Consider the following 72,089-nt stretch of genomic DNA (forward strand, 5'->3'; position numbering starts at 1 on the left):
TATCCTTTCCTTGCAATCTATCATTGCCCCACACTTGGTTAACCAATCCAAATCCAGGATCATATTAACGTCAGTCATAACCAACTTTATCAAAACAACTGATGAGTCCTTTCCACCATAACCTATCCTATCTCTTAAAATTTACCAATAGAGTATCACATTCTCTTTATAACATAATCATGCAATCTGTATATCAAATTTATGCCTCTCTATCTGCAACAAAGAAAAGAAACAACATGGTACCAAAACCAGTCAGCATAATACAAGAATCAGAACTAGAAAGCTGACCTGCCACCCCTGAGGAACCAGTCTCAGTCTTAGTCTACATCGGAGCGAATGCTCGAGCTGGAGTCGAGCTATCCACCCTTTTTTGCTCATCCTTCCTTCGCCTTAGGCAATTATTCTTACGATGCCTCACCATTCCACAAAAGAAACATACCCTTGCTCGGCATTCTCCCAAATGATGCCTCTTACACCGAGTGCATTCTAGGTAGACTTTCCACTCCTTGCTCTTGCTTTTGCTCGCTTCAATAAATGGAGGTGTCACTGCTTGAGCTCCATGCTCTCTAGCACTATCCTTCTCAATCTCATTTCTTGTGCTCTCAACAATAAGAGCCTTCCCTACCACCTAAGCGTAGGTAGAGATTTCATGCACTGGGGAAACTCTAATGCCCTGCGTTATTCTGGGATTCAATCCCTGGATAAACCTTTCCTTCCGAGCTACATCTGTGGGTACCATATCAAAAGAAAACTTGGCCAACCAATTAAATATGTTAACATACTCGGTTACTGTTGCATTTCCCTGAATAAGGTTAATAAATTCATTCATCTTAGCAGTCTTGGCTACATCACAGTAAAACCTTTCATTAAACAGCTGCCTAAATTCTTTCCAGTTCATCACACCTGTGTCTCGGGTCTGGGATACTACATCCCACCATGTTCAGGCATCATCCCGCAATACAAATGTAGCACAGATCACCCTATCGTGACCTACCAGCCCCATACTGTCGAGAATGGAACTGATCATGCCCATCCATTACTCAGCTCTGAATGGATCTAGGCCTCCCTCAAAGACTGGAGGGTAATACTCCTGGAATCTTCCACAAATAAATTCTCATCGGTCCTCAACCCTAGGCTGAGCCAAAATTGGTGCCACTCCTGACATAGCAAAGGAAGAGGTGTTCCCCGACATATTCTGCTACTGTTTTAAACATCTGATCTCTTCCTCTTGCCTCTACAATCTTAATTGCACATCTATAAACATTTGCTGGAAATTCTGAAGGGCAGATGAAGAACTCAAACCCTGGCTATAACTCCCAGCCCCGGTATAACCATCACCAGGCCTTATTATCTGCCTTGGACACATACCTCCTGATTGAATCCGCGGTCAATAACTTGACCCATTAAACACGATGACCATATCAAGATCTTTCCCCACGGAAACATTCTTACCTGTAGAGTCCAAGAACTTTACTTAGCTAATTATTTAGTAGTATTATAGTATGTATAGTATTATCTTTGTTACTGTGGATTTTTGGTTCACACCGGGAATTATTTGGACACTCATAGTAGTACTTATAGACTTTCTAAGTTTAACCTATAGTTTAAGAATATTAATTTTAACCTAAGGATTGATTATATAGCTGATATTAAGAATAATATTTATCATACTATAAGGTTTAGATATCAACTAATAGGATTTTAAGCACATGTTATGAATGGGTAATTAAAGATTAAGTATTTTGGAGGATTAAATTTAATAAGGAGTAAAGTTTGAATGCAATAGGGTCAGTCGGCAGCTTTGAATACGTTGAGGGCTTAGTCAAGGCTGTTTACTCCATTCAAACTTAGCTAAAAATGTGTAATTTTGTGTTTAATTAATCAGCGTGTGCCGATATATCGCAGCTATAGGGGGCGATATATCGCAGCATGTAGATACGGAAAACACGAGACGATGCCCGGTCGCCTCGGGCATACTGGCCCAGGCGATATATCGCCTACAGGGGGTGATATATCGCCTCCTTCAGTGTATATTCAAATGTTTTTGAATTCTTTTCCCTTTCAGCCATTCAACTTCTTCATAAGTCCAGCATCTTTTGAACGAGTCTTCAGCCTCTGCTGAACGATTATTCAAATTATTTTCACCTAAAAAGCTATTGTTTTTATTCAAGTAAAATTAAGATTCCTTCATTCCCAAACTCTATAAATAGGACCTAGTACCCAGCCATTATTCACCTTTTACTCTAAGTTCAGAAGCTGCAAGTGCTAGGAGTGTGTGAGAGTTAAACACTTGGGTGGGGAAATCATAAGCTTAAACATCATAAGCTTATCAAACACTTTGGGAAGTAAGGTTCTATAGTATTTCGGTTGTGGTGTAGATTGGTTTTACAAGTCTTTGAGGTAAACCAAAACTCTAGTTCATTTGTTTTATGTTATGTTTCCCTTCTCTTAGTCTTCTACTCAGTCTTCTAACCTCATTCTCATTTTGGTTAGGGAATCTAAGTTCTTGAGCGCATAAGTTTTGGTAAGTGTGACTTTCAATGGTTTAGTCTTTCCATTCCTTTCATTTCTTCTTCTTCAAACCTACTCACCCTTTATATATGGTTTTAGGAGTGTTCCAAAAGTCCCAACTCAGTCCACATATCCCGGTAACTTTGGTAAGGAAAATAGGATAGAATCTATATGTTTTATGCTTATGTTATCTGATGTGTTATGTTATGAAATATGTTATAAATATGTTATGAATATGTATGTGTGTAGGCTTGGGCATATGACCCATATGACTAACAAGACCCCAAATGGGTTATGGGCATATGACCTACTTAGCTAGTAGGACCCCACTAATCCCATGGGCATATGACTTGTTTAGTCTATGGGACCCCAAGAAATAATGGCCATTATAATAAGTGTATGTAATAAGTGTTATGATATGTCTTTATGTTTATTATGAAATTTTATGTTTATGACTATGTGTTAGATTTTCCTTGCTGGGCATTAGGCTCATTCCTTTTTGTTTTATGTGCAGGAAAATAGCTTAGAGGCGGTAAGATTCGTGGACGCTTAGAGAATGTGTATCGATGGTGAATGGAGTCAAGGAGCCGAGCGTTATTCGATTCGAGGATGTAGTTTTGTGTTATGTCTTTTTACATGTATTTTCTGCACTATTTATGTAATGTCTTTTTATTTTAAATCATGTTTTGTTTTTAAAGACAATGGGATCCCATATCCTTCTTGGTATTTATTTTGTAAGTAACTCTCATTTTCTATAAGTTTTCTAATAAAATTATGGTATTTTCGCAAATGTGAGTTCTATTAAGGATTGTATGTATAGTTTCGTTAATGGTCCAAAAGTCTAGATTAGTGGGTCATTACATTACCACACTACATTCACACACCACTGTAGTGCTAAAAACATGCCCATGACATTCATACATCACTCATGATCCCTGCTCTTCCAACATACACACCATGCTTCCAACTCCAGCATGCAATTATCACATATATATATTCACGAATCATGTAATCATATAATCATATTAATAGTCAAGAGCCAGGCTCTATTGGAATCTCATGCTCCCTAGTACAATGTGCAAGTAAAGCATTTACATTCTATTTAAGCAGTTAAGCACTTAACTACATAAATAGTTACCATACCCTGAGTGAAGCTATCTTTAGTGACGGGTGTACATGCCCAGCTTGTCTTCAAGAACCCTTAACCTTGGCTTGCTTGATACCAAGTTGTAACACCCTAATCTCAAGTGACCATTACGGTGTGCATTTTAAACAGTGATAAACTCGCTAACCAAGCCATTTGGCCATTATCGTGTAACTAAGTATGATTAAAGATTTAGGGTTAAAAATTTTGGTCAAAGGTATAACATTTCCCTAAAATGTTTACTGTATACATTGGGATCCCAAAAATATAATTTAAAGGTTAATTACAATAAAAAGCTTTACAACTAGCCGACCTAAGCGGCAAAATAGGGTTCAACCCTAGTTCCTCTTCAAACCCTAGGCCGTGGCGGTCGAGCAGCCGCATATGTACACATCGTCACCTAAGCTCTCCAACTCAAGGATGGTTTAGCTTTCTTTTGCCTTTATCTGCACCACATAGCACCCGTGAGTCGAAGCTCAACAAGAAAACTCAATATGCTCATGAACAGTAATAACATGTTACTAGATCATAATGTGCATGCCTAGCAATAATAGCCCTATTCATGCATGCAAATAAGTCCAAATAATGGTTGTGGATCCTGCCCTCCTATATGGATGACTATAAACAAATCAAATGATACTTGGATTTTGGTTAAGAAACCTGCTGAGCAGAAAATAGTTGGATGTAAATGAATTTATAAATTCAAGGAATAAATTTGTAGAGTAGAAAGAGCATGTTACAAGGACAGATTAGTGGCAAAAGGTTTTACACAACGAGACGGGGTAGATTACACTAAAAAAAATCACCTGTAGTCGAACATACTTCAATTCGAGTGTTATTAGCTTTGACAACTATTAAAGATTTAGAACTCGAGCAAATGGATGTAAAGACGGCCTTTTTACATGGAGAATTGGAATAAGAAATCCATATGCGACAACGTGAAGGCTTTGAAGAGAAGAGAAAATAACACCATGTTTGCTTACTGAAAAGATCCTGACATGGACTGAAACATCCTCCTCACAAATGGTACAAGAGGTTTGATGAATTTGTAATCAAATCTAGTTTCAAGAGGAGCTCCTATGATTGTTGTGTATATGTAAAGACAATGAATGTAAGGTCAGTAATATACTTGATTTTATACGTTGATGACATGTTAATTACAATTAAGCTCATTTATGAAGTTAACAAGGTAAAGGAGATGCTGAGTGCAAAATTTGAAATGAAAAATCTTGGTCCAACAAAGAGGATTATGGGAATTGAGAATATTAGAGACATAAAGCACAAGAGATTCTTACTCTCTCAAAGAGGATACATATCTAAGGTTCTTAAAATATATGGTTTTGACAATGCCAAATCAATAGTGATTCCAATTGCTCAACATTTCAAATTATCATCTACTCAAGCACCTAGCTCAGATGAAGACATCCAATTTATGCAGAGTTCCTTACACTAGTTTTGTAGGGAGGATGTTGTACATTATGGTCTACACACGCTCGGATCTATGCCATGGAGTAAGTGTGGTGAGCATGTACATGGGAAAACCAAGGAGAAAGCATTGGGAGTTTGTTAAATGGTTGATGAGATATTGTTAGGAGTGTGTCCTAAAAGCATGTAAAGACATTTGTTTTTTCTGTGAATAAATAAATACAATGGTTTATTATTATTGTCATATTTAGATTGTTAAATTATTGTTTGAATAATTTTGTAAATATCAGAAAAATTCCATATTCATTATTGAGGATGTGATCTTGTATTAGTACGAGAGAATTAAGATCACATGAATGAATAAAAATAGTCAACAACAACAAATTATAGTTATGGAATTCTTTAATTGGAGTTGTAAGTATGGTTTACTAAGTATCATAATGATACAAATAATCTAGATTCGGATTATTGATGTGGTAAGACATCTTGGTAAATGTGCTTTATATAATATGATTATATATGACATGGACCGATATGAATTAAAGTCTTTATCTAAAAACCATTTAACAATAAAGACTTGTAATTCATATCATAACTGATGATTATTTATAGATCAACCTAAATCCTGAGTGTTCATGAACTCCTGTTCATGTTTATAAAATCTTTTGATTCATTCATTAAGGTCTTTTCAAAGAATGAGGCTAATGACTTTTGTTTTGGAGATTTAATATCATGGATGGCTGGGAACATGTATCAACAATACGGAATCTAATCTTTCCTAACAGATCGTATATTAGTTCCCTTAAGGGTTAATTCTGGAACTGAATGATTTTGAGCTCAAATCTATAATTAGATTATAGATTAATTATTCACTAGTGAATTAATGGTATTTAAGGAATAAGAAGTAAATTAGAAATGTTAAATGGTAATTCTCCCATTCTAATTTATGAACTAATTAATTAGAGGGTTGAACTATTGTAAGATGGTTATATCAATGGACGACTTAAGAAAAAAGATTTCTGTAAAAGTATATCTATAACATAAAGAGTGCAATTCTGAATTTATAGTGGAGTAATATCATAACTAATAAATTCACTATTATAATTAAAGAGTTTAATTATTTAGTTTCAATTTATTGGAGCTTAATGTTATAGGTCCATGGTCCCCGAAATGGCTAAAACAATCACTGTCAAAGGCAAATACAAAAAATGGGCAAAAATGACTTATGTGATAAGTAAAATATTTTTCTATGTATCAAACATAATTATTATTTAATTATGTGTAATTAATTAATTAAGAATTAATTAATTATTTGATTTAACAAAAATATAATTAATTTTGAATTAATTTATTTTTGGGATTTTTGATATTTAAATAATAATAAAAATTGGGAAAAATCACATGCCTGCACAGGCATGTGGTACGCGTGTGGCACAGTGCACAGGCACTATGCTACACGCATAAGAGATGCACTTAGTCTCTTGATTCCACAATTTTAGTTATTTAAATATTAAATAAATAATGAGATATTTTAATATGATTAAAATATTATTATTTAAACAAAAATCTGATAACTTATCAGTTATTTTGAATTTGTTTAAAATAAAAAATATTTTAATATATTGGATATTATTAATATTGGATATCAGTTTTCACAGAACGTAATTTTTCAGGGACAGAAAAATATATAGGATTCTCTCAGAGAAAAGAGAACAGTGACAAAAACAAAGGTCATTGTTCTTCACAAAACCTAGGTCCAAACTTTATCAGATCTCATGTGTTGAGAACATCTGATAAATAGTTATTGCCTAATATTTGTATAGCGAGCCCACACTCGTTCTTTGTGTGCCTGAGAACATTTTGGAAGATCTTGGTGTGAGATATCAAGGATTCAGCCATACGAAAAGATAGCAGCAAGGAAGGACCTGAGGTCATTTTTCTATTCTTGTCCTTGATTCAATATATATATATATATGAGTGTGAAGAAGTAGATCTAGAAATCTTATGGGATTAATTTGACAATTTGATTGTTGTTCCGCTGTGCATAATCTCTGATTTGATCAATAAAAACCAAAAAATGGTACCAGAGCCATCTTCACATATATATGTATTGAATCTGTGTGGGTTTAATTTTATGCATTTATTTATTTTGATGAATGAATGGATGGCTTAATGTGATTGAATCCGTGGGAATGTTGAATTGTTAATTGTATGGTGTTTTTGGGTTAGGATTTGTTTATGATTAGATAATTGTGTAAGCCATTAAAGGGCATAGGATTTATGTAATTTTATTTGGTTTTCGACACCATAAAATTGTAATTCTGATCACACAAAAGTCAGAACGGAGCCCGGGATTCAGAACTCAGCCACCGCACCTCCGAGCCGCTGCCGGACGCCGTACGGTCCAGCCCCGACGGCCCAGTTTTGACACCGTGTGTCCCCGCCTGACGGTCCAGAATTTTTTTTATTTTTTCTGAAATTAATCTGTTATTTTTTTTTAATTTTAAAATGTTTAAATATCCTATTTTTTAAATTTGATATTTAAATAATGAGATATTTTTGTTGTCTTAACAAACTTTTTTGAATATCTTATTTAAAATTTAATTTTCCAAAATAACAAATTTAAATTTAGATTTATTTCAGCTTTAATTAAAAGTTGTTTTAATTAAAAAGAAAAACAAAAATAATGATTATTTAAAAGTTTGTTTTAATTAATCAAAATAATTTGAAAATTGTTTTCTTATTATTATTCTAGACCAAAAATGCCACATATCCTACAGACAGTAAAGTAAAGAAGCCCGATGGAGATCAAGGCAGTTTTATTTTATTTATTATAAATTTATAAAGTGGTTGTAAAATTAGAAATACCCAAAAGCATCCGGTTCAATATTTATTGTTTATTTATTTATTTAAATAATTTTTTTTCATGTGGTTAATGTGATTGATAACATGTTCATGCATTGTATGCCATACATGAAAACCCACACAGTAATAATCATGCATCTCATTAGTAGAAACATGATTATTAGGATTGTCCTATATGTTTATATGAATTGTTTTGTGAAATCAATTGCATGTAAATTACTTAATTTTATTTTGAAAACTTGGTAAAATATCACACCAAATTTTAAGTCTTTATGACTTAATTTCTTTAAACCAACTTTATTTTAAAAAGTGTTTTTTAGTAAAGTTTAGATGAACATGATTGGTAATTTAAAATTGGACATGGACCTAGAAACTCGCTTTCTTTCCAATTTTAATTGTGTTCATAAATTTTAAAGAAACTATAATTAATTTGGAATTAATTAGGTTAAAAACACTTATTTCAAAATAGTGAGTGGGAGAGGGTTGATATCTCAAACATAACCCATGGTCTCCATTATTAATATAACACCGTGAGATATGAATAGCGCCTCCCGACGGCTTTGTTTTCGTCCCCCTAAGGAAGGTGTCTGGACATATCAATAGCAAGGTTATATTTCTTACATAGATAGGAACTAATGATGTATTTTAGGCTTGACCGACCCTAAGGCGGCATGTCCTAAGTTAAGTCATGAACTCCGAAATAATGGGTTACACTCACAAAGTTATGATTAAGCTTGAGAGTGGATAATAATAACTTGACCAAACTAAGCGGTACTTTAATGTTTAAAAGAGAAAATAAAGAGTTATTTTAAGTATTGAATAATAAAGATAAGAATGTCTTATAAATTCTCTAAAATTAATTTGACCGACCCTAAGGCGGCACTTTAATTTTTAGAAAATTTTATCGTGGAAATTATTCTTTATTTTATGTGTTTTAATTGTGCTCATGCATCACGTTTAATTTCTGAAACTTTGATATTTATTTTTCTAAATATAATAATAATATTTATTTGTACTTATTTATTACCAGCAAAATGTCTATTGGTGAATCATATACCGATGCCTTTCTCAAATCCTTGGTTTTTGAACCTGGAAATATGAAATACTGGTTTCGAGGCATGTTGACTATTTTTTTCTTATAAGAAGATGATGTCAACTGTCTGTGAAAAACCTCCAACAAAACCACCTTTGGCTACTAGCTATGAAGCAGAAGAAAAATATGCAGATTGGATGAAATCCGATCGTATGGCACGTTATTGCATGCTTTCCACCATGCCTGACGAAACAAAGGAAAAATATATACACTATGACTCAGCCCATGAGATGTGGCGAGCAATGACAGAGGAAGTCTATGCTGAGAGTCATCGTTTATATCAAATGAAAAAGGTAAATAAGATTTACATATATTTTTCAACTTTGAATAATAGATTCAAAGACTATGAATATCAGATTCAAATTTTTGGATAGTAGATTCAAAAATATATGCCACTAATCTATTTTTCTTTTGTCTTTCCTTTTGTAGAATCAGAACCCTGAAAAGGAGGAAGAGACTGATGAGGATTTTGGTAGCAAGTAAGGAGCTGGAGAAGTTGGAGAGCAGTAGTTTTTATTTAGTAATTTTATTGTTAGTTGAACAATTTAAATTTCTATATTTTGTTTTAGAAATTTTAGATTTCTTTAAACAAAGAAAACTATAGTCTAGAAATTTAGTTTATTATTAGTAATTTTGATTATTAATGTTTGGAAACTTATTTCTATTTTTTCAGAACATTTATTTCTTTTATTAATAAAGTAGTTATTATTTAAAGAAATTATCTATTTACTTGTTATACAAATGCTTTGGGATAAACAAAGTTTACATACTTATAATGAATGACAATTTTTTATAATTCTGAATTATTTAATACAACTAATCCTAGATCTATTAAACTGATTCCAATAGTGAGACATATATGTGGCACTTGAGATTGAACCATATTGGTCTAGACAGAATAAATAGGCTTGTAAAAGATAATCTTTAAGAGAATCATCTATTGGATATCTCCCTATTTATGAATCCTGTCTAGAAAACAAAATGACCAAGAGACCTTTCTCTGATAAAGGTTCAAGAGCCACAGAACCACTTTAGCTAGTACATATGGATGTTGCAATCCACTTAATGTACAAGCAAAAGGAGGTTGTGAATATTTCGTCACTTTCATTGACGATTATTCGAGATATGGTTACCTATAATTAATGCAAAGAAAATCTAAAACTTTTGGAAAGTTCAAAGAATTTCAAGCAGAGGCTGGAAAGCAATTAGGTAAATCACTAAAAAGCACTTCGATCTGATCGGGGAAGAAAGTACTTGGACTGTGAATTCAAGAAACATCAACGTGAGCATGGCATTCAATTACAACTCACTGCACCTGAAACAATACAGTAAAATGATGTTTCAGAAAGTCGGAATAGAATGTTATTAGATATGCTTAGATGAATGATGAGTTTCTCATCATTACCACTGTCATTCAGGGACTATATGATTCAATGTGTTCTATACACATTGAATGATGTTCCACCTAAGTCTATCCAAAAGACATCCATAGAATTATGGAATGGTTGTAAACTTAGTTTACACCATTTTAGAATTTGGGGGTGTCGTGCACACGTGCTTAAAGGAAAGACCGGGAAGTTGGAAACACGCTCTGAAGTGTGTATGTTTGTGGGATATTCCAAAGAGACTAGAGGTGGAATTTTCTATAGTCCAAAAGAAAATAAAACATTTGTATTGACAAATGCAACTTTTCTTGAATATGACTATGTTAATAACCATAAACCTCGCAGTAAGGTTGTACTGGAGGAGATGGTCTCATATAAAGTTGCAAAGTCACCAGCAATAACCAATGAAAAACGGCAAGAGGAAACTGCTAGTTTTAGTCAGAATAGTAGAGAACTTCATCGTAGTGGGAGGGTTAGTAAGTAACCCAAACGCTATGAACACGAAGTTAAATGCTTGTGTTTGACACAAACAAAGACGATCCATTGACATTTGAAAATGCAATGAATCATTCTGACAAGGAAAAATGGCAAGAAGCCATGAACCAAGAAATGGAATCGATGTGTTCCAATTCTGTCTGGGTTCTTGAAAATCCACCTGAGAATATCAAACCCTTTGGTTGCAAGTGGATATTCAAGAAGAAAAGAGGAGCGAATGGGAAAGTAGAGACTTTCAAAGCAAGGCTTGTAGCCAAAAGGTTACACACAGAAAGAAGAGGTTGACTATGAAGAAACCTTTTCTCCTGTAAGAATGGGTTGACTATGAAGAAACATTTTCTCCATTAGCCATGCTAAATCCATTTGTATACTCTCGTCCATAGCTACGTGCATGGATTACGAGATCTGGCAAATGGATGTCAAAACAGCTTTTTTGAATGGCTACCTTGACAAAACCATTTACATGTCTAAACCAAAAGGGTTCGAATTAAAAGATCAAGAGCAAAAGGTTTGCAAGCTTCTTAGGTCCATTCATGGACTCAAACAAGCTTCTAGATCTTGGAATCTTAGATTTGATGACACAAGTAAAACATTTGGTTGTTGAACTAAATGTTGACGATCCTTGTGTCTATAAACAAATCAAAGATGGTATAGTAGTATTCCTCATTCTTTATGTTGATGATTAACTATTCATTGGGAATGATGTGGAGACATTATCAAATGTAAAGAACTGGTTAGCTGAACAATTCCAAATGTAAGATTTGGGAGAACCCAAGTATGTTCTGGGCATTAAGAGTCTTAGAGATAGACAGAACAAAACTTAGGCACTGTCTCAAGCAACTTATATTGATAAGGTGCTAGAACGCTTTAATAAGCAAAACTCCAAAAAGAGTGATATGCCAACCCATTCAGGAGTAATCCTTTCCAAAGAGTAGTGTCTCAAAACACCTCAGGAAAAGGAAAACATGAGACAGTATCCCTATGCCTCAGCAGTAGGCAGTCTGATGTACGCCATGTGTGTACAAGACCTGACATTTGTTATGCAGTAGGGATAGTCAGCCGTTATCAATCCAATCCTGAATTGAGTCATTAGATTGCAGTGAAGAATATTCTCAAGTATCTTAGAAATACTAGAGAAACTATATGCTAGTATATTCAGGTGGAGACCTGAACCCCATTGGTTACACTGATTCTGATTTTCAATCAGAAAGAGATAGTCAGAAATTGACTTCTGAATCAATGTTTATTCTTGGAGGAGGAGCATTAGTCTGGAAAAGCATTAAACAAACCAGCATTGCAGACTCCACCATGGAAGCCGAGTATATAGCGGCTTGTGAAGCAGCTATGGAGGCACTGTGACTCAAAAGGTTCTACTCCGATCTGAAAGTTGTTCCAGAAGTGGAGAAACCACTTGTTCTTTACTGTGACAACAGTGGAGCAGTGGCCAATTCTAAAGAACCAAGAAGCCACAAGAGGGGAAAGCATATAGAGCGCAAATATCACTTAGTCAGAGAAATCATACATAGAGGAGATGTGACCATTTTGAAAATCGCATCAGAACACAACCTGGCGGACCCGTTCACGAAGACGCTTCCAGCAAAGCAATTCGAGGGTCATGTACGTAATATGGGATTGAGAGAAATGCCTCACTTGCTTTAAGTACAAGTGGGAGATTGTTAGGAGTGTGTCCTAAAAGCATGTAAAGACATTTGTTTTTTCTGTGAATAAATAAATACAATGGTTTATTATTATTGTCATATTTAGATTGTTAAATTATTGTTTGAATAATTTTGTAAATATCAGAAAAATTCCATATTCATTATTGAGGATGTGATCTTGTATTAGTACGAGAGAATTAAGATCACATGAATGAATAAAAATAGTCAACAACAACAAATTATAGTTATGGAATTCTTTAATTGGAGTTGTAAGTACGGTTTACTGAGTATCATAATGACACAAATAATCTAGATTCAGATTATTGATGTGGTAAGACATCTCGGTAAAGGTGTTTTATATAATATGATTATATATGACATGGACCGATATGAATTAAAGTCTTTATCCAAAAACCATTTAACAATAAAGACTTATAATTCATATCATAACTGATGATCATTTATAGATCAACCTAAACCCTGAGTGTTCATGAACTCCTGTTCATGTTTATCAAATCTTTTGATTCATTCGTTAAGGTCTCTTCAAAGAATGAGGCTAATGACTTTTGTTTTGGAGATTTAATATCATGGATGGCTGGGAACATGTATCAACAATACGGAATCTAATCTTTCCTAACGGATCGTATATTAGTTCCCTTAAAGGTTAATTCTGGAACTGAATGATTTTGAGCTCAAACCTATAATTAGATTATAGATTAATTATTCACTAGTGAATTAATGGTACTTAAGGAATAAGAAGTAAATTAGAAAGGTTAAATGGTAATTCTCCCATTCTAATTTATGAACTAATTAATTAGAGGGTTGAACTATTGTAAGATGGTTATATCAATGGACGACTTAAGAAAAAGAGTTCTGTAAAAGTATATCTATAACATAAAGAGTACAATTCTGAATTTATAGTAGAGTAATATCATAATTAATAAATTAACTATTATAATTAAAGAGTTTAATTATTTAGTTTCAATTTATTGGAGCTTAATGTTATAGGTCCATGGTTCCCGAAATGGCTCAAACAATCATTGTCAAAGGCAAATACAAAAAATGGGCAAAAAGGACTTATGTGATAAGTAAAATATTTTTCTATGTATCAAACATAATTATTGTTAATTATGTGTAATTAATTAATTATTTGATTTAACAAAAATATAATTAATTTTGAATTAATTTATTTTTGGGATTTTTGGTATTTAAATAATAATAAAAATTGGGAAAAATCACATGCGTGCACAGGCATGTGGTACATGTGTGGCATAGTGCACAGGCACTGTGCTACACGCATAAGAGATGCACTTAGTCTCTTGATTCCACAATTTTAGTTATTTAAATATTAAATAAATAATGAGATATTTTAATATGATTAAAATATTATTATTTAAACAAAAATCTGATAACTGATCAGTTATTTTGAATTTGTTTAAAATAACAAATATTTTAATATATTGGATATTATTAAATATTGGATATCAGTTTTCACAGAACGTAATTTTTCAGGGACAGAAAAATATCTAGGATTCTCTCAGAGAAAAGAGAACAGTGACAAAAACAAAGGTCATTGTTCTTCACAAAACCTAGGTCCAAACTTTATCAGATCTCATGTGTTGAGAACATCTGATAAATAGTTATTGCCTATTATTTGTATAGCGAGCCCACACTCGTTTTTTGTGTGCCTGAGAACATTTTGGAAGATCTTGGTGTGAGATCTCAAGGATTCAGCCATACGAAAAGATAGCAGCAAGGAAGGACCTGAGGTAATTTTTCTATTCTTGTCCTTGATTCAATATATATATATATATGAGTGAAGAAGTAGATCTAGAAATCTTATAGGATTAACTTGACAATTTGATTGTTGTTCCGCTGCGCATAATCTCTGATTTGATCAATAAAAACCAACAGATATACAATGGGGACATCTAACATTGGGTTCTCTATGGTTCAAGTTCAAACAAACTAGAAGTACATGGTTATGTCGATTCAGATTATGCAAGGGATGTGGACACTAGGACATCTCAAACTGGTTTTGTGTTTCATATTAATGACTGCACCATCAGCTAGAAAGCAAATCTACAGTCAATTGTAGTCTTATCCACAACCGAAGTTGAATATATAGCTTGTACAGAAGTTGTCAAGGAGGCTTTGTGGTTAAAATGCTTAACAAGGGAACCTGGTATTGATCAAAAGTAATTATTGTGTTTAATGACAGTCAGAGTGCCTTACACATCAATAAAAATAAGGTGATTCATGAAAGGACCAAACACATTGATGTTAGGTTGCACTTTATCCGAGACATCATCATAGAAGAAAGGGTTAAGTTGGGAAAGGTATCAACCGAAGAGAACCCTTCTGATATGCTCACCAAAGCATTACCAAAAGCAAAGTTCAGACATTGTCTGAATTCGCTCATGGTCACCGTTGAATGAAGAAGGTGAGCTTGGAAGCACATTGAGCCTCGTCAGCCATTCCAATCAGAATTATCTGTCAAGGTGGAGGATTGTTAATATGACATTTAATTTAGTTAAGACTCTCTATGTTCTATTAGGTCCGATAAGAACGTTAGAACTCTTAAGTAGCTATGTTTCTTTTCCTTTATTTTGTCGCCTTATATCTATGCCTATAAATAGGCTCATTGTAAAGATACTAAGACATGGTTTTCCTTGTAATAATTGAGATTGTTTCAAAGAAATTAATAAAGAGCTTGAGTGTTGCTTCTCGTGGATGTAGGAAGGAGAAATCCTTCTAAACCACGTAAAACCTTTTAAGCTGTTTGTTTTTGTTTGTTCTTGATTATCTTCGTGCGAGAGTGGTGTTGTAGATCAAGAGAAGTTTGCATAACACATTTCTTGAGAGAAATCCTAGTTACATAAAATCATAAAGTTATGAATTTATGTAATAAATCAATGGAGATGAACATGAAGGCTTGACACAATAGTTGTTGTCCAAAAAAATTTATTCCTAGCCTCTCATAAAGGATTTATTGAAACTACTACAATGGTGGAATGAGTCTTGGGATTAACAAGCCTTGATCTTCATACAAGTCAAGATTTCTTGATGAAGATCTTGGAGAAAACTAGTAACCTTTGTGAGTTAGAGAGAGAGAATGGAGGGCGATTAGCTCACCAAAGTCTAAAATGAACCCCTTAAATAGTGTAGGTATCATCATTAGTGTTAACCAATGAGATTAGAGCATTTTAAACTATGTTTTGGAGCCAAAACACGTAACTGTATGAGTTCGTATGAACGGCCCATGCAATGCATCACCTGCATGCATGCGATATTTCATCTGTCTGGCTGGTTTGTTCTAAGACAGGCGATGCAACACCTCTCAACAAGCAACGCAACACCTGCTGCACTGACTTTTGACCCTGTACATTGTCCCAAAATACCTCCAAATGCCACCAAATGTTTTGGGTACTCTTATATACTAGAAAAATACTTTGGACCCAAAAATATAATTTTAAAATGCCTACAACAACAGTTAACCCATTCATGTTGACTCTAGTGAAATCATTATGACTTTCTACCTCTTTGTGCATAAATAATTTCACTATGTATTTAACCAATCCTAGCAATATTTCTCTCTAGCTCTCAAAGATCATAAATTTTCTCCAAGAAACTCACCAAGAATTGCTTGACTTGTGTGAGTTTTAAGGGCTATTTTAAATCCCACATCTCATTCCATCTTGGTGAAGCTTCAAGCAATAATGGGAAGGTTTAGAATAGAGATTTTGGACAACAATGCTCCTTGTGTATAAGCCTGTAGATGCTCCCAAGTTTGAAGATTCAATTGTTCAATTCAAATGTCGTATTTATTATTGTGTTCCCAAAAATATAATTTAAAAATGCCTACAACAACTGTAACACCCCAACTCCAGGGACCGTTACGGTGTGCCTTGTAAACAGTGCTAAACTCGCTAATCGAGTCATTTGGCCAAAATCGTGAACTAAGTATGATTAGCGGTTTAGGGATTAAACATTTTGGATAAGTTGTAACGTTTCACTAGAACGTTTAATATATATACATTGGGATCCCGAAAATATAGATTTCAGAGTTTATTACATAAAATATTTACAACAGGCCGTTCTAAGCGGCAAAACAGGGTTCAACCCTAGTTCCACTTTAAACCTCGGCCGTGGCGGTCGAGCAGCTGCATATGTACACGTCATCACCTAAGCTCTCCAACTCAAGGATGGTCCAGCTTCCTCTTGCCTTTACATGCACCACATAGCACCCGTGAGCCGAAGCCCAGCAAGAAAACATAACACTTTTCATAAACATTATCAAATGATTATCATTATAATCACACTGAATATAAAGCTTTCAAACCAATGGGTGAACATCACATGATTCTAGCGGGAGAGTGGCTGTTAGGTAAGCCACCAGCCTCCAAGCTCTGCTTCTTAGCGGGAGAGTGGCTGCTAAGTAAGCCACTAGCCTCCAAGCTCTCTTTTCTAGCAGGAGAGTGGTTGCTAGGCTAGCCTCCAGGCTCTTTTTGTTCATCGACCCTCAAGGTCGGTCAGGCATTAATGCTCCTTGAGTCATTCAATGCTAGCAGCCGATTAGATCTAATCCCCGTTGGCTTGCGTGAACCACGCTAAGACCGTTTTGACTAATAAGTCAGCGCTATGTGATCAGTGTCCAGTATCACTGTCGAACTTGACTAATAAGTCACAGCCTCACAGCTGATACTAACACCTTTACCAAATCTGACTAATTAGTCAGTTCCATGCACAAATAAGCAATGTTATCAATGTGTATCATATGCCAATTATCCAGGAATAGGGCATTCAACATGCTTACCAAATAGTTGCTAGCATAATCATGATCATGCACAAACTCAGAGACTCAAGCTCTGGCCAATCTCATATTCATCATTCACGGCATGCCCTAATCACATGTTTCTCGTGCCTTACATGCATCACACTTAATCATCCAGCATGCCTCAACAACAGTCATATTCAAATGGGCAAAATCACCAAGCATTCATTATGCTATCAATGTTTACATTTAAACATCCAACATGAATCAATCATAGCCATGCATGTCATACTCAATGGCCAACCAACATGCATCATCATAACCATGCATGTCATGCTCAATAATCAACCAACATGCATCCATAATAGCCACGCATGTCACATATACACAGGGTGCAGTTTTCTTACCTCAAAGCCGAGCTAGAACGATTAAAAGAACGACCCTTGAGAACGATCAACTTTTAGTCCTTTAGCGGTCACCTAGTCATAACCAAATATAAGGTATCATTAATAAAAAAATGATAACTGAGGGTTCCCAAACCAAATCCCAGCCCCCGAGACCTCAAATACTACCCAACCGGATACTAGGTCCAACCCCGAGGCCTATGGTAAGAATCCCTAAGCTAAAAACCACTTTTTTTTAGCAAATTTGGCCTTATGGGCCGCGGCCCCCAAAAGCTGTGCCGCGGCACGCCTCCAAGCCCCATCCGCCAGACACGCTTGGGCCCCGGCACACAAAAGCCGTGCCGCGGCACCGAGCCCAGTTCAGCCTAAAACCAGCACGCGAACTCAGAATTGCCCCTGCATTTTCCCTTAGAACCAGCCCCTCAAACCTTCATAAAACCTCTTCCTAACATACAATTAAACCCCTAGACAACACCCATAACCTCCCCTCATCAAAACCCAATCCTATAATCCTTCAAAACCCCTTTGAATCCAAACTTCTCACAAGAATCAAAAGCTGAAAACCAAAACTTGAAAACAGAGCAACACCTGAAACCAAAGTCTAAAACTCACCTTGAAACCTGTTTTGAATCCCCTTTAATGGTTGAACAAGTCTCCTAGCTGCCACCTTTGATTTCCAAGCTTAACTTCTTGATTTGGGCTCTCAAAATTCAAAGAAAGGTGAGGAAGGATGCTTGTACGGGATGGAAGGAAGAAAGAGAAGATATACTCTGTTTGACTCTGCCTTCTACAGCCTTCTAAACCTCATGCATATCCAAGCCAAATGACCTAAATGCCCCTAGGTCTTTTAATGGCTTCTAAACACTCTCAAGGGTAAAATCGTCCTTTACAACCTATCTCGTTAATTATAATTAACGTTCTCCAATTTCCGCTATTCTCAATATTCCCAAATACCATTAAATCATATCCCGTTATCCTTTAATTCCCGGTAACGCTCTAATAATTAAATTCACCCCGAGACTCACCCCGAGCCCCGAACTTAAACCCGTTATGACTAGACCAAACATTTACATCTCATGATCGTCTCATGTCGAATAGCTCAAACCAATCCACCTTATAAATGTGGCTATATTAGTCAATCACAAACATGCACCCAAAATATACAATTACGCCCACAGTGGCCAAATTACCAAATACCCTCATAATAATAAATTCTCCCATATGCATGCTTTCACCATCATATAATAATATAATTCACGTAAACATGCATATAATCATTAAATACTATAATAAATCAATTATGGCCCTCCCGGCCTCGTAATCAAGGTTTCAGACCTTATTAGGAAATTCGAAGCATTACAACAACAGTTAACCCTAACTTCTAATTGTGTTTATTATTGATAGTATTGATGATTAAATGTTTCTAAATTCATGTAATAATCATTTAATCACCTAGTCTTTGATTATCAAGATTTTCGTTCATATTTTAGATATGGTTATTTAATTATCAAGATTTGCATTCGTACTTTGAATATGGTTCTTGATTAGCATCTAATATTTGTAATATTAAATTATTCTTATTATTCATTGTTGATTTAGAAAGTATAAAGCCATAAATTCCCACAATATCTCTGTTGCTAAATGTGATTGGTTTTTTAGTTGGAGGTCAATCAATTATTTGTTGAACAATATATGGTTCCTTAGAGTAAAATATTTGAAGATGAATTTAATACAAGTATTTTTTTCTTTTTCTTTTTTAAGTGTTGCTCGGCTAGTTTTTTTTTAGCAAGAGAACATAGTTAAGCATTATGGCAATCCCATCATGTCAGATTATGTTCTTAATTAATATGCCTATTTCAAAGTCTACTTTATAGAAACCCCATACAAGAATCCAATGAACATCATATCAATATTCAGATAAAAGATAGAAAGTAAAAGAAAGAAAAACTCAGTGATCATTCGTGCAATTCAATCTTCACTTCAATTTGTGATCCTCTTGATTCTTTGTTTTGTAGTCTATGCAAAGTGTTTTTATATCCTTTGGAAGAACTCTAAAAGTCCTTTTTATAACCCCTAAAAATTGCATTTAAAAATAACCTAAAATCTTAAAATTTAAAACTGAATGTACTGATAATGCCTAGGAACTTGATAGGTGGCGCCTAAACGCTTGAGCTCTTCAATCCATTATAGAAATCCACTAGCACCTAGGCACCTAACTATTTTTCAACATATTTTTCAGCATAGAAATAAGGATTTGTGTTTATGTCCCTTATTCAATTGGGAAGGATTAATTTAATTCACAAATTATTGTAATTGAAAGAATTAACTACAGTATAAACAAACAAAGAAGAAAACTCAAAAAAGAATTTGTGGAGAAGAAAATGTAACCCTAGAACATGAATTTGATTAAGAAAATCAAATTTGAGAATCAAACGCTTGATACAATTGAGATTATCGTCCAAAATCTCTATTCCTATCATTCTCTTATGAATTGCTTGATGCTACAATAATGGTGGAATGAGAATGAGATTTACAAGTCTTGAAATTCAACAAGTCAAGCAAATCTTGATGTATTGCTTGAAGAAAATTAGTAATCTGGGAAAGCTAAAGAGAAGTTAGAGAGAGAAAGAAGAGAGGTGTGATCAATTCCCTAATAAAAATGACCCATTATATAGTGTAGGCATTGTCATTAGTGTTAACCAATAAAATTAGAGCATTTTAAATTTAATTTTGGTGCTAAAAAAAGCACCTGTACGAACGTCGTACGAACGTCTCACGCAATGTGTCACCTACTACATTTCATCTAGGAATTATGATCTAGGCAATGTGTCGCCTACAAAAAGGCAATGTAACGCCAAATAGGCAGGTAAAACTTCTCAAAAATTATCTTAAACGCCTCCAAATGCTACCCAAACTTTTTGGGCACTCTTATATACCCCAAAGTATCTCTTTGGACCCAAAATTACAATTTTTAAATGCCTACAACAAAAATTCAAATTTCACAACTTTATTATGTGAAACCATTAGTGTTTTGTACCATTTTTTCTAAAACCATTCCCATGATGTATTTAACAAATCCTAACATCCCCTACTTGGTTAAATACAACCTCCATCTCTTTCTCAAATAGTATTGGAGCATAAAATAAGTTATCTTTCAATTTGAACTTTATCTTGGTGTAAAGTAACTTTAGTGCAAACAAGATTCAGTAACTGTTTGGGCTACAGGGGAAGACCGTGATCTTGAAGAAGTTTCATAAGTCTAAGAACTATTGGTTCAAACGAGAATAGCCCTTGCAACACAGTGTGTTCTACTCCAAGTTGTTAAGGGGTCCTCAGAGCTATACACATGTTCATGAGGTTTGGCAAGCCTTATTTTTTATTCAACTTTTAGCCAAAATCTTGACCTTACTTTTTCAAGGTTGGCCATAGCCTCACGGTGTGTTCTACTCCAAGTTGTTAACAGGTCCCCTTGCTTGTCATATGAATTTGGATTCTTCTCTTACTATTGTGCCTATAATTTCTTCAACTCCCAGCCCATTCGAGTGATCATTTCATCACCTAATAGGTTTTTCTCAAGGTCGGCCAATCTTCTATGGCTACAAGCTTGCTTCACTAACGTGCTTATGTTGGTCCCTGCTGCGATTCAAAATGTTGTGAAGGTCTTGCCTCTCACATGCTCAAGCTTGGCCATTCTAATGATGATTGATTGACCCACCCCTAATAAGACAGGGATTCCTCGTCTAAATGGGGAATAGGGCAAGTCGGGGACCAATTTTTGTCCCTGTATATTTAATGGGGCAGGAGCAAAGATGACACTCCTTACCTCGATGGGGTTCGATTATTTTTTTTATTCATTTTTTTAAGTATTTTGTATCTTTATTTATGTGTTATTGTAGTATATTGATAAATTTTTAATGAATTTAAATTATATTCCCACCCTGCTTCAGATGATGGAATAAGAGGGAATAGAGGCGGGGACAGGGGGATCACTCCCAACCAGTTCCTCGCTCTGTGTGCATCCCTCGACTGATGAGAGATAAAACGACAAAAAAATTTGACAAAAATATTATTTTTGAAAAAAAGAAAATAATGTTTTGTTGCTCTTTTTTTTTTTTTAACTTTGTTTCTAAAAACTATTCACCACTTCTTCTTTCTTAGTTTGTACTGAGTTGTGATTTGGAGTCGTTAGCACGGAATTCATGACCCTCCGTGGTATATGGTATGGTCTCAAACAACATTGTATCAAATCAATAATAGTCCACCACCGTTAATAATAGTGTCTCGAGACGACCAACAGAGAACGTTTATGACAAGTTATTTTAAAGACGCAAATTAATTATGTCATAGAGTAATAATATACAAAGGTCAAATATAACTCTGCATTTAATTACATATATACACCATTATTAATTTATAGTGCGTATTAGAATATTGTCATCGTGTGAGCCTCATTCATTGGTTCATTTTCATACATCCTACTCTACATATTTCTATTTAGTAATTCTTCGTACTTTTCTTACTTATCCAGTTGTCATTTTAGAAATTATACAGTTTTATGATTTAATTTGTGTCTTGACCCCCAAAGATGTTGACATTTAAAATCAGAAATATCTAGCTTACCAAGGAGGGAAAACTTACCATCATAGATAAATTAGTTTTGGGAAAATATGAACCTATAGTCCAAATTAATGGAACAAACAGAGAATAATCACTTATAGTTAAAACAAAACAGAGAATGATCACTTATAGTTAAAGGATTGAAAACAAGAAAAAAGAGAAAAGGAAGGAAACTAAGGGCTGTGAATCAGAGTAAGTACGTGCTTTTCTATTAGTTTCATAGAATAATATAGAAACTGAGCCAAAATATTTGTATATATTACACTTTTTTATTTTTAATGCAATAGATGTCAACTGTTTTGTTTTTGCTTTTTATGCCAAGGCCAACAATCGCCAGCATGTTTGGCTACTAAAGAACTATCAATTTGAGCTAAATTAATAAGTAATGGATCATCAAATAAGATAATTCTCAAAATGAATAAGTCATAAAGCATAAGCATAGCTATAAAAACCAGGCACTTATTCCCTTACCATCTCACCCTTCAATTAAGTAAACATAGCACTCTTGTTTGCTATAGCCAACAATGGGGAGTGCCAAGCTATCCTTACTTGTCTTTCTTCAACTTCTGCTTGTTCTTTCTGCCTTTGAAAAGGCCTGCGCACAAGGCTTGAAACTCGGCTTCTACCAGCATTCTTGTCCAGCAGCAGAAAATGTCATTAAAAAGACAACATCTAAGTACATTTCTCGATTTCCAACTCTTGCTGCAGCTTTTCTAAGAATGCATTTTCATGACTGTTTCGTCAGGGTACGTCCTTCATAACTAGAATTTACTTCGTCTTTTTCATAACAATTTTGATTTTCATTAATGGTTAGCTTGTTTGTCATTGCATAGTATATAGTTGCAAACACAACTTAAGTGATTATATAAGTATGTTTTAACTACATTGCGTGGTTTAGCATTTGACATTTTAATATTACTATTATCACAAATTATGTCAACCGATGCAAGAGTACTACTCTAATAAGTTGTGTATGCAGGGATGTGATGGTTCTGTTCTATTGAACTCAACAAGGAACAACCAAGCAGAGAAAGCAGCCATTCCCAATCTAAGCCTAACAGGGTTTAATGTCATTGATGCTGCAAAATCTGAAGTGGAAAAGATATGCCCCGGTGTTGTTTCATGTTCTGATATCTTGACTTTGGTAGCTAGAGATGCTGTATCCATGGTAATTACATTAAATCTTCAATGCTTCTCAATTTGACCAATTCAAGGCTTATTTGGTATCTTTTGTTCTTTTTGTTGAGATAAACAAAAGATGACACCAAACAAGCACTAAGTGTACCGATTTGAACTTTTTCTTTTCCTTTTCAGATTAATGGACCCTATTGGGATGTTCCAACCGGCAGAAGAGATGGAAATGTTTCATTAGCTGTAGAGGCTTTAATCAATTTACCTCCTCCTTTTGCTAACATAACAACACTTAAATCAATGTTCGCCGCAAAGGGTTTAAATGCTAAAGACTTGGTTGTTTTATCAGGTACTAAGCACCAAGCTATTTTTTTCTTGTTACATTTATATATTTTGTATATTTTTTTTCTTCCTTTAGTAATATCTAACTCAAAATCTACTTTTCTGGATTTTAGGAGGACATACCATTGGAAGGGCTGCTTGTGCTGCCTTCAACAACCGCTTGTACAATTTCACTGGCAAAGGAGATGCAGATCCCTCATTGGATCCAAATTATGCTGTCAATTTGAGGAAAAAATGTGGACCTACTGATTTTAGCACAACAGTCGAAATGGACCCTGGCAACTACAAAACATTCGATGAAGATTACTACACCCTTGTAGCCAAAAGAAGAGGCTTATTCCAATCTGATTCAGCTCTCCTCAATGATCCTAACACAAAGGCCTATGTTAAATTACAGGCAACCACACATGGATCCACTTTTGCTAAGGATTTTGCTGAGTCTATGGTCAAGATGGGCAACATTGGTGTTCTTACTGGCAAGGCCGGACAAATCAGGAAGCATTGTGCTTTTGTTAATTGATCGGTGTGTTATTTTTTTTAATTCATTTATTTTTTCTCTTTTTGTTTCAATTGTTTTCTAGTTATTTTTCTATTAAATAAGCAAGTTTATATATGGTTTCTGAGTGAATAATTTTGTAATAATTGATGCTCTAAAGTAACTGCTGCCACAATGGGTTGCGAGGTGTAATATGTAATGTGGCATGGTCAAGAATAAGCAAACATTTTATAATGTAACAAATAATAGGTGATCTGTATCACTCTTGGTATATTACATACAAGCAATAACGCACGTCTCCTTACTTTTATTTATATAATTTATTAATTATATTTATTAAAATTGTATATTGTCATATAAATTTTAAATAAATAAACAATATTATATATGAAAGAATGACATAATCATATTAAATGAAAAATTAAACAAAAATATTATTTATGATGTTTTCAAATATATATATATAATATGATAACTTTTTCAATTTTTTTAATAAAAATTAAGATTATGTATTATATATTATTATGATGATATTTTATAATATTTAAATTTATATCGATATAAGTATTAAATATCTAGTTTTGTATTAAATATTTTATAATATTTAAATTTATATTAATATAATTAGTAAAAAATTAGAATTTTATATTATTATCATAATAATATTTTATAACATTTAAATTTATATTAATATAATAAGTATATATCTAGTCTTGTACTATATATTATTATAATAATAATATTTTATAATATTTGAATTTAAATCTGAATTTATATTAATATAATTATTATATATGTAGTTCTATATGAAATATTATTAAAATAATGATACTTTATAATATTTGAATTTATATTAATATAATTGATAAATATCTATTTTTAAGTTAGTTTTAAATGTATATTTAAATATTTAGAATATTATGTTAAAGTTAACAAAACAAATCCATGAAATCAAAAAAATTTGTTATCTACACATTTTTTATATATATAAAAAAAAAGAGATGTAATATGTTTTTGTTATGACATATTTACTATTCCTCACGAATATAATGGTTCTTATTATTCATGTGTGTACTAAAATCTAGAGTTGTGAGAATTTAAGAAGAATTTATAACAAACAAAAACAAAGATAGTATTTCTCTTCCAAGTTTACTTAAACAACATAATAGAAAATATATTTCTCATTCTTATAAAAATATAAATATTCAAATAATATTTACACACATTAAATATTGATATATAAAAATAAGAAAATTACACCAAATATGAGATTTTTGTTTAATCTTTGAAAAATATGGCACTTTTTTTCTTAAGTTTCTTATGACATAAATATTTTTTTTTACATTTTTATGGGAGTTTTTTTCCCATATATTTGTATAGCATATTTTATTTTTATACAGTTTTAGTAGACTATTTTAATCTGCTTTAAGGTTATTTTTATAATTTTAATCTATTTGTAATATTTTTTATCATTTATATTTTATAAAAAGTTTTTTGAATAAAAAAAACTAAGACATTCTTCACCATGATTTTTATTCCTATTTCTTCTTCTTCTTTTTTTACAATTTTTATTTTCTTTAACATTTTCAACGCAGTGACCGGTTACCACTATAAAAAAAATTGACTTTTTTATACGGTAGTAATCGTACGCCACATTATCAATGTTTCTTTAGTAATGTGTGGTAATTGGTTATCACTATCAAAATCAATTTTATTTTTTAAGTGATGTGGTGGTAACTGGTTACAACTATAAAAATAATTTTGATTTTTTTAGTAATGTACCATTATCAAAATACAAATTGAATTGTAACTGGTTACTTAGTGAGATTTGGACAAAAAAATTGATATTAAAATAATAAACTAAATTGATTGTGAATGTAACTGACTACAACAAGGTTTGAAAAAAAAATGGAATTAGTTGTGATGGTAACCGGTTACTTAGCTAGACTTGGAAAAAAATAGGATAAAAAAAATATAAACGGATCATAATCGTAACTTGTTACAACTAGGTTTGAAAAAAATCATATCTAAAAAAAAGAACAAATTTCCATGGTACCTGATTACTTAGTCAGATGTGAAAACAAAATCAGATCTAAACGAAAAAAAAATTAAATTGATCATTATCGTAACATGTTATAGCTAGGTTTGAAAAAAAATCAAATATGAATAAAAAGAATTAGTCGCCATGGAACCTAGTTACTTAAACAGTTCTGGAAAAAAAAAAATCAGATTTGAACAAAAGAAAACTGAACAAATCGTGATAGTAACCAGTTATAGTTTGTGCTAGAAGAAAAAAATCATATATGAAGTGCAAAATCAGATATGAAAGAGAAGAAGAACAACAAATAAAAAAAAGAATAACATTAAAACTAGAGGAAGAAGAAGGAGATTGAATAAGGTAACGAGTTATAGCTAGATCCACAAAAAACTCAAACCTGAAAACAAAACCAGATCGTGACAATAACTGGTTACTTAGATAGATCTAGAAAAAAACCATATCAGAAACAACAAAGAAGAAGAAGAAGAAGAAGAAAAAGAACGTGAAAAAGAATAAGAAACGTGAAAAAGAAGAAGATGAACCGGAGATGCCATCGACGGTGACTGGAGGTACGACCTCTGTTTTTGGCTGCTGGTGTGAGATAGATCCCATTGTTGTGAGAGAAAATAATGGTTGGCTGCTATTGTTGTGAGAGAAAATGAAGAGGGTAAGAGCACTCACATCCGGTGAGTTATATCAATAAAAACTGTAAAAAGTAGCTCCAACTAAGAAAAACAAGTGTACATCGGATGAGGTATTTTACGAATTTTTTTGCTAAATCTACAGTAAAAAGCTATATCTATGGTATACTATTCATCCTTCATTCTAATATATTATTAATTTTTCTCATCTTCCCATTTTCTCAATCTTTTCCCTCGTTTTCTTCCAAGATTGGCGCCAGAAACTGTTTTAGCACTTCTGAGTTGGGTAAGTTTGTCTGGTTCGTGCTCCTCATTCCCCTCCCCTCCTTGCAGTGATCATCTTCTCTCCTCATTACACCCACACCAGCCACTTAAGCATCTCAGACTTTTAGACATGCCCACTCTCTCTCAATCAGGTAACAAAATGGCACACTCAAGTTCTTATTTTTTGGTACTGCAAGTCTTGCATAAATAATATATATATATTGATAATTTGACTATGGAACTGGCACACGCAAGTTCTTATTTTGGTACTGCAACTTTTGCATATAATATATATATCTATATATTTTGGAACTGCAAGTTCTTATTTTGGTACTGGTTATATATATATATATATTGGTACTGCAAGTTCTTATACTTGTAATTTGACTATGGAACTACTTGATTCTACCCTCTTCAAATTTCACCTTTATACCTAATTATCTTAGAATTTTCTTTTCATGCATTTCTACAAACACATGGAGACCATTACGTGGGAATATTATCTGAAATGGTATTTCTTTAGTGCTTATCATATATTTCAAATAATCACCAAATGAGAAAATACCCATTTGCTGCATATCTTTGTACATGTTCAAACTCTCAATTGGGGTGTCATTAAAAGAGTAACCTCTGCTCATAGAGTTCCAAATGTAGTGATTAGGCTGAGCAATTTGACTAAATACTGACCTTGCATAGTGGAAATCTCCAGTTTTGGGAGAAACGCAAAAGTCAATAATCTTACTCAATGGAATCATGTTTTTTATAACTGATGTTGTTATCATCAACCCATGTAGCTGTTTCAGCTCAGCCATGGTTTTGCATTTTTCCAAGAGACAGAGAATTGTGTCATAGGATTTCTTCATTATTTTCTTTTGTGGAGCAAAACTCAAGAGTACAGTATAAATAGACTGCTCTGTAATGGCCTCAAAATGGGGCAGGAATCATCTGTCTAAGCTAATAGAATAAGTTAAAAATCTTATTTTAGTGATTTAAGCTAACAAAGTTGGTAGCTTGAAATGAAGCAATGAATCCCTACTAGTATTTGTTGATACCATCTTTTAGAGTCTGATTGTATTGGCCAATACCATGATTCTAGAACTTCAAACTACTCGAATTTGGTTGATATACTCTGGAATTAAAAAATTTATACAATAAGCATTACACAATATGAAGAAAATTATATTAAAAAAGAAGGGAATCATATTTCATTCATGGTAATAGCTTGGGCCCTTAGCTTTCATGGTGTTGGTCTTAGTACTTTTTCCTCTGCAATAAAAATCCCTATAAGCTAAATAAGCTGAATGTGGTCAATCTGAGTTAGTACTATTAAATTGGCCATTGATGCAACTAATGGCCCTACTATTTCAATGTACTTAGTTATGAACCATGTAGTCTTAGTTTTTCCTTGCTTATGTTTATGTTAAAAAAAGATCAGTGGAAACCTGACCACACACTATTCTAATGGACATCCAGCCCCAAAAAAGCAGCATACTTAGAGAGGTAATAGCTCAAACTCACAGTAGCTAATGGGATTCGATCAGAGAATCATCGTAGTTTCTTTAGTCTAAACTTATTACTAATTATATTATATTTAAAAGTTAGCTCCAAAATAGTTCATTTCTCACTAACACAGAAAAAAATATTTAATAAGAATACAAAAATAGTTTGTTATTAGATCCAGTACAATAGTTTCCTTATTTGAAAAATAAGAATACAAAAAAAAACATAGTAAATCTAACAGTGAGAACCAAAATAGCATAAATTCATGTTTAATCTATTTCTATTTTTGTAGTTTACCAAAGAAAGATGATGAATTAGTTTCATATAGATTTATGTCAAAAGTAAAACTTTCGAATGGGGCATGGGCAGTAGACCTTAATTACCTATAACAAAGTTGGTTTAACTTTATCACATATCCTCCTCTCTCTCTCTCTTTTAAATTATTGAGAATTAGTTGGCATTTAAAGCATTGCAACATACATATTATATATGGAAGAAATTTATGATTATCTCTTGTCAGATTTTGAAAGATGGACTCACAACTCCATGGGGTTCATTCCTTCACTACACTGTTACAAGAGGGGGAAGAAAGCTACAATGACTATCTCCCATCTTTTTATGACTTAGAGTCGCAATATACTCCATCCAATCCAGAAGATGGGAGTAGTAGAAAAACTAAATCTAGAAAAGGAAATTTTAGCACAGAAGAGGACAACTTGCTAGTTTTAGCTTGGCTGAATACTAGTATGGACCCAATCAATGGGGTTGATCAATCAAAATATTCATTTTGGTCTAGAGTTCATGAATATTATGAGCAAAACAAAAAAATCTATATCTTCTTAACGTAGTTCATGCTCTATTAGAAATATATGGTCTACTATCCAACTTGCTACAAATAAGTTTTGTGGGGCCTTAGCTCAAATTGAAAGAAGGTCTCCAAGTGGGGCTAATGAGCAAGATAAGGTGCATGAATAATATAATATAATTTATATTGTTTATAACACTTTGAATTATATATTTCTCATCTCTTTTACTTGATTTTACAGATTGAGAAAGCCAAAGAGTTCTACCGAAGTATCCATCCCACTTCATTCAACTTTCTTCATTGTTGGACTATTCTACGACACCATCCAAAATGGAAAGGATCTATGGCTGAGGGTAGCAGTATGAAAGCTAAAAGAAGATCAATAATTCAAGATGGTCAGGCACCAGAGTTCATAGATGAAGATACTGCAGCACCATCTTTAGATGTGAATTTAGAGAGACCAATTGGAAAGAAGGCTGCAAAGAAGCGAAAGAGGCAAGAGGATAACTCTTCCAATCTTACTGATTTGGTGATTGAAATAAAAGGGGAGAGAATCAAATCTAATGCTGAGAACGGAGAAATTAGGAAAGAGTATGCCCGCATTGCAAAAGAAAGGCTTGAATTTGATAAACAGAAAGAAGAGAATGAGATCATGAGGAGGGAGTTAGAAATTATGAGAGTAGATGTATCAACTTTATCTCCAACGCAACAAGAGTATTTCCGTACCCTCCAATTGGAAATACTCGAGAAGCAAAAGTCTAGAAAGCCATGATTTAGAGTGTTTGGGCTGGTATTTTTGGTATTCTTGAAAAGTAACAATGCAACCGCTTTTGGGAATTCTCTTTTACTGGTTTTTATCATAGTTTTTTTTCATATAAATTTGCATAAACTAGCAGCCCAATAGCTTCTTTTTTTGTATAGAAAATTACCCATAGCTTTTCTATGTAGAAATTTGCATTGTACAAAACAAAAGCTCAATGATGGTTACTTTTGATAACTTTTTTGTATAGAACACTTGTGTTGGGGAAAAAATTTGTCTTTCTATATCTGGAAGTAAAAATCGAACGATGAACGACGACTTGCTCCTACTCCGGTGATGAAATCTACCTTTGACTCATCGGGATTACCTGCAAGAAAGACACTCCGATGCCTAAGTCAGTTCAAAAAATCGATCCATTTCCCTTCTCAAAATCTCATATTTATAGGATGAAATATACAAAACAATTAGTTGGTTCAAGTGAACCCTGAAAAGGAGGAAGGAGAATAACTAACTTTCCCTCCAAAAATACTGACTTTTAAAATGTCTCGCTCAGGGGTCAGCGGCGCAGACTGCCTCTGACCTACAGCTTCTGCCTTCGGAACCATCCTTTGTCTAAATGCTCCGTTTCGAGTATTTGATAAATGGGGCAAGTGTTTTCGGGCCGAACATTTTGGGCCCAACAGATGCCCCCTGGTCCAAGCTTCGGACAGGTGTGGCGTGTTAATCTGTTAGAATCTTGGGCCGACTCTTCAACACCAAAAGGTTCGCCTAAAGCCGCCACTCTCCGTAAACCGAGGCAATCCGTAGGTACATGATTATTTGATTACCTGACAAGTTATACTTAATGCGTACACAATTATCGAGTAAAACGTTTGGCTCAAAATTTCACCTCTCATTTAAGTAGTTTTTGTTTCAAAATAATTCTCATTCAAATTCCCAAACTTTGTTCCATCTTCCAGAGAGAAGCTTCGAAGAAACCCTAGAGATTTTCTTCAGCTCAAACCTTCGACAATCATCTTACTCGGTGTGATAATGTCTTCTCGTTCATCTCCTGACCCTACGGATCGTGAGGGATACAAAAACGCGTTCGAACACATGCGTAAATCATTCGACATTCCAGACAATGTCACGGTGAGGATGCTCTCGGAGGCCGAGCTTCGAGAATGGCGATTTAAGGACGTAGTGAAGCCTACTGAGATAGTCATGAGCTTGAGACACATCGAATGGCTCCGCTTCCCTCTCCCGGCTCTGCTTGTTCAGATAATTTCAAACTCCGGGGTTCACATTTTGCAATTTCTCCCAAATGCCATTCAGTCTATAGTCGGGGCTCAGATGATAGGGAGCCTTAGGAATGTCAATATTCAATCGGACGAAATTTATGCGTGCTTCACCAAGTCTACGAACAAGGTGATAGGGGGAAAGCCTTGGAAAACTTTCTACCTCTCTCCCAAAAAGGATCGGACAATCTTCACCGACTTCGATAGCTCCCATCGAAATTGGGATAAATATTTCTTCGCTGTTGGAGGAGCATGGTACCCTGAGTTCGTGCCTCAGGAAATTTTTCCTCTGGCCAGGGTGTTTATAAAAGGTGAGTCATGTTTTTTATTAATTTTAATGTGAATTAATCATATCTGGATGATTGTCGAGTAGTTTAACTTTCTGTACTGCTGCTTTGGTTTTTCGTACCAGATTTTTCTTGGCCTCAGGTCAGCATGAGTTCTGAGCGACAGAGCAAGCTGACAGAGAAGGGGCTCCTTCACGAATCTAAGGAGAATGCCATTAGCATCAGGGGTGTACTGAACTCCTACTGTATGCAGATTATGACTCGGCTTTGCTTCGTGGATCGAGTCGACCCTGGAGCTGTGCGGGTTAGATCGCAGAAGGGTGACATGACCCTAGGCAAGATTACCGCAGCATGCGCGAAGCAGCTGGGAGCTTTCCTGAAGAAATCACCTCCTACTCCTTCAACTCTGTCACTGACGAAGGCCGAGTTCGAAAGGGCATGTTCTGAAACCTTCGCTGCGTGTGCCAAGCGTCAAGGGGTCCCAGAGGGTAAAAAGAAGGAGGGTTCTGGCCTGGCTGCAGAGTCTTCCCCTGACAAGTCCGGCTTATCCCGCAGGTCTTCTCGCATCCAAGGGCGGTCGTCCATGCCTTCTGACGCTCTGCAAATTAAGCCTCTTCAGCAGGTGCCTTTGCCTACAGACGCCTTGGGAAAAAGAAAGGAGCGTGAGGAGTCCTCTTCCGAAGATTCGGACGACGGGAAGTGCATTTCGTCGAAGCTTCGGATCCCGAAAGGTTCTGCCCCCACTACTCAAGGATCTGCTTTAGCAATCCCCAAACTTTCCCCAGGTAAATTACCAACAGGTCAGGCCCTCTCGTTGTGCAAGAAGCCATAGGGATTCACCCCTGTTGGGCATTTACCTGGGGCATCTTCTGTTACTCCTGCAATTGGGTCTTTCTTGGCAGCATGCTCAGAAGGGGTGGCTCATGTAGAGGGCGCTTCCTCTTCTCCTTCCAAATTATCAGGAGAGGCGACTGGAGATGGGGTGCAGGATGGCTTACCGTTGGAGGTGAAGTCGCCTGCTGTCTGTGCGAAGCTGTCAAAGGCATTGACCTCTGCTTCTGATTTAGCTGAAGGATCTGCTGTTGGTCATAAACGTGGCTCAGAAAGGAGACGCCCTTCCTCTGCCACTCGTAAAAACAAGCTTCTAGAGGATGCCTTCGGAGAGGTTTTTGAATCTGCGGATACCATTCCTCTGCCAGTTGAGGCAAGTAAGGCCGTTGAGCCCGAAACTATCCCTGGGGGCCAGGAATCAGGGGCTGTCAAAGTAACAGGTGTTGACAGTCTTGGTGTTAACGTTTCTTCATTACCGCCTACCGCTTTTGAGTTTCATCCAGGAGATGTCACTGCTGTGTCCCCGAAGGGTACTAACACTTTTGAATCTCCTAGCGCTTTCTTGGAGCAGCTCACGTCTTCTGCCGTGCAGACACCAGTGTACCTCCCCAATGATTTGGGTGAGGATGATAGCTTGTTTGTACACCCTTTGAAGACATATTCTTCTGGCACGGGGATAGTTGTGTTGGCGTCTGATAGCATTATGGTATCGACGTTAGCAGAAGGTGAGAAGCCAGTTGCCCCCGTTGCTTCTGCGGCTGCATCTGCGAGGGGAGAAGCAAGTGACAGAACAGGAGTAATGTCGGAATATGGCCCCTCTACGTCTAAAGAAGTTATGGAGGAAATGCTACGCATAAGCAGACCCCATCTACCTACGGAAGCAATTGGATCTTTAAGTGGTCAAGGTGATTTGTTGCAGCAAGTATCAGACCATATCTGGATGGTAAGTTGATTAAAAAAAAAAATTAGGATCTTTTTGCATTTCATGATATGTGTGTAATGTTATTTGTAATGGGCATAATTGATTTGTCACAGAGCTATGTATGCGCTTCGGCTGCAAGGCGAGAATATGCGGCGGCTATGCAGAATGGAGCCAAACTGGCGGAGCAGATGGCGAAATTAGAAGAGGAGCGGTCAGGGAGAAAGATGGCTGAGGCGAATCGAGATGTGTTGGTGGAGGCCATCAAGAGGTTAGAAACAGAGTTGGCAGAGGCGAAAAAGAGGGTGGTTGACACGGAGGAGAAGCTGGTAAGCACTATCGGGCTTGAAGTAGAGCGAGACAAACTGAAAGCTGACTTGGTGGATATGACCAATAAGTGGATGGAGAAAAGCCAATTCTGCGTTCAGCATGAAGCCCACATGGAGAAGCTTAGCAGTATGATGAACGACCTTGAAGAAGACATTGTGTCGTTGCAGACTGATAAGGAGACCTTAGAGAAAGAGAAAAAAGAGCTGGAGCAAAGGGCGAACAGTCTTGAGGCCAGCGCAGGGGTGGCCAAGAAGCAGAAGTTGGAGGCTGAACTCCTTTTAGGGAAAAAGTTGAAAGAAGCAGAAGAGGTATGTGACTCTTCTTTTGTTACTGATGCATTAGAAAATTAATGGGCCCATAAAACACGTGTGTTGATTCCGTGATGTTTTTTTTGTTTTTGTAGAGGGCAGCAGAGGCAGCTGTTGAAGCCACTAGGCAGCGTATTCGAGATCGTGAGATCACCGAACGCAAGCTTGTGAGAGTGGCTGAGGTGGATACTGCCAAGTATCTAGATTTGGCATTACGTAATAAGAAGCAGACCCCAGAGGAGAAATGGGCAAAACTGGAGATGTATTGTAAGAACGTTGATGTAAAGATAGGAGAGTATGATGTCGACAAGTATTTGAATGAGCTTGGGGATTTGCAGATTTCTTATCCGTCGTGTCATCTGGAGAAGTTGATGCTGAGGGGTGATACGCTGGGATCGATGTATAAGGCCAACGGGGAAGCCGTTGAAGATACTGTTGCCAACGTGGCTTCTGATCAAAAGGCATCAGGTTCCGCCTCTGTAGCAGAGGGCAAGTCAGAGGGTGAAAGAGGTGCCGTAGAATGAACGACTCACTTTTGTTCTGTTAACTTTTGTCATTAAATTCTGTATATACATTCTTTGGGCTCTTCAAGCCGCCAATTTGTAGTTGATTGTAATAGAGCACATTATTAATACAAGTAGAACTTTGTTTCCTGTTGGTTGTCTTGGTGTGTGTACTGTATGGGTTTGTTGTTGTTTAGGGCTTAATTGAAGGCGTGATGACAGGTGTATGTCGTATGATGTACTTGGATCAGAAGCTTCATAGACCCTTTAGGCCTTTGCGTGCGAAATACAGCGAAAGATTATACAGATGGTGGGAGAGGATGCCGAGTTAAGTGTTGTATGATTGATCCATCTTTGTGTTTTGGTGATGGGTTGGAGCTGACAACATTGTCATTGCAGGTGAGCACCGTGAGTGGACGAAGGTTCCCTTTTTGAGGAGAATCTTTGACAACCCACAGTGGCTTTACTCAACGTGGGCTATGGAAGAGCTTATCAGAAGTGGCATCCCGTACTATATATCGTGTGAACGCTATGGGTTAGGCTATCCGAAGCTAGAGAGTGCGATGGCAGAGTACATGCGTCGTATTGAGTGGGATTAATTATGGGCAAGAAAATAGATCAATTATAAAATCAGGAGTGAATATCAGTCAATGTAATATCACTTATAAATAACAACTTCTGATTTATTGCTATTTTTGAGTATACATTGCCTTTTGATTCCATGCTTAGCATCTGTCAATTTAAGTTACTGTACAAATATTGAGAGAGGAATTGAGTAAATATGTGTGCCCGTACTTAGCATCCGCCAATTTTAGTTGTTGTGATAGGTGTGTCTTATTCCTGCGATGTTGCCATTATTGCTGGGTGGCGGACCTTCTTACGCATGTGGAGTTGTTGTAGTGGTCTTGTTCGGGACTGGTCCGACCCCCGGGGATGGAAACTTTCCCATTAGGTTAGAGGGGTTGATGTGATCCAGACCGAACGCGAAGGACAAAGCGTAGAGCAGGGCATTGAAGCAGATGCAAAGAGGTGAGGGTTGTGAGGCAGGTATCTTTCCAATGCACCCATACCGTGTAGTGTGGTGGGGGGTCGTTTGGGTTGCCACGCATCCTGTCAGAGGCACCCATTGTGCAGGATATGGGTGCGACTGCGGGAAAAGTTCCTCCCAGCCTTGGATTGCCAAACCAGTTGGTGTACATCGGTGAGGAATCCGAAGCATGACAACAGATGGTTCTGCTGTGATAGTCAGGGCTGATTAGACAGCAGGAGGTGCTCCTCTTATGCGGGTAAGAGGGTAGGGTTTGCAGTGCACCTCCGTTGGACGGCCAGATTAGTGTAGTCAGGGTAGATTAGACTGCAAAATGGTTGGCCGTAGTTTCCTATGAGCTTAGTCAAGTCAGATTAGAATGCGGTATAAAATCCAGTGAAACGTGCATGCAGAAGCGGTAGGGTCTTGTATGCAGACTGTGTGTAGTGGCCTTGTTGCCACGAACTGTTAAGATTCAGCCTAGTTCCAACGTGTGGGGCATGATCCTCGCTATACTTTATCATTGCTCTTTGTTTATTGAATTGTAGGTGTATGTTTTGAGATCAAATACATACGGTGTATTGCCAGGGGGTGTTGGCAACTTCAAACATTAGATGATTGTTTATTTATAGCCATTGTAGTAGGTGGTGTTTGAGTGCACGTGAATAATGCTACAAAGTTAGGTGAGGATATTATTGAGGAACCCTTTCGAATAAAAAGTTAATTGTCACGTGTCTGACTTGGTGAAATATGGTTGATAATAATGCCAAGGAATTGAATACATAAGAGAAATTTAAAAGAATGTGAAAAAATGGAAAGTTGTTGTATTACTTTTGAATTGCACAGTACAGCTATTAGCAATAATATTGCTTTAAAGACATTGAATTCCAAGTACGGGGTACAATTTTCCCACTACGTACATTCTTTAGAGTGTAAGACCCTCTGCCTAGTATTTTAATGATTTGGAAAGGCCCTTCCCAGTTAGGCTCTAGCTTCTTTTTATTGCCTGTGACCTTACGTAGAACCCAATCTCCTTCTCGAAATGTGCGCAAGTGGACCCTTTTGTTGTAGTAGCGTTCTGCTACCTTCTGATAATTTTCCAGTCGCAATTGTGCCATTGTACGTGTTTCTTCTAGAAGGACCAGGTTGTGCAGTAATTGAATGGTGTTCGTTGTTGGGTCAGATGCGATCTCTGTCTGAAGTGTAGGCAGACCGACTTCTGTTGGGATGACAGCTTCTGTTCCATAAACCATGGCGTAGGGAGATTCCCCCGTGGAGGATCTTTTTGTTGTCCTATAAGCCCATAACACTTTCGGTAATTCTTCTACCCATGCTCCTTTTTTGTCTTCCAAATTCTTCTTAATGTTGGCAAAGATGACTTTGTTGGAAGCCTCTGCTTGACCATTGCCCTGTGGGTAAGTGACAGAGGCGAAGCTTAGCTTGATCTTGTACGTGTCCCATAGCTCTTGTACCTTCGCATTTTGGAATGGAGTGCCGTTGTCGACGACTATCTCCTAGGGTATTCCAAATTGACATATAATATGCTTCCAGATGAAGGACATAGTGTCTGTTTTGCTGACCGTGACGTACGCCTCTGCCACAACCCATTTTGTGAAGTAGTCAGTGGCTACAAGAGCATACCGCCTTCCTCCAGCAGTCTTAGGTAGTTCACCTACTACATCCATACCCCACTTTGCAAAAGGCCAAGGTGCAACGATGGAGTGTAGGGTTTGAGCAGGTTGATGGATGGTGGGTGCAAATCGTTGGCATTTGTCGCATTTTTTGGCATAATCTCGCGCTTCTGTCATCATGTATGGCCAGTAATACCCTGCTGTAAGTGCCTTGTGTGGCAAGCTTCGTCCCCCTGTGTGATTTCCACATGTCCCCTCATGTATTTCCTCTAACAATTTTTTAGCTTCTGATGGGCGCAAACATCGTAGATATGGGCCGTTGAAGGTACAACGTCCCATGGATCATGGAATAGCGTTGTGCCCGAAGGCGCAGAAGCTTTGCATCTTTCGGATTAGGTGGGAGCTCGGAGGTGGTCAAGTATTTTATGATCGGATCTATCCAGCATTCAGGTTCTGATGAGGTGGAATAGACTTCTATATCTTTTCTTGATCGACTTATGGATATGGAGGACTGGCGTGTGCATCCTCTCGCAGAAGCTAATTTGGCAAGGGCGTCGGCCTTCTGATTTTGCTCCCTGGGTACTAGTATGAGTTCAAACTGACGAAAATGCGATCGTAAGTCAGTTACCTTCTGTAGAAGGCTAGCCAGATGGGGTGCTTTGGTATCGAAATTTCCAGCCACTTGCTCTATCATAAGCTGCGAGTCGCCTCTGATGTTCAGAAGTTGGATTCCCATTTCTCGTGCGAGTTCCAAACCATAGATTAGTACATCATATTCTGCTTCATTATTGGTTGCGGATTGCTCTAAACGGATGGCTTCTTCGATTTTGAGTCCTGAGGGAGCTTCTAATACGACGCCAATACCAGCCCCTTGGGAATTGGATGCTCCGTCAGTGTACATTGTCCACAGCCATTGATCTTCTGATTCTAATAATTCTAGCAGAGCGTCAGGAGTGAATGACTGAATTTCAACCAGGAAGTCAGCGAGTACCTGCCCCTTTTTAGCTTTTCGTGGCAAAAACTGAATATCGTATGTCCCAAGCTCAATGGCCCATTTAGATAACCTCCAGAAAGGTCGGGCTTACTCAGTACCTGCTTTAATGGATAGTCCGTATATACGATGATTGTGTGGCTTTCGAAGTATTGTCGTAACTTCTTTTTGGCCGTGAGGAGTGCGAGTGCCAATTTTTCCATCATACTGTATCGGGTTTCAGCGTCTAACAGCATCTTGCTGCAATAGAACACTGGCCTCTGACGATTGGCTTTTTCTCGAAAAAGAACAGAACTTACAGCGAATTGTGAGACAGACAAATATAAGAATAGATATTCATTAGCAATGGGAGAGCTCAATATAGGAGGAGAGCTCAAATAGGTCTTAAGCTCTTCCAATGATTTTTGCTGTTCTGGTCCCCAGGTGGTGTTGGTAGATTTCTTTATGCACTGTAAGAAGGGTTGGCAGCGGTCTGACATTCATGATATGAATCGACTTAATGCTACTATTTTGCTGGTCAGAGCCTGTATTTCACGGATGGTTCGGGGCTCCTTAATTTCTGAGAGGGACGCAATCTGTGTTGGATTCGCCTCGATGCCCCTCTGACTGACGACATATCCCAAGAACTGTCCAGAGGACACCCCAAAGACACATTTTGAGGGGTTTAATTTCATTTTATAAGCATCAAGGATGTCGAAACATTCAGTCAGGTCGTCTATATGTGAAGAGCTTTGTTTGGACTTGATGACCATATCGTCAATATAAACCTCCATATTTCTCCCAAGTAATGAGGAAAACAGCTTGTGCATCAGCCTCTGGTATGTCGCACCTGCATTTTTTAGACCGAAGGGCATAACTTTGTAGCAATATAAACCACCTTCTGTTATGAAAGCCGTATGAATCTGATCCTCTGATTTCATGGGGATCTGATTGTATCCAGAGTAGGCGTCAAGGAAGCTCATCCTTTCATATCCTGCCGTGGCGTCTATCATCTGATCGATCTTTGGTAGAGGGTAGCTATCTTTGGGACACGCTTTGTTTAAATTTGTGTAGTCTACGCATACTCTCTTTTTCCCATTCTTCTTTGGAACCACAACGGGGTTGGCAAGCCAGCTGGGGTATAAACATTCTTCGATTGCTCCTATGCTCAGGAGCCGTTGGACCTCCTCTTGTATGACTTGATTCACCTCTCGAGCGAATCTCCTCTGCTTCTGTTTGACGGGTGGGAAGTTGTTGGAGATATTCAAGCTGTGGCTCATGACAGAAGGGTCTATTCCAGGCATGTCGTGTGGAGTCCAGGAAAAAGTTCTCATTCTAGTTTGGAGAAATCGTATGAGGGTCTGCCTCTCGTCTTCAGAGAGCTTGGTACTTACCAGGACCGTTTTAGAAGGGTCAGCGTCGTCTAGACCCACCTGTTCTAAGGTATCTAGTGTAACTTGGGGTTTTTCTTGGTCTTCTTCTAGATTGATTCCTTTTAGGCGCACTGGTAGGTCCTGCTGTAATTGCTATTTGTCAGGAGAGTTGTCATGGGAGGCAGAGGCAGAGCTATTTATTTCTTTTAAGGTAAGGAAGCACTTTTTGGCCTTCTTCTGGCAGCCTTTGATGTCGACGGTGTATTGCCCGTTGAGTGATTGACACCGCATCACCTGATGTAGAGTTAAGACTACCCCCTGCATCCGGTGGATCCAACTTCTCCCCATAATGGCGTTGTAGCTTGTGGTGGAGTCTATAATGAGGAAGTCTACTGGCAGGGCGCGCTCTGCAGCTACCACAGTTAACCGAACGACGCCCTTTGGATAGACTCTCTGGCTATTGAATCCCAAAATGGGCATGGTGGAGGGTCGGATCTGATTCTGCTCCAGTCCCATCTTCTGGAAGGCTTCCCAGAAGAGGATGTCGACCCCACTGCCCCCATCGATCAGAACTCTGCCCAGCTGGCAGTGGTCAACTTGTAAGGAAATGACGAGTGGATCATCATGAGGCAGGTGGACGCCCTTCAGGTCTTCGTCAGTGAAGGTGATAGTAGAGGCTGGGTAGCTTCTTTCTTCTGAAGTGACGAGATTGACCACGTGGCCTAATGATTTGTATCGCTTCACTCGTTCTTCCATCCTTTTATGGATTTTAGTTGCGTGTTCTTGATTATCAGTGGGCTCTACGATCCCGTGGATCATAGGGACTTGCTTAAGAGGCTCTAGGGTGCTGTCGGAGGCTGTGTGTATGGGGTCTGACGCCTGCGGAGTGGGGGCAGAAGCTGTGTTCTGCCGCGAGGCGCCTGGTCTGCCTGTCTCCTTGATGTATTGGGTAAGACGCCCACTCCTCATGAGGGCTTGGATCTGATTGTTCAAATTGTGGCATTCAGCGATCGTATGACCGTGATCTTTGTGGAAGAGACAGTATCTGCTTTTATCCCTTCCGTCAGATGGAGTGGTAATTTTGTAGGGCCCTCGCCAGATAGGCCTGTCTTTATTTTCTTCATAAATGACTTATTGCGGGACGGTGTATTCGAAGGATGGGTAGCACGATGGCTGTCGATCCTGTCTTGGCCTTTTTCCTTCCTTCGCATGATCTGTTTGGTTCCGCTTCCTCTTGTCATCCCTGGCAGGTGGTGGAGGATTATTTGTTGGGGGAGCAGAGATGAGTGCAGTCTTCTTCTGTGTGCGCTCTCAAAATTATAATACCCTGAAGACACCCTCGGCTCGGGTCTGCACGTCTGCCATGTCGTATGGTGGTTTCATAGTGAGATTCTCATGCAAGAGTGACCCCACCTGCAAGCTTTTGACGAAAAGATTTGCTGCGGTGAGTGGGTCGACGTTGTGGATTTAATGTACGAGGTCAATCAAACGCTGTAAGTATGCTTTTGGATGTTCATTCTCCCCCTGTTCAATTCGATAGAGATCGGCCATTGTTCTGGGTGCCTCTCGGTTTGCGCTGTACTGCTGTAAGAAAGACCGTCAGAGATCACTAAAACTGTTGAGTGACCCGGGCTTTAATTGTCAGAACCATAACAGAGCCGGCCCGGAGAAAGTCGTGGAAAAGACTTTGCATTGTATGGCTTCGTTATTAGCTTCTAACGCCATCTTTTGTTGAAATTGAAATAGGTGGTTTAGTGGGTCTCCCTTTCCATTGAACGCAGGCAGGGAGGGGATGACGAAGTCCCGAGGCTTTGGCTCATTCAGAATCCATTATGAGAAAGGCGATTTTTCAGTGGTTCTTGATACAAGATCCAAATGTTCGGTGGCATATGCGGATCGCCCATCTGAGAACTTCTACATCATTTCCCTCATCATGTCTTCTTTCCAATTGTCCAAGAAACAGATTGAGGGAACGCGGCCTTCAGAGGGAGAATCGTGTGCGACTTGAGGCGTGGTGCGTTGAGGCCGGACGTCGGTTGTTTGCTGAGCGGGTCCAGTGGGTTCTGCTTCTGCCCGCCCATGCGTGTCAGAGGTTGGGGCTTGTCGCCCGTCGGTCCCGGAGGATGGGGCGATTGCTGGGGATTGCCCGTTACCTGGGTTCATGTTGTGATGTGGGGAATTAACACGGTCGACTAGAATGTCAGATCTGTTAGAATAAAGATTCTCGTGGGCTTGGGTGTTGTGAGTCGTGTCAGCGGACCTGCGCAGCTCAGCAATCTCGGCTTCGAGCCTAGCTTGGGCTTTGGTTAATGTCTTGATTGCCTCGTCGGACCGATGCTGTCTTGCCTCCAATAGACGACACATTCTTTCGATCTGGTCGCTCATGTCTGTCGGAGGGACGCTTTGTGCAACTGGGCCCGAAACTCTGTTGCCTTTTGGTGGCATGACTTCTAGGTTCGTAGCGGATCTTGATTTCTTGGTTCAATGACGTGGCTAAGGACGATATGTTTATCGTTCCCACAGACGGCGCCAATTGTTGGGGCAACAATTTGTCTTTCTATATCTGGAAGTAAAAATCCAACGATGAATGAGGACTTGCTCCTACTCCGGTGATGAAATCTACCTTTGACTCATCGGGATTACCTGCAAGAAAGACACTCTGATGCCTAAGTCAGTTCAAAAAATCGATCCATTTCCCTTCTCAAAATCTCATATTTATAGGATGAAATATACAAAACAGTTAGTTGGTTCAAGTGAACCCTGAAAAGGAGGAAGGAGAATAACTAACTTTCCCTCCAAAAATACCGACTTTTAAAATGTCTCGCTCAGGGGTCAGAGGCGCGGACTGCCTCTGACCTACATCTTGTGCTTTCGGAACCTTCCTTTGTCTAAATGCTCCGTTTCGAGTATTTGATAAATGAGGCAAGTGTTTTCGGGAAAAACATTTTGGGCCCAACAACTTGAATGATGAAAATTTTTATTCTTGAAAGAAACTTTTTTGCATAAAATGCTTATTGCAATAGTTTATATTGGCTGTAAAAGCTTCCTAATGTAAAAGGCAATATTGTTGACTTGATTATTAATATCTTGAATTTAAGGTTACATATTTTATATCCCAAGGAAATACAATAAAACATGACAAAAATACAATATTAGGCTTAACATAGTGAAAATAAAGAAACTAAAGTTACATCTTCCTCAAAATAAGAACATAAATATTAGCCTAAACTTGGTAATATATAAAATGCAAATACTTAAGATTTACTATATATTTCCCATAAATGTTCAATAAGATCTGACTGAAGTTGAAAATGAATTCCTCGATCTCGAATGTGATGATGGCGTTGAATGAAGTTTACAAATTCATTTGTATGCTCATGGGACATAGGCTCTTCAGTTATTTCATCGCTTTGTTCATAAACAAAGTCTTCTACTCGAAGATAAGTATGTCCCTCGTCTTCTACGATCATATTATGCAAAATAATGCATGCCATCATAATCTCCTTAAGTGTTTGTCGATCATAAAATCGTGCCGGTCCACGTACAATAGCGAATCGAGCTTGAAACACTCCAAAAGCTCGTTCTACATCTTTTCTTGCTGATTCTTGAGTTCCTGCAAAATGTTTATTTTTACGGCCATGTGGAGCAGGAATTGTTTTGACAAACGTAGACCATGAAAGAAATATACCATCGGCAAGAGAGTAGCCCATCGAATAGTCATTTCCATTTATTGAGTAGTTGACCTTTGGAGCATGTCCTTCAGCAAGCTCTCTAAAAACAGAAGAGTGTTCTAGGACATTAATATCATTATGGGAGCCTGGCAATCCAAAAAATGCATGCCATATCCAGAGGTCATATGACGCTACAGCTTCTAAAATTATAGTTGGCTCGTGAATGTGACCACAATACATTCCTTTCCAAGCACTTGGACAATTTTTCTATTTCCAATACATGCAATCAATACTTCCTAACATCCCAGGAAACCCGCGACTATCTCCAACTGTGCACAATCTAGCTATATCGTTCTCATTTGGGGATCTTAAGTATTCATGGGAGAATATGCCAATGATAGCCTTAACGAATTTTTTCAAACACTTGGTTGCTGTATTTTCTGCAATCCGCAAGTATTCATCTACAAAATCTCCAGAGACTCCATAAGCTAATATTCTCATTGCAGCAGTTATTTTTTGAAGCGAGGAATGACCCAGTCTTTTAGCAGCATCTCTTCTTTGGACGAAATATGGTTCATATGCTTCGACTTCGGCTTGAATACGCAAGAAAAGATGACGTTGCATTCGAAACCTCCTGCGGAATAAATTCGGTGGATACGTCGGGGACTCAGAAAAATAATCTTGAAAGATGCGTTGATGGCCTTCAAGCAAATTTCTTCGAATGAATGCACATCGGGGAATAGACCTACGATGCGATGTTGAGCCTCTTTTATTACCCAAGCGTTCTTCTTCAATAGCAAGAGCTAAAATTATCTCCTCCTCCTCCTCCTCAGATGATAAAGAGTCAAATATCTCAAGGTCAGGATCCATAGGAACTCTATAGAAAGAAGAAACATAAAAAGTGTGTAAAGAAAGAAATGAAAGTGTTTGTAAAATTTTGTAAAATAATGATATTATTTATAGGTGAAGTTTTGAGAAAATCAAAAGAATATTCTTAGTATATACTGAAGAATATGCTAAGAATATTCTTTCACAATAATCAAAGAAGAATATCCATGGAATATACCAAAAAATATCTTCAAAATATTATATATATATATATATCAAAAAAAAATATCCATAGAATATACCAAAAAATATATTCACAATATTATATTATATTTAAATATTTCCAATGAAAACTCCCAAAATATATTTTGAGAATGATAAAATTTCTTATTTGTAATTTTTTTAGAATAATTGATATTTTAGTCTATCTTATAAATTTGGATAAATTTAAATTATAATATAATTATGTGATATTACATATGAGTAGATATTGTAAACATTAAAATATATAAATATATTATTGATAGTTATAGAAAATATTTTAAATGAATAAAAAATATTTGAAAATATAATATTTAAATGATATAGAGAAAAAAAAATAGAGAATCTGATGTATGGTAAAATGTAAAACTTAAATGTAAAATAGAAAAATGTGTGTTTTGGAAATGTATTTTAAATGATAAAGTAGAACACTGAATGAGAGTGCTCTAAATGAAAGATACGTAATGAGGATAGAAAAGTAAGAAAGAGAGAGTGTATTTTTGTGTATAGTATCTTGTGAGATTCACATATTTATTTTTCCTAAAATTACCATATTTTGTGGCATAAATTTTATGTCCATAAATATAGAAAGTAACTTGTTTTTTCCCATATTTTTGTAGAGTGCCCTATAAAAATATAAATGAAAATAATTTAACATTCTTCGTGAATATTAACTAAAATTTTGGTGGCCCATATCAAGTCGAGAAATGTAAAATGTGCTATATTTTCTTTTTCTCTTTACAATTCCTTAAATTTATTTTTAAAAAAAAGGTAGTAGTGACGTAAAATGTAACATTAAAAAAAAGTTAATATATATGGATACTTATAATTTAATTTTAAAAAATAAACATTCTATAAAAAGTCAAAATAATATTAATTACATTTCATTCTATAATATACCAAACGTAATAATCTTCATTCGGTTATTAATTCCAAACTATCTACCAAATAAAATAATAGAAATTTTATCCTATTTCATTCTTACTCTTATTCCATTCCTATTACCAATACCAATACGACTACCATTCCAATTTTATTATGCAACCAAACCATCAACCTTAGTTTTTACAGTCTTAAAAGGATTGGAGTTCACGTAATTAATGACCCTTATGGTTATGGTAATGGTATATATATGGTCTCCAGTCAAACAATAATATCAATAATTATAGTCCCGACGACCACACACTCACACAGAATGTTTATTGCAACTTGTAAATAATTATGTTATAGAGTGATATGGTTAAGGTCAAACAAATCTCTATATTTGAATACATATGTAGATAATATTCATAATCAATGGGTATTAGAATATTGTTAACGTGCCAGCCACACTCTTTTTCCATTTGTATTTACCTTTCGTATTAATCATGCTTATCCAGTTGTCATTTTAGAAATGTTTTAGTCTTATGATTTTGTATGCGTGTTTTCCCCCTTAAAAGATGTTTACGTACGTTTAAAATCAATTATACAGATGAATTAGTTTTTGGAAAATATGAACCTTATAATACAAATTAAAGGGGGGAAAAAGAGAATAATTAATTATTGTTGAAGTAATTGAAAACAAGATAAAAAGAAAGGAAACTCAGGGCTGTGTTGAAGTACTTGCTATTTCTCTATTAGTTTCATTGAATAATATTGAAACTGAATGCCAAAATATTAGTATAATGCAATTTTATTAGTGGCAATCCATTAGATGTCAACTGTTTTGATTTTTCTTTTTCTGCTAAGGCTAACAACCGCCAGCATGCTAGATTACTAAAGAACTATCAATTTGAGCTAAAACTACAAGTAATAATGGATAATCAAATAAGATAATTCTCGAAATGAACAAGTCATACGGCATAAGCTCTGCTATAAAAACCAGGCACATTAGTCCCTTACCATCTCACCCTTGAAGTAACAAAGCATAACACTTCTCTGCTATAGCCAACAATGGGGAGTGCCAAGCTATCCTTAATTGTCTTTCTTCAACTTCTGCTTGTTCTTTCTGTCTTTGAAAGTGCCACCTCACAAGGCTTGAAACTCCGCTTCTACCAGCGCTCTTGTCCAGAAGCAGAAAATGTCATTAAAAAGACAACATCTAAGTACATCTCTCGAGTTCCAACTCTTGCTGCACCTCTCTTGAGGATGCAATTTCATGACTGCTTCATCAGGGTACGTCCTTTATGACTGAGTTCTACTTGGTCTTTTTCCTTTTTTTTTTTTTTGAACAATTTTGATTTTCATTACTTATTGGTCTGTTTGTCATTGCATATCAGTTACTTCGTACAAACAATTTAGTGTGATTATACAATTATCTTTTAGCTCCACTGTATGGTTTAGTATTGGACATTTTTTTAAAGGATCATTGTCACAAGTCAATCAATGCAAGAGTACTACTCTAATAAGTTGTATATGCAGGGATGTGATGGTTCTGTTCTATTGAACTCGACAAAGAACAACCAAGCAGAGAAAGCAGCCATTCCCAACCTGAGTCTAAGAGGGTTTGATGTCATTGATGCTGCAAAATCCAAAGTAGAAAAAATTTGTCCTGGTGTTGTTTCATGTGCTGATATATTGAGTTTGGTAGCAAGAGATGCCGTATCCATGGTAATTACATTTAACCAACAATATTTCTCAATTTATTCAAATATAGGCTTATTGGGTACATCAAAAGATGATACCAAACACGCACTAGTGAACAAAAGATATAAATTCATGGAGTTGTGTTCCAATTTGAACTTTGGTCTTTCCCTTTCAGATTTATGGACCTTATTGGGATGTTCCAACTGGCAGAAGAGATGGAAATGTGTCAGTAGCCATGGAGGCTTTAGTTGGCTTACCTCCTCCTTTTGCTAACATAACAACACTCAAATCGATGTTTGCTTCAAAGGGTTTAGATGCTAAAGACCTGGTAGTTTTATCAGGTAGTAAAGACCATATTTTTTATTTTTTATTTTAACATATCTCTATATTGTATCTTCTGATGTTCAATAAAATCTAACACCAAAGCCTCTCCTTCTGGATTTTAGGAGGGCACACCATTGGAAGATCTTTATGTGCTGCATTTAGCAACCGCTTGTACAATTTCACAGGCAAAGGTGATATAGACCCCTCATTAGATCGAAACTATGCTGCAACTTTGAAGAAAAAATGCAAGCCTAATGACATTACTACACGAGTCGAAATGGACCCCGGTAGCTTCAAATCATTCGATAATGATTACTACACTGTTGTAGCCAAAAGAAGAGGCCTATTCCAATCTGATGCAGCTCTCCTTAATGATCCTAACACAAAGGCCTATGTTCAAATGCAAGCAAACTCACAAAAACCCACTTTTGCTAAGGATTTTGTTGTGTCTATGGTAAAGATGGGCAAGATTGGAGTCCTTACCGGCAAGGCTGGTGAAATCAGGAAGCATTGTGCTTTTGTTAATCGTTGATTGATGTGTCAATGCTTTCTCATACATTTTTTCCCTTTTGCTTCATTTGATTGCTGGTTTATTTATTTTATTTGTTTAATAAGCAAGTTTATATGTTGATTATGAGTGAATTGTAAAATATTTGATGCTCGGTATAATATGTATTGCGTGTAAAATTACAAAAGCTTTTCACATTTCTTCTTGTACGACATGGAAAACTTTTGTATCTTTATTAACATATTTTTTACCAATGACCAAATTTTATTGATTAGAGTCATGAAATACATTGGTTATTATACAAGGTGGAACATCTTCTAACCAAGTATTATTGTTTTCTATATGTAGTGCATATCTAGTTAAACCATGTGTTGTGGTATTTTTATTGCACAAAATATGTACTAGACACATACCTAGAAAGACAGATAACCTAAGGATACAACCCCTTTGAGAAACAACATCACGAGAGAAAGAGACATAGTTAACGACAACCTCTACATCACTATCAACAATACAGACAAAGAAACCAACTTCCAAGCACCCTTTCAAATCATAAGTAAGATCAAGAGCCGCCTCTTTTGGTGAAATCAAACCAAGTAAAGGCTTTGCCAACAGCTTAAAGGAACCCTAACAAGAGCATCAATACCAATCTAACAACTAATAGCAGCATCCACATTTAATTTAAGTGAATCATGACGTGAAGCTTGCCATAGGCTAGCCTTAACAGAAAGAGGACCCAAAACCAACTGATGGTGAGCAGGTTATGCCTGCAACCAACCTTCTGTTGGGTTTTATGCCCTTATAAAACCACATTTCTTATGTAATTTTCATTCATTACCAATAAAGTAGTAGAAATCATTTTGTTCAATCAAATTGCGTCGTTTACATGTTTTATTACATGATTAATTATTATTAGGACAAACTTTTATAAAATCCCGAACATATGTATAGTTACAATTATAGTGACTCGATCACAGTGTATTATAATTGTAATTATATTTTCAAAAGTATTTTGTCCTAAAGATTATTAGTACATTGGATTTTTATAGATTCGGTAATCTACGATAAGATCTACTTACACATTTGGTGTGATGTCCTATCTAGGACACTGACCAAGTAGATAAGATTCGATGTATTTTGTTACATTAGACTGGACTGATATTAATTATCGATAAGATAAGTAAGTATCGTTATTATCTAATTTAATTATATCATAACGTTGACCATAAGTCAATTCAATCTTAATTCTGAGTGATTAATATTCTGCTTGTTACACCCAGATTTTGAGAATGAGAACTTTGATCTCAAAACTCAGGCTCGTAAGCCATATGCTCGAGATTAGCACAGTCGTCATGTGACCCACAAGATAGGGACAGTCTCGCTAAGGCAGCAAGTGGCAACCTCGGATTGGTGAGCTCGGAAACTACGTAGTCTCGGAGGTGCTCTGAGGTTATAAGTTAGGCTCGCAATTCACAGTAGCAATGGTTCAACACTTGTATAAACTTCCTGATTCATTTCCTGCCCTAAGACAAGATGGTTCGAGCTCGAGAGGTGTAAGCTCAAAGAAGATGGTTTCGTCAATAATTACTTGTTGGGAGCATAGGCGAACCAGGGACACGAGCTCGCAATAGGTAAACGATCTCGAAGGCACGTGAACCTAGCGTCCAAGCTCGTCAGTTGTGTGTGAATGTATTTATTGTTATAAATTCCCTATGCTTAAGGGATCTGATGTAATTTGTTATTAAATCCCACATATTATGGGATATTACCGCGTACGTGATAGATGTATGCATTTAATGGAATTATATTATTTGATTTGTAAAATAACTTCCCAAAATCTATGGGAAGAGATTCAAAAAACCCCTCTATAAATAGAGTGGGATAATTTGTAAGGATCAAAACATTGATATTGGAAAGAACTTTGTACAATTGCTTCCAGAAAGCTATCAGAAATCCCAAGAAGTTAATAATACAGACTCGTGGACTAGGCAGATTTTAACTGTTGAACCACGTAAATGATCCTATCTATACTTTCTATTTCCTCTGGTATGTTTTTGTTTAAATTGCTCTTATTCTTTAAGTTGACGAAAAACGGCGTCAACACTGCTAATTGTATTATTCATGTTTTTTTATTTGTTCGTGTTGACGTCGTTTGTCGTCAACTTAGATCTGAAGAGCACTAAACAATGATGCAGGAAAAATAAAAGGATTCACCAGCTTTTTACGTGGTTCAACAGTTAAAATTTGCCTAGTCCACGAGTCATTATTATTACTCTCACTACTCTGTCAAAGCTTCTTTAGAAAGCAATTTGGCAGAGTATTCTCCAATACAATTTGTGTGTCCATACAAATGAAATACTCCAGGCTATTTATAGACTTGGTTGAAAGAATATCTTCCCATTATTTCGGGAAGTTACAATCAAGCATTTAAATCTGAAATAAATACAAATAATGCATTAATTACATAATAGCCCATGATAATAGGGATTTAATATCTTATAACAACAAATCCCTAAGGAATATGGATTTTCCAATAGTCTTTCTATGTGCAAAATATGTCGCTGAGCTCGATTGTTGGGCTGATACATTTTCGAGACCGATCCAGACTTTGAGCTCGCCATTCCGGTTACAACCTCCTCCTCATCTAGCAATTTTAGTTAGCTCATTCCTCGTAGAAGGTCGAAGCCTTCGAGCCAGACTGTTCAGGCTCGAACAATACGACTCATGCTCGAGTGCCATTAGCTGAGCAGATCTGGGATTATGTCAATTTATACAAGTGTATAACCAACACTTGTTATTTTCGAGCTTACTCTTTCTGAGCCTACATTTCAAGGCCATTTATTTTATTCTCAAAAATTTGGTGTAACATTTTGCCCCTCAAAAGTGTTGGTTTGAATCCTCTGAGAAGGAAACTTTTTATTCACCTTCGAAAAACGTTCCTATCTACCACACTCGAGTGTGGACACGCGTCACTAGGGGATTGTTCACTGAGAGTACTTGAGTACTCTCCTACCTACGCACGTCCTTTCCTATTTCCTTTTCGCCGCCAATTTTTGTAATCAAATGTGATACCTTGGATCCCTTTTTAACTCAAATTAAGGGCTTAGATTCATCCGACCGTTACTATTCCCTTGGCATATATATATATATATACCCTTTCTTCCCCATTCTCTTCACACTTGCATTTTAACTTTAAGAAAATACGCACCAAAGGAAACACGAACCAGAGTTTTTTTCTTTGCATGTTCTCCAAACCGAAGAAACAACACAATCTCTCAACTTTCAACTCAGTGGGATCATTTATGCTTCCCCTTATTCAGTAGACAATTTCCACTTTTCCAAGATCATCTTTGTGTAATTTTTCTGATCTTTATCTCATTAAATTTTTTGTTTACATTTCCTCTATCCGTAAGAATATTTTTCTGGTTTTTACCAGATTCTCAAAAACCCCTTTGCAATAGGCAAGTTTTGATTGTGTAAACGTGTACTGATCAAAAATACGATTTAGGCAAAAAAAAAAAATGGTAAAAACAGATAAAAATGAAACCTTTTTAGGTTATGGGGTATTAGGATACAAGTTTCGTGTATCTTAAGAAATAGGGTTATGGATTAGGGTTTTAATGCACATATCTCGATAATATAGCCTTTTTAGGTAACTGCCTACTTTTTCCTTAGAAATTTTGGATTCTTTTAAACTGATAATAACCGACCCACTCTTGCGTGGGTACACTCTCGATGCCCCAAAATTTATAACAACTCAGTGTTGGCATTTGAGTTAGTCTCTCCATTTCGAGCCTTCAGACTTGATTAAGGCGATCTTGTTATCTCGATCTTAATCTCTTCCTCTTCTTTTTTGTAATGGGCCCTCACCTTTTTCTTTCTTATTAGATGTCATAGTCTTCAGAGAATCGGTGGGGGCCCGTGCTTGCTATCCCTTACCACCTGTCATCTCCTCGCCCTGAATCGCCATTACGCGAAACCAACGGTTAATCCGTGAGCATAAGGAACGGTGCGAACAAGTAGATATACGAGCCCATTCTTGACGTCAAAACGACGAGGTCAAAGAGAGGAAGAGAAAGAAACTTCAAGTTGCGGTGTACCCCGATCCGGACCCTAAGATCCAACCAATTCCACTAGACCCTAAGCTTAGACTCACCATAGCCTACTCTCCAGGTGAGCTCTCATTTAGCCTCATGGAGAGTGCTTCAGCCCAACCAACCATCTCTAAGGTCCTTTAATCTATCCCAACCTTGGAGGAAAATTTATTTGAAGTTTAGCACTATTAAAGCTATGTAACCTCCACGGGACATATCTCCGAGTTGTTGGCCTTCCACAGGCTAAAGTTATCTGGCAAGTTGATGTGTCGGCCTGCAGCCTCCAACGAGAGAAGTTGCTATGCTCTTGGTGACGGTAATCCCGACAGGAATGTTAAGTTCGCGGCCTGGAGTCGCGAGCATATGCGAGATGGGGCTTTATTTCCCTTAAGGGACTATTTTTGGAGTTTGTTGGACTAGGCCAGTATCACCCCATTCCAACTCCAAACCAACTCATATAGGGCTCTAGCCGCCCTGAGGTCGTTGTACAAGGAAATGAAGTGGGAGGGGAACTCTGTGCACGAGATCCTCTATCTCTTTTGTCTTAAGAGTAACCTTTCTCGAGCTCACAGTGGATATGGATTCTACTGCCTCTCTAGCTATTCCAAGGAGAAACGGTTGTTCGAGGATATACCCAACCATCCTCCTAATTTCAAGATCATATTTTTTTGGATGGACGACCTTGCTTCCTCTTGCTTTTATTCCTTCCAACGAATTCGTAAGTGTCTCGCCATACTTATTTTTGTTTTCTTTTTTGTTGGTCTTTTGAGCTCGAAATGCTCACTAAACTCTTTCCTACAACCAACTACCATTGAACATCATCGAACAAACCCATGAAAGAACATAGGGAAGCAATTCTTAAGCTCCCTTGCAGTCGATGATCTCTCACCTACCTCCTCCATGAGGATAAGCTCCGAGCTTGTGGTCTCCTAGACAAAGGTGGGTCCACCGACGACTCAGGAATTTTCAAATATGCAAGATGGGAAGACGTCCCAATCCCCACCACCAAACTTCCTTCCAGGAGGAGGCCCTCGGTCTCACAATCCTATATCTTCGTTCCCCGCCTACTTGATGTAGAGTCCAAGAACTTTACTTAGCTAGTTAGATAGTAGTATTATAGTAATTATAGTATTATCTTTATAACTGTGGATTTTTGGTTCAGACCGGGAATTATTTGGACACTCATAGTAGTACTTGTAGATTTTCTAAGTTTAACCTATAGTTTAAGAATATTGATGTTAACCTAAGGTTTGATTAATATGGCTGATATTGAGGATAATATTATTATACTATAAGGTTTAGATAAGAACCAATAGGATTTTAAGCACATGTTATGTATGGGTGATTAAGGATTAAGTATTTAGAGGATTAAATTTAATAAGGGTAAAATTTGAATGCTCTAAGGTCAGTCAGCAGCTTTGAATACGTTTGAGGGCTTAGTCAAGGCTGTTTACTCAATTTGAATTAAGCTAAAAATGTGTAATTTCGTGTTTAAATAATCAGCGTATGCCGATATATCGCAGCTATAGGGGGCGATATATCGCAGCACGTAGATACGGAAAACACGAAATGATGCACGTTTGCCTCGGGCATAATGGTCCAGGCGATATATCGCCTATAGGGGGGCACTATATCGCCTCCTTCAGCATATTTTGAATGTTTTTGAAATCATTTTCCATTCAACCCTTCAACCTCTTGATAAGTGCAGCACCTTTCTGAACGAGTCTTCAACCTCTGCTGAACAACAATTCAAATTATTTTCACCTAAAAAGCCATTATTTTTATTCAAGTAAAATTAAGATCCTTTCATTCCTAAACTCAATAAATAGGACCTACTACCCAGCCATTATTCATCTTTTACTCTAAGTTCAGAGGCTGCAAATTGCTAGGTGAGTGTGAGAGTGTAAACACTTGAGTGGGGAAATCATAAGCTTAATCATCATAAGCTTATCAAACACTTGGGGAAGTAAGGTTTTATAGTATTTCGGTTCGAGGTTTAGATTGGTCTTACAAGTCTTCAAGGTAACCCAAACTCTAGTTCGTTTCTGTACTTTTTCTTTAAAAGTTCTCATAGTCTTCTACTTATTCTAACCTTAATCTTTATTTTGGTTAGGAAATCTAAGAACTTGCACATAAGTTTTTGGTAAGTATTTTCTCAATGATTTAGTCCTTCCATTCCTTCCATTTCTCTTCTTCACTATACTCACTCTTTTTCAAATTGTTCTTAGGAGTGTTCCAAAGTCCCAACTCTGTCCTCTTATCCCGGTAATTTTGGTAAGGAAAATAGGATAGAATTCATATGTTATATGTTTTATATGTTATCTTATGTTTTTTTTATGTTATGTAATGTGTTATGTTATGTATGTATGTAGGCTTGGGCATATGACCCATATGACTAACAAGCCCCAAATAGATTATGGGCATATGACCTGCTTAGCTAGCAGGACCCCACTAATCTAATGGGCATATGACTTGTTTAGTCTATGAGACCCCAAGTAATAATGGCCATTATAGTATGTGTATGGTATAAGTGTTATGTTATGTTTTTATGTTTCTTATGAAATTTATGTATATGAACTATGTGGTAGATTTTCCTTGCTGGGCATTAGGCTCATTCCTTTTTGTTTATATGTGCAGGAAAATAGCTACAGTGGCGAGTAAGATTCGTGGATGCTTGGGGAATGTGTATCGGTGATGAATGGATTCAAGGAGTCGAGAGTTCGATTTTGAGGATGTAGTCTTTTATTTATGGTTTATGTGTATTTTTCCGCACCTATTTATGTAATCTCTTTTCATTTCAATTAAGATATGTTTTCTTTTTAAAACAATGGGATCCCATATCCTGCTTTGAGTTTATGTAAGTTTATACATTGGTTTTTACAAGATTTTAATAAAGTATGATCTTTTTCACTTGTAAGTTCTATTAAAGATTAGGGTTTATGTATAGTTTTTGTTAATGGTCCAAAGTCTAGAGTAGTTGGGTCATTACACCTGAGCATCTAGGCTCGGGCAATGAAGCCCACGACGAGCTCAGCGGATGGAGGTAAAGTAGTGCTGGACCTATTCATGTAGTCTCCCACTCTTCTTAGATATGAACCTGATGTAATGGTTCTTTTTAAGGACCCTAGGAATAACTTCCTAGCCTAGTCGAGGGTAGACCCTAGAGTCTATAGGTTTGATAGTTGGTTAGGAAAATATCAGACTATGTACAATCTAAATGAATTCTGGGATGGGATTGTTGTTCAATACAGGACCAACATCTATAGGGATCTAATGAGACTATCCCCCACCTATAGAGAGGGAACCCCCTTAGAGTCATCAGAAGATAGGGAGATTTCTTGGTCCCCGAGCTCAAGCTCGACAGAATCTACCAGTTAGGTTTTCTTCCACGTAGAGTCTCATTACTTATGATAACCTTAATCAACTATTAATGTACTATCTTTTCTTTTTTCAGGTGATATGGATTCGAACCTGGACAACCTCCTCAATAAGCCTGTTTCCTCGAGAGCAAACAAACGCAAATGAACATCTTAGAAGGGAGGTTGCCCCTCCAAACTCACAAAGAAAGCCGAGGTGGTCCCTCCGGTATCGAAGCTGTCCAACCCGGGTCAAGTCACCGAGCTCCCAGCACCCCTGGAAACCATGAATCCCCCTCCTGCACCTCAACCAAGCTGAGCCTAGCCTCCCATCCGATACCTCTTTCTTTCGATCTTGACCTATGTGCCTGAATTTGTGGTTGACGGTGTTGTCAGTACCCCTAGGGCCAACCTTGGTTCTGATTCTTTCACTAGCGTGGAAAAAGGCTTTAGCAACCTCAGGGTTCTCTAGTGGGAGTTTTTGACCTCGTACCAGGATGTCAACACTCTTTTCGACAAGAGCGGGGAACTATTTTCTTTGGTTAGTTACTTTCTGACAAGCTCCCTACTTCTGTGGCAAATTTGAATTTTTGCTTTTAACATTGGTTTTTCATTGCAGGCATTCGTATCCTTTGTTCAACATAATTTTGTGTTGAATTATGAGGTCACAACAAGCAAAGCGCTTGTCCAAGAGGCCCAAGATGCTCAACTTAGGGTCGAGGACGACCTTAAAAAGGTTCGGCTAGAACTTGAAGCAAGGGATGCAAAGATTAAGAGGAGCCTGGAGCTTGAGACCAAGCTAGAGGCAACCCGGAAGGAAGTTGAGGCCAGGGACTCAGAGATCAAAAGAATCTTGGAGTTCAACGCTAAACTTGAAAAGGAAAAGAAGATGACCTTTGAGTTCATTGAGAGCGAGAAGGCTCGTCTTCTTTAGGAGTTTAAGACTAAAAAAGATCATGCACGTAGACATGACGATGTATCAAATTTAGGCTAATAATCCTGACCTCGATACCAACTTCCTCGCTGACTGGGAGACCAAATTTATTGCTAGGTGGCAGGCTCGACTGGAGGAGGAAGAGGATAGGCTCGATACTGAAGAGGCGGCGGGGGTGACTGAGCAAGCCGAAACTGTAGTAGATGGGATTGCTAATCCTTAAAGTTCAAGTTATGGGTTGTGACCCATTTTTGTTTCCCCTAGTAATTACATATTAATATATATAATTTCTTTTCTTTATGCCCTTGGGGCAATGAAAATTATATTTCAATGGTAGTTTATATTTTTATGCTTACATTTCTTGCTCGAAACATTTATGGATATTGTTTGCCTTGGATGTTTTTCCCTTTATCACATGCTCCACATTTCTAGCCTTGAAATATTCCGAGCTTATGTATAAAGTACTATATTTTTTTATCTACATAAATACTTGTCGCACTTAAGCTCGAATTTCCATATATTCATACATAATTCATTCGATTACACATTTTTTGACTTCGTTATACCCAAAATTGAATATTACTTTTACCTCGTGTCTTAGTTAAGAATTACAAACTAGTTATGTAACCTCGTTAGTTTAGTTATTTCTAGCTTATTGATAGGAACTTTTCCTCATCCTCGAGTATGGTCTCGAGGTTGCGAGGTCGAAACTTATTTGGAAAAAATTTCTAGCTTTGTCTCGACTTATAAACTTTTTTTGATTTATCTAGAATTCCAACTTGTGATCGTGTCGATTAGGTTTTGCTAGTTTGTTCCAAACTTGTATTATTCATGTTAGGTTAGTGATCCATACACTGTAATTTATTTCATTTTTATTGATGCTACATTTTCGAGCTTATGGTATTATCGTATACCACTTATGCCCCCTTAATATCCTATGATTACAATCTTAGGTTATTGAATTTTGAGAGCTTGCAAAAAGTATAACAATAAAAATACACAAAACTTTGAATAAAAATCAGTGCTTTATTGATAAAAAGAAGAAATTAAATACAAGTTGGGTTAAAAATGAATAAACACCATTCCTACATTACTAATAATAAGGTCGTAGATGTTCACCATTCCAAGCTCGTGGGACCAATTCTCCATTCAATCTCACAAGTTTATGAACACTATGTCAAATGATGGACTCGGTTTGGTATGGTCCTTCGCAATAAGGCTCGAGCACACCCGCACAAGGGTCTTGTGTGGCCAAAGACATGCGTCTAAGCACCAAATCTCCCAATCCAAATTTTCTCTCTCAAACCCTCTTGTTGAAGTATCTTGCAGCCCTTTGCTGGTATGCAACATTCCTTAGTTGGGCTTCGTCTCGTTTTTCTTCAATTAGGTCTAGAGTTTCTTTGAGTTGGGATTGGTTTTAGGTCTAGTCATATGACATGCGCCTTATTGTTGGGATTTCGACCTTAATAAGTAACATGGCCTCACAACCATAAGCAAGGGAGAAAGGGGTATGTCCCGTTGAGGTTCGTGATGTTGTTTTGTATGCCCATAGAACTTATGGCAGTTCATGTGGCCATCTTCCTTTAGCGTCTTCTAGCCTTTTCTTAATAGAACTCTTCATATTTTTGTTTACTACTTCGACTTGGCCATTTGCCTGTGGTTGGGCCACAGAGAAAAAAACTTTTAATTATCCCATTCTTTTCAAAGAACTGTGCGAACAGATCGCTGTCGAACAGGGTCCAATTATCTGATACGATCTTCCTGGGCATCCCGTATCTACAGATTATATTCTTCACCACAAAATCCAGAACTTTTTTTGAGGTGATCATAGCTAGAGGTTCATCCTAGATCCACTTTGTAAAATAATCAACAATGACTACAACATATTTTACTCCTCCTTTTCCAGTCGGTAGAGAACCTACGAGGTCGATTCCCCATACCACGAATGGCCACGGAGAGCTCATCATGGTGAGCTCGGTGGGGGGAGCTCGCGGTATTGAAGTGAACCATTGACACTTGTCACAACGCTTAACATATTCAAACGAGTTTGGTTTTATTGTAGGCTAGAAATATTCTTGCCTAATCACCATTTTGGTCAGACTATGCCCCCCAATATGGTCTCCACAAAATCCTTCATGGATTTCTTCTAAAAAATTTCTTGCTTCGGGCGAAGTTACACACCTTAGTAGTGGCATGGAATATCCTCTTCTATACAATACTCCTTCCTAGATGGTGTATCTTTGTATTTTGTACATAAGTTTCCTAGCCTCGTTTCGATCTGCCGAAAGACACCCGTATACTGGGTGCATGGGCTCTTTTTTACTATTCAAATGTCTTCATGAATCCAGGTTTGAAGGGTTAGCCTGACCTCGATTTTGGTTCAAATGATCTCTAAGATCAGGGTTCTCATAATTCCCAGTATTCCTGGGTTCGGTGTTGTATACACTCACCGACCTACTAAGGCCCAAACTTCCACTTATGAAGCTAACATTTCTCTCAGGCTGTTTTGTGGCTCGATGGTTGCGAGGTGGGTCTTCCATTGGCCCCATTGATCCAGTTGTTTATGACCTCAACATTTGACTTCCTGTTGGCTGGGATGCCATATGTCCTCGGGGAGCTTCTCATTCACCTTCGTGTTCAGGTCGAGCTATATGGTTTCTATCTTGGCTACCACTCCGAGAGGGTCTTTGGGTTGCTCGTTTCCCCGCCCGGTTCCCATTAGGAGCTGGCTGGGGTACCTCTCGAACTGGAGATGGGTGCCTTACTAGTGACACCATGGGCCTTCCATTGTTGGATCTGGAAGGTCCATAATTGGCTCAGAGTAGCTCCAGGTTGTTCCTTACAAGCTCGGGTATATTATTCCGAGCTATAGTGGGAGCTCAGTTATTCTTTGTTCCAGTTGTTACACTCACCGTAGGTATGCTAGTAGTAGCATTTTGAGTATTTCTCCTAGGGCGATCGTTGCTGGTATTTTCTCTAGGCCTTGGCTGGGCTTGTTGGGCCTTTTGTTCGGCCATTCTGGCAGCCATACTCCCACGGGGATACCCTCTGGTCCTCCGAGAAGATGCCCGTGCCTCAACGGCTTGCCTAGCCAATTCCTCGTTACGCCGTGTGGCTTCGACCAGCTGTTTGCGCAGTCTGCGATTCTCCAATTCCACAATGGGCATGTATCTTTCGGGATTATAGTATAAATCCTCCTTGGGCGTGGGGTTTGGATCAGGTTGCCCCCTAGATATGAATGATGCACTTCCTTTATCTGGGTCCTGAACTACCAAAGGCTGCTTCCCAGGCATTCGCGGGTAGTTCTCAGCTTGAGGATTTCGTTCCTCAAGGATTTGTGGCAATGGTCGCCCACTAGTTCCAGGAATGTTCATTGCGGCCATTGATGATGTGCAAGAGGTTTTTTAATTAAACAATACATATATTTTTTTAATGCTCTCAATGAAAGCACCAAACTGTTGACACCGTTTTTTCGTAAACTTAGATATTAAGAGCACTAAACAATGATGCAGGAAAAATAAAAGGATTCAACAGCTTTCTAGGTGGTTCAACAGTTAAAATCTGCCTAGTCCAAAATTCACTATTATTACTCTCACTACTCTGTCAAAGCTTCTTCAAAAAACAATTTGGCAGAGTAATCTCCAGTACAATTTGTTAGGAAAATATAATTTTCCTCAATGGAAATTGGCAAGAAAAATATAACTCTAGACAAAATATTACAAATAAATAATTATTGATTAAAAAGTGTTACAACTCTATGACAAAAAAATACATGTAAATATAGAGAAAGAGGTAGAAGATGATAGAAGTAGAAAATACAACTCTAAGACAAAAAGATACAAATAAACTAGAAGTAGTAGAATGAAAGATATAGATGAGATTACGACTCTAAAATAAAAGATACATATAAAAGAGTGAATAGAGAATAATAGAATAAATGAAAAGCAATTGAATAAAAGAACAAGAACAAGAACAAGAACTCTCACTCACACAACCAAAGTGAAGAGTGTTGGGGATCACCAACTTGGACAAGGTTTGAAACCTTTGTCCAAAAGCTTATTTCCCCCTAACTCAAGCACTAAGGGATCTCTAACAGATTTTGGAAATGCTTTCTGGAATAATCAAACCTCTAGGTGTTCTCTAGCCAAGTGCTCTAATGGATAGAAAAATTATGTCTTTCAAGTGAGCAATAGGCTCCTATTTATAGAGTTTTGAGACACCCTTTGAATTTCAAATTCCACCAACCCCCATGGTTGTTACCAATAATTAATTGGATGTTTATGGAATTAAAATAGAGATTTGGGAGTTACTTGGCTGTTGGAAACATTCAAAATTGGATAAAGCCAAAGTTTGAAATATGTTGTCAGCCGCTCTAGCCACGGCCTGAAAAACACTGGCTGCGGCCCACGATGTTTTTCTGCCTCTTATACCGCGGCCTGAAAAACACTAGCCGCGACCCAAGATGTTTTTTCAGCAACCAATTTTCCAAATTTGCCAAAACGTTCCAAATTCATTCCCACTTGATTTTGTAACTTCCATACACATTATGAGAGTTAAAATCACATCTCTAACAGCCATTTCACATATGGCTTTAAGAAATTCACCTCAATATTGTTTAACAACAAGTCTACACAATAATGGGTAATATTTGGAAGTTACAAATTTGTGATTGAATTTGTAACACCAAATATGTTACATATTTGGATATTTCATATATATCTAAATAATGTAACTCTCTATTATATGTTACAATACGTGACACTCTTTGTCACATTTATTTAATCTAAAACATTATATTATAAAATAATTTAATATTACATTATATTATAAAATAATATAACAATCCCCCACTAGATGAAATAGTTATCTATTGTAACACTTATTTAATCAATCATTATATTTTAAACTATAACATATCCCCCACTTGATTAAATAAGAACTTTCTCTTATAAGAGTCATTGCATCGGTGCATAAAATAAAGTGTTTTTCAACTTGAACTTTACTGTAGTTTAATTATCACAAAATTTGTCAAAAATTTGGTTGTACTAGGCATTGAACCATCTTTTTATGATAAAAAATCAGTGATAACACAAACACCATTGCGATGTTCACTTGAGACCTCTATGTCTCGCTTTGCACCGTTAATGGCCATGTGCACTTTCCATTCATGGACATTCTTGAGAATACTCCCAATTCTGCGGCACCACCCCTAGGTCCATATAGATAGAATTCTTACAGTATTTTGTTACCAAAAATACTTGTCTTCACAAGACTGAATTCTATTAAAAAAACTTTTCAGTTTTAACCCTCAACTTGGTAACTCACAAGTACTCACCATCTCAGATGGGACTTGCCTTGAGTACAACTAATATTCACATGATTGACTTGTTGTTACCTATTGAACCTAACTCTAGTTAAATAACTAGTGTTAAGATAGGTTACCATCAATCATGAATCTCTTTAGGTAGTTTAAGTCCCATCCCTCGAGATGATGTAGCCACTAAGTCACTCGTTAGTGGCTTAGTGAAAGGATTCGCCAGATTTTCACTTGTTCTCACATAGGATATTGAGATGATTCCTCTTTGAATCAATTCTCCTACATATCCATGTCTTAGACTAATGTGTCTAGACTTCCCATTATACACTTCGTTGTATGCTCTAGCCAATGTCACTTGGCTATCACAATGTAATGATATAGTGGATACATTCTCTTTGATTAGGGGTATCTCTACCAATAGATCCCTTAACCATTCTGCCTCTTTGCCGGTAGCAACTAGAGCTATAAACTCTGCTTCCATAGTGGAATGAGATATACAGGTTTGTTTCTTGGATCCCCAAGAAATTGCACCCCCACCAAGTGTAAATACCCAACCAGTTGTGGACAAGTTGTCCCCAAGATTGGATATCCAACTTGCATCTGTATATCCTTCTAAGATTGAAGGAAATTTGGAGTAATGAAGGCTTAGTCCTTTGGTTTTCTTGAGATAACCTAGGGCTCTTCCAATCGCCTTCCAGTGATCCACTTTTGGATTACTTGTAAACCAACTAAGTTTACTCACCGCAAATGCTATATCAGGTCTAGTACATTGGGAAACGTACATTAGACTCCCGATAGGACTAGCGTACTCCAATTGAGCCACTGCTCTTCCTTCATTCTTCTCTAGTTTTACACTATGATCGAATGGAGTATTGGCATCTTTAACCTTGAGATAGTTAAATTTGTTCAATTCTTTCTCAACATAGTGGCCTTGCCCTAACGCAAAACCCCCACTATGTTTCTTTACTTTGATACCAAGTACGGTGTCAACTTCTCCAAGATCTTTCTTCTTGAAGGTTAATGATAGAAACCTCTTCGTTTCTTCTATCCCTTTCATGCTATCACTTAGAATAAGCATGTCATCCACATATAAGTAAACAATGATCACATATCCTTTACAAGTTTTGGAATAAAAACACTTGTCTCCATTATTATGTCTAAACCCATTAGACATGATGGCTTGATCAAATTTCTCATGCCATTGCTTAGGAGCTTGTTTCAATCCATATAAGGATTTTACAAGTCTACATACTTTATGTTCATATTTTGGTAGGACAAACCCTTCGGGTTGTTCCATATAGACCTCCTGATTGAGGTCACCATTAATGAATGTCGTTTTGACATCCATTTGATGAAAATACAAGTTTTGTATAGAAGCTAAAGCGAACAAAATTCTTACAGAAGTTGTTCTTGCAACAGGCGCATATGTATCGAAATAATCAATACCCTCTTTTTGCATAAATCCTTTAGCTACTAATCTAGCTTTAAAGGTTAGGATTGTGCCGTCAGTGTGGTATTTTCTCCTAAATACACACTTACACCCAATTGGCTTAGACCCTGGTGGGAGGTCTACCAATTCTCAAGTGTTGTTTGAAAGAATGGAATCCATCTCATCATTGATGGCTTCTTTCCAAAATGCACTCTCTCTTGATTGCATAGCTTCTCTATAAGTCTTAGGATCATCCTCAACAAGAAGTACAATAGGAATTTTCCTAATGACTTCCTCTCTATTTCCTTCTACCATGTAGAATGAAATTCGTTGAGAATCTATCTCATCCACTACTAGAATTTTCTCATTTTTAAGCCTTTGACTTCTTCTAAGTTCAAAGGGTTGCTTTACATTCTTTTGATAATTCTCCTCTTGAGAATTATTTTTGGATGTAGAAGCTTGAGAATTGTTATGATATAACAAATTCTCCTTTAGAGATGTTGAAGCTTGAGAATTGTTGTCACATAACATGTTCTCAAAAAATTCAACTTCTCTAGATTCAATCACATTATTAGACTCTAAGTCTAATAGCCTATAAGCTTTACTATTGTTGGCATAACCAACAACAGCACACTTTATGGCTCTTGAGCCTAACTTTGTTCTATTAGGTTCATTTTTCTTGCAATATGCAAGACACCCCCACACTTTGAAGTATCCTATGTTGGGTTTTCTTCCTTTCCATGACTCATATGGAGATATAAATACCATGTGAAATTTTTTTAAGCAAATAATCACTAGTTTCACTTTTAGTTGTCTAAATAATCTCAAAATCACTTAAACAACTTTTGTGCGTTTTCTAAGAGTCTCTTTGAGATTCTTTTGAAAACATCATTTTGATATCCATTGATTTTCTCATCAAAATAAAATTTTAGGATGTCAATTTTAAACACTTAAACCAAAGAAAATAAACCATCAATGATTTATTTAAACACTTTGATTTCTCATGCTTTGGTTTAACATTATCTCCTCATTGAGATTAATTTCAAACATATCACCATCATTAACAAGAATGAATAAAATTCTCTTCAACCTTATTCACTATTGATATAAAGATTCAAAATTGCTTCTCCAAGTTTGTAATGTCACCTCATTGAGACATTGAATATTTGAGAATTATTGTCACTAAATAAGTCTCAAATTTTTCTCTTTTGACTACTCTTTAGACTCCAAGACTATAGGTCAATATGTCATCCCATAATTTTGGATCCCCTTAATCCATTTTCTTGCAATAGCAAGACACATATCAAAAGATGTGACCCCCTTAGGTTGATCTTTTTCTTATCTCATAAGTTGAGAGGGTCAACACTTAGATGAGAAATTTAATTTCTCAAATAATTCTCTTTATTTACCAAATAAATGGTAACTCATCACATTGCAATAATATGGGATAACACATATTTATATTATAATCACCTTAATAATCATATTATATGGCACACCATAATAATCATGATAATTCTCATGTATATATCAAAATACTTTTATATATTAACATAATTATGTCTCAAAGAAATTTCACTTAATTTGTCAACATATATACATCATATTAGCATGCATTTTGAATCTCATTATTATATTGTAAGTATATCACAAATATCATACAATAATTCACATATCCACATATTGATATATACTATTGATTCATAAAATCAATATATAGGCATGTCAAAAACTACCTAATTATCATGCTTTACAAATTCTCAAAACATAATTTTCATGTCAAATGTATGTACCACTATCTCACATAAGATTAACAATCCCTACAATATGTAGAGCTTGTCAAAAGTTCACTTCTAAGAATTACACATTAACTTTCATAAATAGATTTGTCAACTATGTTACAATGTATCTCATATTGTATTAACATGTTAACATCTACACAATTATTCATATATCAACATTTGAGAACATGCTAATACATGAAATAAATTTCATTACTATTATATAAAATAGTGTATACAATTACACTTGCCCTGTCTTACCGCCTAGTTCAATTGGATCCATCAAACCTATCCAACCTCACTAGGTCTTGATTCATGATCTTGATAGTCTTACTTCCATTGAAACAAACAAAGGGATAAGCTTTTGAATGTTAGGAAAATATAATTTTCCTCAATGGAAATTGGCAAGAAAAATACAACTCTAGACAAAATATTATAAATAAATAATTATTGATTAAAAAGTGTTACAACTCTATGACAAAAAATATATATAAATATATAGAAAGACGTAGAAGATGATAGAAGTAGAAAATACAACTCTAAGACAAAAAAATACAAATACACTAGAAGTAGTAGAATGAAAGATATAGATGAGATTGCAACTCTAAAACAAAAGATACATATAAAAGAGTGAATAGAGAATAATAGAAGAAATGAAAAGCAATAGAATAAAAGAATAAGAACAAGAACTCTCACACAACCAAAGTGAAGAGTGTTGGGGATCACCGACTTGAACAAGGTTTGAAAACTTTGTCCAAAAACTTATTTCACCCTAACTCAAGCACTAAGGGATCTCTCATAGATTTTGGAAATGCTTTCTGGAATAATCAAGCCTATAGGTGTTTTCTAGCCAAGTGCTCTAATGGATAGAAAAGTTGTGTCTTTCAAGTGAGCAATAGGCTCCTATTTATAGAGTTTTGAGACACCCTTTGAATTTCAAATTCCACCAACCCCCATGGATGTTACCAATGATTAATTGGATGTTTATGGAATTAAAATAGAAATTTGGGAGTTACTTTGCTGTCGAAAACATTCAAAATTGGATAAAACCGAAGTTTGGAAAATGCTATCAGTCGCTCTAGCCGTAGCCTGAAAAACACTGGCCGCGGCCCAAGACGTTTTTTCAGCAATCAATTTTCCAAATTTGCCAAAACGTTCCAAATTCATTCCCACTTGATTTTGTAACCTCCATACACATTATGGGAGTTAAAATCACATCTCTAACAACCATTTCACATATGACTTTAAGAAATTCATCTCAATATTGTGTAACAACAAATATACACAATAATGGGTAATATTTGGAAGTTACAAATTTGTGATTGAATTTGTAACACCAAATATGTTACATATTTGGATATTTCATATATATATATATAAATAATGTAACTCTCTATTATATGTTACAATATGTCATACTCTTTGTCATATTTATTTAATCTAAAACATTATATTATAAAATAATATGATATTACATTATATTATAAAATAATATAACACAATTTGTGTGTCCATACAAATGAAATACTCAAGGCTATTTATGGACCTAGTTGAAAGAATATCTTCCCATTATTTTGGGAAGTTACAATCAAGCATTTAAATCTAAGATAAATATAAATAATGCATGAATTACATGATATCCCATGATAATATGGATTTAAAATCTAATAAAAATTAATCCCCAAAGAATAAGGATTTCCTAATAGCCTTTCCGCGTGCAAAACGCGTCGCTGAGCTCGATTGTTGGGCTGATGCGCTTTCGAGACCGTTCCAGATGTAACGACCCAAAAATGCTAAAAGGGTTTTGTAACGACCTAAATTTCCTAATAAGGTTAAGGGCATTAATTAGGGGGCCAGGATGGCAAATTATAGAATTATATGATTATGTGATATTTATGTGTATCATTATGTGATTATGTGAGTCATGTCATAATATGACTTAATATGCATGTTTAGGTGTATTAAATATGCATGTGGGACCATTTCTGTTTAATTGGGCAATTTTCATAATTTGGCCCATTTTGGGTATAGTTGGCATATAGGTCGTATGTGTGTGGTGCTTCATTATTATTTGGTTATTCATGGGTTACTTAGCATGAGACAATCCTAGAAGGCAAGCCAATAGCGGTTTAGTCATAACGGGGTCAAATACTGGGCTCGGGGCGAGCCTAGGGGTAATTTGGTAATTTAGTGCATTATCGGGATCAGGTAATGGGGGAAATTATTTGGGAATTATTTGAGGATATTGGAATTAACGGGAATTGTGATTATGATTAACGAGGTATGTGTCAAATGACGAAACTACCCTTGGAGGGCTTTGGGAGAGTGTTTTGATCCTAGGGGCATTGTGGTAATTTTGAGCCAAAATCAGTGACTTAGTTTCCTTTTCCTTCAGCTGAAGGAAACCTCATAGCAGCAAAGAAAAATAGAGTATCCCTCTCTCTTTCTCGGTTATCTCTCTATCTCTTTATCTCTTGGATGTTTTGAGTGAAAGCTTGGATTTTTGGGAGAATTGAGCCAGGAACTTGTTAGGGTGAAGCTAGGAGGCCATTACAACTATTAAGGTAATGATATTAACCTTTGATTCCCTAAGTTTTTGAGTTTTTCTGGTGGTGTTCTTGGGCTGTTCTTGAGTTTCAAAACTCAAGTGCTGATTTTGAGTTTTAAGGGTGTTTTGATTGTGTTTGGACTTGGGTTTTGATGAGGTTGAGGTATTGATGAGGTTTTGGGGTTAAATTATAAGTTTGGGTGATGTTTAGGTTGGTTTGGAAGTTTGGAATTCAGGGGAAAACGCAGGGGAGAAAACCAGAAATTTATGGTCTGTCGAACTAGCGCCCCAGTGCTAGGCAAGGGAGAGCATGGGTGCTCTATGACTTGGGGCAGTGCCCCAGCGCTACCCATGAGCGCCCCAGCGCTATTCTTGTTTCAGCAAGACCCATTTTTAGGGCTTGGGAGGACTTTGGGGGCTCGGGGGATGCTTCCACCACCCCGTTGGGTGGATTGGAAGTCCCAAGAGCACAGGAATGGTCCCTGAGTTTGTGTTTTAAGGATTGAATCTTATGAGGATATTATTTTATGGTTGTGACTAGGTTACCATTAGGGCTCAGAATAGGATTGTGCTTGAGGGTCATTCATTGGTAACCCGTGCTTGGACCGAAGGAAAGAAAATTGCACCCAATATGTGATGCATGTGATGCATAAGATACATGTGATTAGGGCATGGCGTGAATGTTGAATATGACATTAATTAGAGCTTGAGTCTCTGTAAATGTGCATGATCATAATTATGCTAGTGAATGTTGAGTAAGCATGCTGAATGCCTTATATTTGGATATTTGACATATGATATATGCCTGGGTGCATTGTCTACTTGTGAGTGGTACTAACTTATTAGTTCGAAATGGCACGAGCCGTATGGAATTGACCTATGAGTCAAGAGTGGCATAAGCGTATTGAACACAGAGCCGAAATGATTAGATCTAATCAACATAAGCATTAAATGCTTGACCGACCCTAAGTTCGATGAAAACTAAAAGCGCTTGTCTAATATAAAGGCTAGTTACTTAGAGCCAGGGCCAAAAGGCTCAAGTGACTGTAACATCACATGGCTTAGGGTGCAGAGCCCAAGTGCATGACTCCATAGTCACTTATTTGGTTAGGGTGTGGAACCCAAGTTCGTGACTCCATAGCCATTTATCTGTTTCAAGTTCGTGACTCCATAGTCACTTATCTGGTTCAAGTTCGTGACTTCATAGTCACTTATCTGGTTTAAGTTCATGACTCCTTAGTCACTTATCTGATTGGGTTGGAAGCCCCAGTATGATTACCAGAATCATTAGTGATATTCACTTAGGATTGACTTGATAGTCATCCATATAGGAGGGCAGGGCCCACAATCATTTACTTGAACTTACTTGCATGCATGAATAGGGCTATTATTGCTAGGCATGCTATTATGATTCGGTGACATGTTATTACCTGTTCATGAGCATATTGAGTTTTCTTATTGAGCCTCGACTCACAGGTGCTATGTGGTTCAGGTATAGGCAACAGAAAGCTGGATAATCCTTGAGTTAGAGAGTTTAGGTGACGACGTGTACATATGCGGCTGCTCGACCACCACGGCCGAGGGTTTAAAGAGGAACTAGGGTTAAACCCTATTTTGCCGCTTAGGTCAGCTGGTTGTAAATCTTTTGTTGTAATTAACCTTTAAAATATATTTTTGGGATCCCAATGTATACAGTAAATGTTTTAGTAAAACGTTGTATCTTTGACCAAAATTTTTAACCCTAAACCGTTAATCACACTTAGTTACACGATTATGGCCAAATGACTCAATTAGCGAGTTTATCACTGTTTAAAATGCACAACGTAATGGTCCCTGGGTAGTAGGGCATTACAGGTTTAGTGCCTTGATTAGCATGCTGGGAGGGTATAATTAGATATGTGTGTGATTAATTGATTAAATGCATGACTATGTGTCATGCATGATATATATGATGATATGAATATATTTGTATGCATGTTTATAAGTATTAGATATGCGTGCGGGCCCGTTTTTGTTTATAAGGGCATATCAGTAATTTTGGCACGTTAAGGGCATAAATGTGATTATGTGTGATAAATGAGTGAGGCCACATTATTATGTGGATACATTTGCGGTATACGGCTCAAGGCGTTCCTAGTGAGCGGATTAGCGGAATAGTCACAACTAGGAATAATAGCCAGCTCGGGGTGAGCTTAGGGGTATTTTGGGAAGTTCAGTGTATATTTGGGATTTATTGAATAACATGTAGGCATTTAGTGATTAATTGGGCATGTCAGAATTAATTGGAATTGGTAGGATGACTTGAGGAATTAGCGGGGATTGGGAAAATGACCATTTTACCCTTAGAAGCAATTAGAGGGCTGGGAAAGTTTAAAGGGCAGTTTGGTCTTTTTGGAGTTGAGGGATAAACCCAGTGGGAATTCTAGGCATAACTAGAACCCACCAGAAACCACTTAGTTCTTAGAACTTTCTCTCCCCCTTATTCACGTAGTCTCTCTCTCTCTCTCTCTTTTTCTTCTTGTGCCTTAAAGCTAAAGGAAATTTGGAGGAAAAGACAAGGAATTAAGCTTGGATTTGAGCTGGGAGAACTTAGGGGATTCATGCTAGGATTAGTCAAAGAAATCTCTGAGGATTGAAGCTTCAAACTAAGGTAAGGATCCTATGTTGTTTTGTTGGGAATTTAGGATATTAACGTGGATTTGATTGGGTTTTGAGTGATGATTTGTAGCTGAATTGAGATGGTAGTTTCACTAGAATTTTTGGGTGTTTTATGTGTTGAGATATGTGATTAAGAGTCCTAGACTCATATCTGAACCCAGTTTTGGCTAGGATGCATGTTAAGGTTGGATTTTTGGGGCTGAAGGTTGGGGACACGATGGAAACACAAGGATTTCTTGGTACGCGGGGGCGCGCTGCGACCCAGTTCATGGGCGTCGCGGCCCACGTGCCCAGAAGGCCATGGCAGGGCTTGCTGTTTAGAGGGCACGCCACGACCCTAGGGGACAAGTTGAGGCCCGCCTCCCCCCCCCCCCCCCCCCTAGATGCAGAGGCTACTCCTCTGACTTGAGGCACGCCATGACCCTTAGGGCCAGGTCGTGGCTCGCCTAGACAGTTTTAGCCTACGATTGTTTCTAGGCTCGAGGAGGCTCGGGGATTTAAACTTAAGCACCCAATTTAGTAGAATTCGAGGTCCCGGAGGCTAGTATTTGTTTCCAAAACATTTAATTGGATTAGAATTTGATAGTTAACCTTTGTTGCTTATGACTAGGGTTACCGCTAAGACTCAAGACTGAGGATTGTGCTCAGAACCGTTCTTTATCCATTGCTCAGGATTCAAGGTAAGAAAACTGCACCCATGTGGTTGTGATTGGACTGAGATTCCCTGTAATTGAACGTATGTGTTGTGTAGTATGTATGGTTGTTATGTGTAATATGAAAGTATGGCCTAAGGGTGTCGGGGCTGATGATGAGCATACTGAACGTAGCTCGGCCTAAGTGAGTTGAGATCAGCTAAATAACAAGAGGGATCGGCCTAAGGGCACCGACACCTGAATATTTGTAGTAAAGAATGGGTTATATGGTTGAAAGTATATGATTATCGTTGCCTAGTTTATTACTTGTATTCTGTTGATTAATTGAGCTAATTAGATTGAAGTTTATTATATACTCTTGTTGTTGTCTATGCATGTTTATTATGGTTTTCTTGCTTGGCCTTGGCTCACGGGTGCTACGTGGTGTAGGTAAAGGCAAAGGAAAGCTGGACTAACCATGAGTTGTAGAGCGTTAGGGGCGGAGTGTACTGGCAGCTCCTCGACCGCCACAGCCGAGGGAATTGCAGGAACTAGAGTTCAAACTGTATTTTTCCATTTAGACTGGCTTTTGTTGTACCAACTTTTGAGGGTTGTTTTTCCGCCATGTAAATACTATTTTTGGGATCCCATGTATCAAATACTTGTTTTAATGAAAAATAATCGTTTACGACCAAAATATTTTAACCCTAACTTGTCTGTTGACTTTAGAAAACACATTTATGTTCAAATGACTTGATTAGCAAGTCTTGCACTATTTTAAACACACAGTGTAACAGTCTTGGTTATCCAGGGCGATACACCAGACTTTGAGCTCGTCATTCTGGTTGCAGCCTCCTCCTCATCTAGCGATTTTACCAAACTCATTCCTCGGAGAAGGTTGGTGCCTTCAAGCTAGACTGTTCAAGCTCGAATAATGAGACTAAAGCTCGAATGCCATTTATTTTATTCTTGAAATGTGGGTGTAACAGTTCATTTCCAGCTTACCCTACGGACTATCTCATCCTTACTTATTAGAGATTTGGTAGTATAATTGAGTGGGAGTATTTATCATAGACATTAAATCTACAACTTCTGTTTAAGAAGTGAAACAATGATTTCTGTTGACCACAATTTTGGCCAACGATGAGTAGACGTCAAAATGACAATAAGCCTTGAATAGAAAATACGACACCGATAATTTTATAGTGGTTCAGCCCCAATTTATTGGTAATAGCCTAATCCACTTGGAGTTGTGATAAATATAAATATCCTACACTTAAGATCAGATGAACTTGACTTAACTGAGTTTCTTAAGTGTAAGTAGAAAAATACAGAGTTTCTCTCTCTAGAGAATACAAGCTTTCTCTCTCTAAAATCTC

General features: G+C 36.9%; 4 protein-coding genes across 4 annotated transcripts; 2 read left to right on the plus strand and 2 right to left on the minus strand.

Moving 5' to 3' along the window:
* The first annotated feature begins 22,895 nt into the window (after window positions 1-22,895).
* On the plus strand, window positions 22,896-24,564 carry LOC133815939 (peroxidase 27-like). Its single transcript, XM_062248694.1, has 4 exons — window positions 22,896-23,117; window positions 23,351-23,539; window positions 23,686-23,851; window positions 23,958-24,564. Exons 1-4 carry the CDS (start codon window positions 22,896-22,898, stop codon window positions 24,362-24,364), a joined length of 984 nt encoding a protein of 327 aa, XP_062104678.1. The 3' UTR covers window positions 24,365-24,564.
* Window positions 24,565-37,741: 13,177 nt separating this feature from the next.
* LOC133814096 (uncharacterized) lies at window positions 37,742-38,931 on the minus strand. The gene is made up of 2 exons (XM_062247100.1): window positions 38,554-38,931; window positions 37,742-38,482 (listed from the first exon to the last, which is right to left on the minus strand). The coding sequence occupies exons 1-2, from the start codon at window positions 38,929-38,931 to the stop codon at window positions 37,742-37,744; spliced, it is 1,119 nt and encodes a 372-aa protein (XP_062103084.1).
* Window positions 38,932-43,058: 4,127 nt separating this feature from the next.
* Window positions 43,059-44,345, minus strand: LOC133814097 (uncharacterized). Its single transcript, XM_062247101.1, has 2 exons — window positions 43,769-44,345; window positions 43,059-43,621 (listed from the first exon to the last, which is right to left on the minus strand). The coding sequence occupies exons 1-2, from the start codon at window positions 44,343-44,345 to the stop codon at window positions 43,059-43,061; spliced, it is 1,140 nt and encodes a 379-aa protein (XP_062103085.1).
* Window positions 44,346-46,496: 2,151 nt separating this feature from the next.
* On the plus strand, window positions 46,497-47,985 carry LOC133815940 (peroxidase 27-like). Its single transcript, XM_062248695.1, has 4 exons — window positions 46,497-46,718; window positions 46,965-47,153; window positions 47,305-47,470; window positions 47,576-47,985. The coding sequence occupies exons 1-4, from the start codon at window positions 46,497-46,499 to the stop codon at window positions 47,983-47,985; spliced, it is 987 nt and encodes a 328-aa protein (XP_062104679.1).
* The last annotated feature ends 24,104 nt before the right edge of the window (window positions 47,986-72,089 follow it).

This window comes from Humulus lupulus, chromosome 2 (assembly GCF_963169125.1).
Source record: "Humulus lupulus chromosome 2, drHumLupu1.1, whole genome shotgun sequence".
Classification (NCBI taxonomy): Eukaryota; Viridiplantae; Streptophyta; class Magnoliopsida; order Rosales; family Cannabaceae; genus Humulus; species Humulus lupulus.

Excerpts from the sequence above, each read along its gene's own strand:
- LOC133815940 (XM_062248695.1), top strand. The coding sequence starts at position 46,497 with ATGGGGAGTGCCAAGCTATCCTTAATTGTCTTTCTTCAACTTCTGCTT. Across the intron at positions 46,719-46,964 it reads TTCATGACTGCTTCATCAGG|GGATGTGATGGTTCTGTTCT; the intron begins GTACGTCCTTTA and ends TTGTATATGCAG. Across the intron at positions 47,154-47,304 it reads CAAGAGATGCCGTATCCATG|ATTTATGGACCTTATTGGGA; the intron begins GTAATTACATTT and ends TTTCCCTTTCAG.
- LOC133814097 (XM_062247101.1), bottom strand. The coding sequence starts at position 44,345 with ATGGATCCTGACCTTGAGATATTTGACTCTTTATCATCTGAGGAGGAG. Across the intron at positions 43,622-43,768 it reads GTTTCCTGGGATGTTAGGAA|GCTCCCATAATGATATTAAT; the intron begins GTATTGATTGCA and ends TTGGATTGCCAG.
- LOC133815939 (XM_062248694.1), top strand. The coding sequence starts at position 22,896 with ATGGGGAGTGCCAAGCTATCCTTACTTGTCTTTCTTCAACTTCTGCTT. Across the intron at positions 23,118-23,350 it reads TTCATGACTGTTTCGTCAGG|GGATGTGATGGTTCTGTTCT; the intron begins GTACGTCCTTCA and ends TTGTGTATGCAG. Across the intron at positions 23,852-23,957 it reads AGACTTGGTTGTTTTATCAG|GAGGACATACCATTGGAAGG; the intron begins GTACTAAGCACC and ends TCTGGATTTTAG.
- LOC133814096 (XM_062247100.1), bottom strand. The coding sequence starts at position 38,931 with ATGTCAGACCGCTGCCAACCCTTCTTACAGTGCATAAAGAAATCTACC. Across the intron at positions 38,483-38,553 it reads CGGACTATCCATTAAAGCAG|TTTTTGCCACGAAAAGCTAA; the intron begins GTACTGAGTAAG and ends TACGATATTCAG.